The following is a 72,089-nucleotide window of genomic DNA, read 5'->3' as shown; positions in this document are numbered from 1 at the left end:
TCGACCGGGGTTCTTCCCAGGAGAAGGGACGCAACCCATTTGCCTTTTTAGGTACGCGGGGTACAACTTATGAGCTCCCATTGAAAGATGCCTAAGAGGTTGGATGGCATTCCAAAGGGTCGGGTGTCGGGGACTTTGCAACTCCTGGGTAAACGGCATCCCGGACTCTGGTGTTGGGAGGTACAACTGAAAGATCGAGATGTCGCCTAGAGGGGGGGGGGGGGTGAATAGGCAATTACAAACTCTTGCGGATTTGTCTTGTATGAATGCGGAATTAAACTATCGTTTAGTTTACAAGCACAAACCCTAAATATGCTAAGCTCAACTAAGTGTAACAATAGCAACTAGAGCTAAGCAAGATAGGCACAAGATATATGTAGCACAAGTGATAGCAAGATATATGTACTTCAAGCACGATGGCTATCACAAGGAAAGAGAGCTCGGGTATAGAAATAACCGAGGCACGCGGAGACGAGGATGTATTCCCGTGTTCCCTTGCTTTGTAACAAGGTACGTCACGTTTGGAGGAGTGGAGGTCCCACGAAGGATTCCCCGCGCCATGAAGGCTCACCCTATTCTCCGAACCACACCCACGAAGGATAATGGCCCCTTCCTTATGGTTAGCTTTTCCTCCGCTCCGGAGATGGCAAGCTCCACAACCACTTCACAAGCTCCACGAAGGAGAAGCCCGGGCCTCTTCACAATCTTCTTGAAGAGATCACCGGAGCACCAATCACCAAGCCAACTAGGAGGTCACCCTCCAAGAGTAACAAGCTCACGGTCTCTCACTCGAACAAATCGTGGTGGAGAGCTCAACACTATGCAATGATGCAAAGCAAGAACACCGGAGGTGTTCAAGTCCTTCACACTCAAATCCCACCAAAGCAACGAATGCTAGGATGAGATTGGAGAGGAAGAACAAGGGGGAAAGTCAACCAAAGACTCCAAGATCTAGATCCCAAGAGTTTCCCTCACTTAGAGAAGAAATCGATCGGTGGAAGTGTAGATCTAGATCCCCTCTCCCAAATCCTCAAATATGAGCAAGAATGGTTGGAGGATTCAAGGGGGAGAGCAAGTTCTTCAAATAGTAGCAATGGAGGAGAGAGAATGGGAAGAACTTGTTTGGCTCAAGGTGGAAGAAGCCTATTTATAGCAAAGGGAGAAATAGAGCTGTTGGGGAAAAAGACAGGAAATAAACAAAGTAAAACGGGCTGAAAAAAAACGCTCTAAAGGCAGCCCGGCCGGCCAGCGAGCGGTTGACCGAGCTGGGCCGGAGCGGCCGGAGGCCTGCCCGGTCGGACCGGCCCACCGACCGGGGCTGGGCAGTGGTGCGCACAGCGGCGAAAGCCAACAAGCCGCTCGGGGAAGCGGCCCGGCCGCGTGGGCCTCACAATGGGGAGGCGGCCAGACGGGCTTCGGCGCGCGGGCGGGCAGCCGGCCGCGGCGCGCGGGCGGGCAGGCGGCCCATAGCCGCGCGGGCGCGCGGAGGCTGAGGAGGCCGTGTGGGCCGGCGGGCGGAGGCGGCCCAGTGCCGAATCCGGTCGGACCGGGCACCCGCCAGTGGCCGATCGAGGGACCGGGCCTCTGGCCGGTCATGGGCCAAAGGCCTCCTGCGGCCGGATGGCACCGGTCACCAGGCCGGTTCGGGACCAGGTGGGCCGGCGCACGGCCCGGCTGACCGGGCGGCCGGCCGGCTGCCACCCCTCTGTTTTTCTTTTCTTTTCTTTTTATCCTTTTCTCTTTTTCCCTTTTCTTTAATAACAAATGCTCCCGAACTCCGAATCGCATGAAACCAATTTTGTTTGGAAGATAACAACGAATGCTATCTTATAGAAAGTGAAAACCCAAGAATCTGTAGGAGGGGATTTTATCATAAATATAAAAGGTAGAACCTTATATCATGAATAACCGGTAAAATCACCCAACCTCGAAACGCAATAGAAGATGCATGTGAACTCCGTTTCGATGAACTTGGGCTTGTTGTAAAGCTAGCAACAAGCTCAAGAACCTCACACCGAGAAATAACAAGAAGCAATAAGAATATGCAAAGTATGCAAGGATTGAGCTCCCTAAGACGATGTGATCAAGTTAACCAACCGAAAGCCCCTCTTGATAGTGCGGCTATCTATCCTATAATCCGGTCTCCCATCAACCACCTCGAGACCGGTAAAAGGAAAACCTATCAAGGTCATACCTTTGCCTTGCGCATCCCATCACTTGATCATTGTCGCTTTGTGTATACTCACAAAAGCTCCCCCATACACTATGATGGGAAAGGTTCATTGATGCACATCTTCACTATCACCAAGTGGACGGCAAGCTTCAAGCATGTGATCCACACAAGATGCTCATCTTGAACTTGCCCAACTCAACCTTGTATCTTCTCATACTCACTTAAGATAGAGCATGGGTAATATTGAGTTCCACATAAGAACTCCATCTTCATTTCTTCTTTTTGATCATATCACATATATATCTTCATATCGATGATCATGATGCCAATACACAAGGTATATCTTTATCTTCATGGCATCCATACTTGAATCCAACACATGGAGAGCAAGTAGTACCTATGGAATATTCCTTCATATAAACTCAATGAAAACATTAGTCCATAGGGGTTGTCATTAATTACCAAAACCACACATAGGGGCAATGTATCCTTACAATCTCCCCCATTTTGGTAATTGATGACAACCACAATAAGAGGGTTTATATAATGAATATTAGTGACAAGTACGCAACTTATCCGAGAATAAGTTGTATACAAGAGGTTGTATTTGATATGGTCAAGTAACACAAAGCTACTAGTCCATATCAAAACCGGCTCTACTCACACAACTTCAACAAATGCAATGGATGTGAGTAGAACCAATATATATAGAGAAAACTCCCCCACAATGTATGCACGTGTGATGAACATGAATTCATTGCATACATTGTCAAGATTAACCTTTGGAATAGTTTCCACTATATATATACAACCATGCAAGACATATAAATATGGAATGCATGAGAGGCAAAACACTTAAGCACAAACCAAGCTTAAGTATAAAACCATTCCCTTAAACCCTCTAAACTTCTCCCCCATTGGCATCGATTGTCAAAATGGGTGAAAAATTTAGAAGGCCAATATAATGTGAGTTCCTCCCCAAAGTGTGCACTTCTCATAATTTGAGTGGAATCAAGTGCACATATCCAATGATGAATAATTGAAGGAAATCAAACTATATTGAGGATCAAAGATTGCATAAAGATAACATGGTGAAGTGAGCTTCAACAAATAAAGCAAGCAATCAAAGATCCAATTGGACAAACAAAGATATCATGATAAGAAAGATATAGTGCTCTAAAAATAAGAAAGCTCCCCAAGGTTCGTGCACAATTTATAATGTTTGCATTTGGATACAATATGCACAAACATGGAATCCTCACTCCCTATATATCATTTAGAACACAACTAAGATAAAGAGAGTATGCTTATCAAGAACAACTTGAGTCCAACAATTACGAGATATGAGTGCAAGAAGGAAAACAAATAAACTAAGCACTCATAAATCTTCTTTACCAACAACACTAAAATCAAAAGGATAAGAAGATGGTTGGCAAAGAACAAGGATATCAAGGTGATGGATTAGCGCTCTTATGTATATGAGTTTCTAAAGTGGACAAAGTGATCCATAAAGAAACATGCACACACAAGAGGTTAACAAAATAGATAAGACAAGGTATCCAAGATGAAGTCATAAAATATACCAAAGGATGTTTGCTTAATAAAGCATATATATAGCTTATGGCTCCAATTTTCACTTATGGTATATGAATGAGCTTCAACCAAGTAAAATCTCAAAAACATCACAACCAACAATAAGGGAAGTCAAGCTAGTTGGAATGTTTTGAGAGAGGCAACAAGTATCACAAATGCGGATTTATTTTGCAATTTCATCAATATTGCACATAAGAGTTCTTTGAGGAATTGATATGCAATAAATTGCTAGAGGGCATATTTGGAATAGGTGAATCATAAACATGATATATATACATTCCCATCATATGCATCTTCTCAAATTACTCAAGTGTACAATAGGAAGTTTTCTTTAAAAGGATTTTTCAAGAACCTCAATATTTTCGAAATAAAGGATTTCATGCCAAGATGCAACCTACAAGAGATTGGATGCTATATGAGTATGCATGAATAAGATACTTGTTACCGAGATAGCAATGGCATGATGTAGTAGATAGGAGTTCATCGATCATCCTAGTCTTGACTCCAATACTCATATGGTGATAACACCTTCCTTATAGATGAGACAAGCCTCCATTGCATCTCCAATGTACCTAAAACATCATTCAAGTACATCTTGGCCCCCAAACTTATTGGGTCCAACATGGTTAGACAAACCACAATATATAGGACACACTCCATATAAATATGTGCATATTTAGATGAATTTGAATTTCATGCACATCTTAGCCATTTAGGATTTGATGGAGTATACCCTATATAATGGATCAAACAAGGCAAGCATGCTACAAATATAAACAAATTACATATAAGCACACATAAAGACTTTAAAGATCCAAGAAAGATATACTTTGGACAAAACACCAAAAGAATCGAATAAGGCATAAAGGTGTCACCAAACAAATTTGTTGTCCAAAATATATCAAAGACGCAAATCACAAAAGATTTGTTCAACAAAGTTCAACAAATGAACTAAGAAGAAACCATTGAGCATAAAGGATGAAATAAAGCAAACATGCTCAAGGATTTATCTCATTCAAGCAAATAAATCATGTAAGAAAGAATGAGATAGCAAACTCCCCCAAAGAGCAAGGTTCAAACAAAATAAACCAAACCCTATACACTTTTCACAATGGCACAATGTACCGTAAGGAAAAGGTTTGTCTTCCAAAACAAACACTTGATATGAATCAAGAGAATTTATCAAAAGATTTTTCAAAGGGACAAGGAAGACACATGGGAGCAACAAAGATTTGTTGGAAGTAAAATAAGGCAATAAGAAACAATCCAAGGTGAAGATGATCCAAAGATTCAACCACATACAAGGTTATCAATTGTCAAAGACAATGAGTATATTGGAATTAACTTCCGGTGGTATATAACAAGGATAGTAAGGATCAACTTCACAATAAAAAGGCATGGGATAAGTATATAGAATTAAGCACTATGCATGGATGAAGATTCTTGATAGCTTCAAAATTAGTCAAACAATCACGCACGGCAATGATTAGAATAACTTGAAGCAAATGGTGTCCCAAATAAGATATAGAGATATGTATTTGAGGAAAACCGTACCAAGAATCTCTTACAAAAAAAAACAAAAGATGAGCAATAAAAGCTTTTTACTACAAGTGGAGCTTGTTTGAGCAAACATGCCACCTAGGAACAAGATAATTAAGAGCATCAACTCTAAGTGGCATAACCTCATATGTTCACATTTTCTAGGCTTGTGATATGTACAAAACATATTACTCCCCCATAATGTGATAAAACATTTCTTCTAAATAAGAGGCAACTAAAGTTCAACTAGAGATGATTAATGGATCTTTAGAATTTGAATTTCTCATGAGTATGGCACACCACATAGTGACTAGATAATCTTGCAATATCAATACTAAGTGGTGGTACCCATGTTCACACATTTTAAAGAAAGAGAGATGCACAAAGCATATCACTCCCCCAAAATGGGATGTTCCATTAATCACTTCAAAGAGAGCCAAATAAGATATCATTAAGATGAATTAGGCTCAAAGCAATACACAAGTATATGGTGAGTCAAACAAACATACTTGAATACACAAATAAGCAAGTAAGACACAACACATACATACACATATTTGGTACAAAACCAAACATGCAAAGGGGCAAGTAACTTACAATAAACATGAAGAGTTGAAGTATAAGATACCGCAAGGAGAAACATTGGATTATGAGATATAGATGATAATACATACGACTTGGCTTGGTCAAAATATCATATATGAAGATCCCTTACTTCTTCATGAAGTAGCCAAATCTCCAATGCCCTCCACATGCACCTATTGATCAAGTTTGAGATTGTTGGTCCCCAACCAAGTTGGGTCCTAAGAGATTAATCACAATAGGCTTGGCAACCCAAATGGTTCTTTTCTTGAAACCACTTTGAGTTCCAACAAACTTGGCAAACACATTGCCATCCTTATCCTTCCCTAGAGAATAATCATTATCAACAACTATAGGGTTAGATAAGGTACCACCTAAGCAAGAAGAAGCAAAGTGCCCCTTCTCACGGCATAAGTAGCAAGTGTTCCCCTTTCTCTTCTTTATTGATTTCTTCTCTTGGGAAACCATATCTTGATTCTTCTTGGGAAGTGGCCTATCTTCAACTTGAGGTCGAGCATGAGCTTGACCTTTACCTTGTGGCCGTTTCCCTTGTCGTTTCTCACTCAAGTGCTTCTTCTTCTTCTTCAATGGGCATAATCTAACATGATGCCCTTCAACCTTGCACTTGAAACAAACCAACTTGGCCGGATCCTTGACTTTGTCTTGGCCCTTCTTCTTGTTGCTCTTGCTCTTGGACTTGTTCTTGTTATTGGAGTTGAATCCAAGTCCACTCTTGTCATTGGGGGATTGTTGCACACTTAGCATCTTGTCAAGTGCGGATTTCCCTTCATGACGCTTTTCCAAGTCTTTCTTCAAAGAAAGGACTTGGGCCTCGAGCTCTTTTATTTCCTCTACATGGTTAGTAGAAATACAAGTACTAGAGGAAGTAGAGGCTTCATTGTTAGAGCAACAAGGCAAAGTGAGTAATCCAACACAAGGTGTATCACTAGTTGGACTAGATGGATTACAAGGACTAGCACATGAAGATATAGCATTTGTAGTAGAGATTGTGCTAATGTCCACATGAGGCTCACAAGATGTTACCTTAGTGATACTAGCCTCATGAGCTAACTTTAGCCCATCGTAGGAAATTAGAATTTCATCATGAGAGCTTGAGAGCTTTTTATGACTTTCTTCCAATTCCCTATAATTGCTAGTTAGCAACTCAAGTTGAGCCCTTAGCTCAACATTCTCCTTTAAGGTCGATGCTTCACAAGAATTAGAGTTAGTAGCACAAGCATCAACAATAGTTTTCTCATTTTCATGCATATAGGATTCAACTTTTTGTGTAAGCATGAAATTAGCATGCTTCTCATCTTTTAGCTCATGCTTGAGGAGAGTGAATCTTATTTCCTCATTTTCAACATGGGATTCCAACTTCACTATGGTTTCCTTATATTTATTCAAGATATCCATAGAGTACTCGAGATTAGCACGAGCTTCTTTATTACCATGAAGAGAAGCATATATCATTGCCATATTATGCACCAAGGTATTATATTCTTCATCATTATCATCATCATCACTCTCATCATTAGAGGAAGTGTTAGGAGTCAAAGTAGGAGTTACCTTTGATCCATTTGCCATAAGGCACATGTGCATACCGGAGAATGAAGATGAAGATATTCTTGAATCCTCATTTGAAAACATGTCTTGATCCATATAGTGTTCGGTTTCCTCTACATTGTTAGTCAACAAACAACTAGAGGAAATATAAGCATTTTGATTATGGGGGCAAGACAAGGTAAGCATATCTTCATGAGATCTATGTAAGCAATTTACACATGATATGCAAGGACTAACAACACAAGCATGTAGGTCATTTTCAATGCTAGATGTGTTTAAGTCCAAAGAGGAAACATTGCAATGAGATAGAGATGAAGAGTCATCACTATTGAGCACAATATCAACATTGCAATTTCCCTCACCACTCACCATATCATTACCTTGTGTCTTGCAACACGTTGGTGAAGTGGAAGAAGATGATATATCATCACGACCGGAGGTGGAAGCAACTTGGAGCTCTTCATGATGTGAAGGGGAAGAGAGCTCCTCGGAGTCACCACCGACCAATTGAGAAGTGGATCCACCAAACATTTCCTTAAGCTTGATCCACATCTCATGAGACGACTTTCGCTTTATATATATCAAGAACCTACGAAAATCGGGTCTCAAGGAGAATAAAAGCTCATTAGATACTTGAGCTTCAAGATGTAAGTTTTTCTCATCCTCTAAAGATAGATTTTGAGAATCCATCGGAGGAGAAAAACCGACATCTAGAAATTGCTCTATATGAGGACACAAGGTCCGAAGCTTACAAAGCAAGCAATTTCGCCACAAATGATAATTTGTGCCAACAAAGATAATTGTGTCATTGTGCACTAAATTACTAGCCGACATCTTTACTCTCAAGGCGGTGAAGCCTTAAACAAGGAGAGACCTTGCTCGATACCAATTGAAAGATCGAGATGTCGCCTAGAGGGGGGTGAATAGGCAATTACAAACTCTTGCGGATTTGTCTTGTATGAATGCGGAATTAAACTATCGTTTAGTTTACAAGCACAAACCCTAAATATGCTAAGCTCAACTAAGTGTAACAATAGCAACTAGAGCTAAGCAAGATAGGCACAAGATATATGTAGCACAAGTGATAGCAAGATATATGTACTTCAAGCACGATGGCTATCACAAGGAAAGAGAGCTCGGGTATAGAAATAACCGAGGCACGCGGAGACGAGGATGTATTCCCGTGTTCCCTTGCTTTGCAACAAGGTACGTCACGTTTGGAGGAGTGGAGGTCCCACGAAGGATTCCCCGCGCCACGAAGGCTCACCCTATTCTCCGAACCACACCCACGAAGGATAATGGCCCCTTCCTTATGGTTAGCTTTTCCTCCGCTCCGGAGATGGCAAGCTCCACAACCACTTCACAAGCTCCACGAAGGAGAAGCCCGGGCCTCTTCACAATCTTCTTGAAGAGATCACCGGAGCACCAATCACCAAGCCAACTAGGAGGTCACCCTCCAAGAGTAACAAGCTCACGGTCTCTCACTCGAACAAATCGTGGTGGAGAGCTCAACACTATGCAATGATGCAAAGCAAGAACACCGGAGGTGTTCAAGTCCTTCACACTCAAATCCCACCAAAGCAACGAATGCTAGGATGAGATTGGAGAGGAAGAACAAGGGGGAAAGTCAACCAAAGACTCCAAGATCTAGATCCCAAGAGTTTCCCTCACTTAGAGAAGAAATCGATCGGTGGAAGTGTAGATCTAGATCCCCTCTCCCAAATCCTCAAATATGAGCAAGAATGGTTGGAGGATTCAAGGGGGAGAGCAAGTTCTTCAAATAGTAGCAATGGAGGAGAGAGAATGGGAAGAACTTGTTTGGCTCAAGGTGGAAGAAGCCTATTTATAGCAAAGGGAGAAATAGAGCTGTTGGGGAAAAAGACAGGAAATAAACAAAGTAAAACGGGCTGAAAAAAAACGCTCTAAAAGGCAGCCCAGCCGGCCAGCAGGCCGGTTGACCGGAGCCTGGGCCGGAGCGGCCGGAGGCCTGCCCGGTCGGACCGGCCCACCGACCGGGGCTGGGCAGTGGTGCGCACAGGCGGCGAAAGCCAACAAGCCGCTCGGGGAAGCGGCCCGGCCGCGTGGGCCTCACACGGCGGAGGCGGCCCGGCCACGGGCTTCGGCGCGCGGGCGGAGCAGCCGGCCGCGGCGCGGGCGGGCGGGCGGCCCATAGCCACGCGGGCGGCGCGGAGGCTGGGGAGGCCGTGTGGGCCGGCGGGCGGAGGCGGCCAGTGCCGAATCCGGTCGGGACAGGGGCACCCGCCAGTGGCTCGGTCGTGGACCGGGCCTACGTCATGGGCCAAAAGGCCTCCGGCTGCGGCCCGGATGGCACCGGTCACCAGGCCGGTTCGGGACCGGGTGGGCCGACGCACGGCCCGGCTGATCGGGCGGCCGGGCTGCCACCCCTCTGTTTTTTTCTTTTCTTTTCTTTTTATCCTTTTCTCTTTTTCCCTTTTCTTTAATAACAAATGCTCCCGAACTCCGAATCGCATGAAACCAATTTTGTTTGGAAGATAACAACGAATGCTATCTTATAGAAAGTGAAAACCCAAGAATCTGTAGGAGGGGATTTTATCATAAATATAAAAGGTAGAACCTTATATCCTGACTCACCGGTCACATCACCCAACCTCGAAAACGCAATAGAAGATGCATGTGAACTCCGTTTTCGATGAACTTGGGCTTGTTGTAAAGCTAGCAACAAGCTCAAGAACCTCACACCGAGAAATAACAAGAAGCAATAAGAATATGCAAAGTATGCAAGGATTGAGCTCCCTAAGACGATGTGATCAAGTTAACCAACCGAAAGCCCCTCTTGATAGTGCGGCTATCTATCCTATAATCCGGTCTCCCATCAACCACCTCGAGACCGGTAAAAGGAAAACCTATCAAGGTCATACCTTTGCCTTGCGCATCCCATCACTTGATCATTGTCGCTTTGTGTATACTCACAAATGCTCCCCCATACACTATGATGGGAAAGGTTCATTGATGCACATCTTCACTATCACCAAGTGGACGGCAAGCTTCAAGCATGTGATCCACACAAGATGCTCATCTTGAACTTGCCCAACTCAACCTTGTATCTTCTCATACTCACTTAAGATAGAGCATGGGTAATATTGAGTTCCACATAAGAACTCCATCTTCATTTCTTCTTCTTGATCATATCACATATATATCTTCATATCGATGATCATGATGCCAATACACAAGGTATATCTTTATCTTCATGGCATCCATACTTGAATCCAACACATGGAGAGCAAGTAGTACCTATGGAATATTCCTTCATATAAACTCAATGAAAACATTAGTCCATAGGGGTTGTCATTAATTACCAAAACCACACATAGGGGCAATGTATCCTTACAACAACTCATTCGGCATGTCTTAGGCTAAGGCGAGCAAGCGAAAAACTGCGATCGGTTATCCGAACCTCGCGTTTTGACGCTTGGTGAACCAGGGATGATCCCGGCGGATTTATCGGATCTTGTGGGGAAAGTGTACAACCTCTGCAGAGTGTAAATCTATTCGAATAGCCGTGTCCGCGGTTATGGACATGGGAATGGAAGCTGCTTGGCATCAAAGAGAGTTTTGGTTTATAAAAATGTTTTCCAAAAGTGTTTGGAAAAGGATACCAGTGGGACTGGTGGAAATGTACCTGGGAGGTACGGTGGAAAGTTGGAAAAGTTGTTTTTGTCATACTGAGATGACCAGAAAGGAAAATGGGTCGCCCTTACCTATTAGTCTGAAATAAACTTGTTTCCAAAAAGGTTTTCAACAAAGATATAGAGATGTCATACTCTCGAGAGGAACCACCTCTCGCTCCTTGTCGCCCTAGTTTAGTGCCTGTTCCTTGCTACTGCCAAATATGCATATCCTTTACTTCTCTCTAAGGTGGTTTGCGAGTACAATTCATAATGTACTCATGGCTTTGTCCCTGGCTATTTACTTGGCCAGACTTGGTGGAATCCGACAGATGAAGAAGGAGTCGACGACGTCTATGTGAGCTAGGAACGTCTTCCCAGTCAGTTGCCTGTAGGGTTATGGCATGACTTGGGCCATTCGAACGCTTTCATCTGAAGTATTTCCGCTGTGTGATTGTTGATCTCCTGCCATTGCGGCTCTTATGTAAGTATTGGTCATGTGACCTATTGTAATCTTTTTATTCGGTAATGTAATGGATGATGTATTTGATACCAGTTCGGTTATGCTTTCACGACACACTGATCATGAGATCGTGACTGGGTATGCATAACGGGTATTTCGGACAGCTAGTCCGGAGCCCCAGAAGAATCAGGATCACTATGGTTTCAGAAGAGGATTTGTGTTCCGGATATTGCTGAAATCAAAGAAGTAATACTCCGGGAAGCCCATCAAACACCATACTCCATTCATCCGGGAAGTACAAAGATGTACATGGATCTAAAGGAGCTATTCTGGTGGAACAACATGAAGAGAGAGATAGCACAATATGTGGCGGAATGCCATACCTGCCAAAGAGTGAAGGCTGAACACCAGAGTCCGGCAGGAAAGTTACAACCTTTACCCATTCCAGAATGGAAATGGGAGGATATAGGAATGGATTTCATCACCAGACTACCCATGACCAATTAAAAGAAGGACATGATATGGGTAATCGTGGACCGATTGACGAAAAGTGCACACTTCTTAGCGGTAAATCAGCAGGATAAAGGAGAGAAACTCATCGATCTTTACATCAAAGAGATCGTGAGTAAACATGGAGTACCCAAGAAGATCGTGTCGGATCGAGGATCCGTGTTCACGTCAGCGTTTTGGAAGCAACTACACGAAGCCTTAGGATCCAAGTTGGACTATAGTACCGCCTATCATCCTCAGACAGGTGGACAAACAGAAAGAACTAATCAGATCCTAGAGGATATGCTTAGGGCTTGTGCCCTAGACTTCGGAGGATCATGGGAAGAACACTTGCCATTAGCAGAGTTTTCATACAATAACAGCTACCAAAGCAGCATCAAGATGGCACCGTTCGAAGCTCTGTATGGAAGGAAGTGTAGATCACCGATATGTTGGTATGAAGCCGGAGCAAGCAAAGAGTTCAATCCTGATTATGTCAAGGAAAAGCAACAAATAATTGACATTATCAGAGATAGGTTGAAGATAGCCCAAAGTCGGCAAAAGAGTTACGCCGATCAGAAAAGAAGAACATGGGAGCCACAAGTTGGAGACATGGTATATCTCAAGGTGAGCCCGATGAAAGGACTTCAGAGATTTGGAGTAAAGGGAAAGTTAAGTCCTAGGTACATCGGACCTTTCAAGATTCTGAGTCAAAATCGAGGGTTAGCCTTTGAATTGGAACTACCGGGAAGGTTATCTCAAGTTCACAACGTATTCCATGTGTCGCAACTCAGAAAATGTTTAAAGACCCCAGATGAGCCAGTATCACATGAAGAGCTCGAGTTACAACCAGATTTGACTTACATCGAGAAGCCAGCGAAGATTCTCGAGGAGAACTGGAAACAACTTAGGAATAGAGCTATAAAGTACTGCAAGATACAATGGAAGCATCATCCCGAGAGGGAAGCCACCTGGGAAAAGGAGGAAGACCTGAGGAAAACATACCCCGAACTCTTCAGGTATTACAACCACAACTTCGGGACGAAGTTTTCTTTAAGGGGGAAAGGCTGTAATGTCCCAGGTTTAGAGACGATCGAGGGGTAGATTTTAGAAAGGGATGTGCGTTGCATTGTAAATTACGGGGAAATTTCGCGCTTTTAAAACAAAACTGCATCGAAGGGGAACATGTTTCTCTCTCGACATCCTACAGGGTTAGGGTTACGAGAGTGCGATGAACTTGTTCTTACTTAACTAGATTAGGGTTTTGAGAAGAGAGAAGAGAAGATGCATCACAATCTTAAGTTGCATGATTGAATTCTAAATTAAGTTGTATGATTGAATTCAAACCAAATTTGAATTTGAATTTCAAATTCAAACATTAAATAAATAACCATAATTCAATTATGAGGAAATTCATCTAGTCAAATATAAATAATATACATTATGAACAATACAAATAAGAAGACAAGCTCATTAGAGAAAAACTTGAGCTTTATTGATTAACACACATTATACAATGTCTTTACATTATTCACAAATGAAATAAAGGAATATTACAACATATTACAAGAATTGGACAAAAATAGAAAAAGAAAAGAAAAGGAAATTACAATTCAATGATCTATCCTAACACTACAAGCTAAACTTCATTTAGTCTTGTACTTGATGATCTTCATGATCATTGGATCATCACTTTGCTCCCTGCACACAAACACAACAAAACCAAGGATTATGCCAAGTGGCATTGCCACTTGGCAGGTTAGAAGAAAATAGAACTTGAGCAGATATGGATCAGCTCTGCCGAGCTGATCATCTCACAGCCAAGGACCAAGCCAGATACCCAGTACTGGTACACACACACAGTCTAGTAGCTCACAAGGCACTGTGCATGCAGTACACCACACACACACAGGTCAGTGAGTCACTGAGGGTGGCCAGGCCTTGTTGTCGACCAGGAGAGCAAAGCAAGGTGCATATAAAACCTTTTCCACCGCCAGAACCAGCAACCCATCGACAAGCAGCTTGGTAAGCCACTTGATAAGCAAGAACACAAAAACAGGAAGAACAACACTGCTGTTCAACCTGTCCAAAATCATCACAGGACCAACCCAAGATCACAAGCTCACAAGGAGGAGCAGGACAAGCACCAGCTCATCACTCAAGCAATCCTCTACAACAACAAAACCATCTAGGAGCTGGAGTGAGGTATAAACCAAATCAACCTGAGCAAAACACTGATTTGCTCATAAATAAGCATACACTTGCATCACAGAAGCAAAGAGGGCATGAAACCCTGGATATATCAACATTTGGTTGCAAGACTAATTGGTGCCAGTAAATCAAACAAAGGCTAGGAGGAAAATTAACCAAGGGAACACTGGTTGTGTCAACACAGTGACACAACCAGAGAAATCCAGCATGGATTCAATCCATGTAGCCATTCCAAGACACCAAGCACCCAATTGTCTAGCTACACCATCAGAATGGTAGATATACAATCTTCTACCAATTTTGTCAACATCACAAAGCCTCTGGCAATCATACATGATCAGCCAGCAAGCATTTGTCCATGCACAGTAAGCCACAGAGTGGGGAGCTACCATGACAGCAGCACAAGTGCTGTCAGGGCTACCTCAAACCCACAGGAACAATCACCAAGCCACTGCATCATAACCCAATAGGGTTCAACATGAGCTAGGGTACCCAATCAGTGATTGGCATCCCTCTAGCTACACCAAGTCTATCCATGAGATCATTACTGCTTAGCAGTTCACCTCATTTATCCAATCAATCAAGTTAAACCACCCAGATAAATGAAATGAATAATTAAACAGTGCACCAGACCATTGCAAATGATCCAGATGATCACTGCAAGCAACAACAGGTACTGGGGTAAGCAAGAGCAAGCACCAGCACAGGCTTAAGTGCCCCACAAGCCATAGGACAGCAGAAAATTACCAAGCACTGAGGATCATATGAACATCAGGGCCTAACAAGGCATGCAAGTGCATGCTAGGGCCAACCTAGCACCAAATCATGAATCATATAACTTACACAGAACCAATTCATCAACAGTTGCTTCACAGATAATCAAATGAATGATTTATAATTGTATCCAGAAGCACATCAAATACATGATGTACCACTGGATCAAGCTAGACATGAATAGCACACATCACTGACATTGCTCAAGCAACAATTATTCAAGTAAACCAACCAGGAATACATATATGAATGGCACACACATATAATTAAGCCATAACAACAACCAGAGCCATTAAGCAAGCAATTGAATCAATTGTAGCATGACCAGTAGCAACTTAGCAGTCCATGAGCATTACAAGATGCTCATGAGCAAGCATATATGAATACACTTAGGTTTCTGGCAAGCAAAATAACCAGAACCAATTCACAGAGCTAGAATTAAGCAAAAGAGGCAAGCATAGCAAGCAATTAGATAAGAATCTTGCACAGAAGCATTGACCAAGGCCAGCAGATACACATCAGTAGCATAACAGCATAGGAGCAACACACAGCAGCTCATGAGCAGGCAAGCAAGGCGTCACAGTAGAGCATCGGCATGGTGAGCATCTCTACTTAGAGATACAAGCCATGACCAGAGCTTGAGGAGGAAGAAGAACAGGTACATGAAGGAGAAAGAAGGGAGGCGCACATACCCGGGGTCGAGCAGACGGGCGCAGCCATGGCGGCCACGGCGGCACACGCCGGAGCGCAGCGGCGCCAGGCCAAGCCAGGCCATGGCAGCACCACAGCACCTCGCGCAAATGGTGGCGAATCCACAGCGGCACCACAGCGCCAGGAGCGACGGGATCGCCAAATCCCGTAACCCTAGCCGCAGAGGTAGACGAAGGCGAGCTGGAGCAGCACCGCTCCAGATCGACGCGGATGAGGAGGACCATCGTCGTGAGGCGCGTCAATTGCGCACCATGGCGGGGGCCAATTCCGGCGGAGCTCGCCGGAATCGAGCGGCGACAGCGGTGGCGACACGGATCGCCAGAGAAGGGATTAGGGTTAGGGTTCGAACACGCGCGAGAGAGAGAGGGAGAGAAGTGAGGTGGTCGAGCCGGACCAGGTGGGTCGGCCGACCTAACCCGTTGGGCCACCCTGACAGGTGGGGCCCAAGGGCATTTTAGTCATTTCACAAAATTAGTTAAAAACAGAAACTTATAAAATACATAAGAAATGTTTAAAAGCTCTAAAAAAAAATTAAAAATATGAAAATTGATCAGCATAAAATTCTCTATCTAAATAAAATATCAAAGAGAATTTTTGAAGACAACTAAGAATAAGTCTTAATTTGATGATTTAAATAATTATTTAAATCACACATATTATTATTTTCAATAATGAAAATAAGTCCAAAAATGTCTTTGGACTTTAAAAACACCTTGACAACATTTCAAGGTTGTAATTTTACTCTAAATAAAGTATCTCCAAATCTATCTTAGTATTAACCTCTTACATGAAATAATAATGTCATCGGAAGGGGGGAACAAACCCTAAAACTGGAATCATGCATAATTGCTTCTTTAACCATTGCCCTTATCGGACAATGATGCTATTTTTCAGAAACAGAGGACAAGGGTCAGTCCACACCATCCAACTGCAAAACTTTGCAGTGTTCAGGCAAGTTCATCACTTGCTCATGTCATTTGAGTATTTCTATCAAATTACTTGCAAAGTACTATGGTTATCACTATTGCATAAAAACCAAAACCACTATTTTCATAACTATGAATATGACTATGTGGTTGGCAATGGAACCATGGATTGTGTTGATATGGTAGAGGTTCCATTGCAAGGGTTATATCCATCCAGGATTAAACAACAAATGTCGCCAGTGATTCTTGTGCCGTAATACCCGTGTTAACCATAAGATCCGGAGTGGGACGGAGTAGTCAAAAGTGTTTCCACCTCTCGTTCATCAACGGACGCGCTTTACCGTAGTACACTTGTAATCCAAGGGGGCAAGCTGTTGAGGCTGGGTAGTCCTAAGTCCCCACGACATTGTCCGTAGTACACTTGTCGCCCGAAGGAGCAAGATGGTGAGGCTGGGGAGTCCTAAGTCCCCACGGTATTGCGGTCTATGATGGGTTGCAGCTACCGGCGAAGGAGTTTGGTTCGATCCTGCATCGTCATCGTGGTCGGGGTCCACCCTGAAATATATGGGAATAATGGGACCGGCGAGGACCCAGGGTCGGGGCATGCAACAAAGGGTGGGTGTTCGAGGTAGCGGAGGAACATGATTGCCTAGACCTTATACCGGGCCTCACACCGAAGGAAGTGTGGACGGGAAAGCTGCCCGGTTGGCACCAAGGTTAAGATCTCTTATGGGTAAAGCAACACACCTCTGCAGAGTGTAAAGAACCGTGACCTGTCACTCCCTGTTCCGGGATATGGAACTGCGAACGCGGCCGGAAAGGAGCTCCATGAAGTTCTAGTAAACCGGTGAAGGCTGACGGACATGGCTCTTTGAAATAAAAGCAACCTCTTGAAGAAATGTTTATCAAAACCTGCATTGGTATTAGACTTTCTGGTCTAATATCGTAGCTAGTGCATTAAACACCTCTTATCTATAATGAACTTGTTGAGTACGCTCGTACTCATCCCACTCTTAAATCCCTTGCTTAGATTGTCTGAATCGTCTGGAGGAGGACTACGACAACCCTGAAGGAGCCGAGATCATCGGCTATGAAGAACCAGACGTCTCTGGAGGTATTGAAGGCGTAGACTACCTCATAGTCTGCGGAACCGGGGAGGCTTCCGGAGGAGATCAAGCCTAGAAGCATCGAGTAGTAGCAGTAGCCGAGCAGCCCGAACTCTTAATACTTAGCTGCTCGAGAGAATAAATGTATAACTTTATGAGACTTCTATATTGTAAGCTAAGTTGGGTTCGCCTCGAACCCAGGAGTATTCCTCTTAGGACCCAAGAGGAGCTCCGAGAAGATATGTGTATTATGCTTGTAATAATAAATGAATGAGTTATGGACCTGCTATGTTCTGTTGTACTACTCTGAGGGATGTAATATTTGCGGAATGGTACTTCGTGAATGTTATATCAACGACTGGCATACTACAACATGCAGTGGTATGCAGGGTCACCACAACTTACATCAGATTGTCAGGATGAGTGCTCTGCATTGTTTAGTGTTATGCTGCAAAATTCAGATTTTGAAAAAAGGAAGAGTTAGAATAAGTGATATAAGTTGTAATAAAATAGATATTTGAACTATGCTTGATTTGAATTTATATTTGTAATATTTACCTCGTGTTTATTTTCCCAGAATTTTTGCTTACTTGTAGAAAAACTAGTATCTGCAAAAGAAAGTATCCTATGTCTGGGAAATGCACTTTGGCTCGTAGGAGCATATGCTCCCATTATGTGAATCCACATTTTAAAGTGTCAAAAAATTCTAAACTAAATTTTTACATGTACATCTAGACATTTTATATTGGTACACAAGTTTTCAAAAAAAACTAAAAATAATTGTGGCTCCTGTAAAAAAGACAAGTTTTGATGCTATAACACGACTACGTACAGGATATTTTTTTGTCTTTTTTGTACACGCCATATAAAATGTTGTTTCTCCACGAAAATTTGTGCACTAACATAGAATGTCAAGATGTACACCAACAAATTTATATCAGAATTTTTTAACATTTTTAAAATTATTTTTTAATTATTTTATATAATGAGAGCATTTGCTCCTATGAGCCAAATTGCCACCTCCCCTATGTCTACTTTATGGTGAATGATATGCATACTGTAAAATCTTGATCTTGTGGTTCTCTTTTTTGAACAAGTGCAGTTAAAACTAGGTTGGGAAATTGCAAAAAGACGAAAATTTGAATACTTGGATGTGTTGCTTAACAATGAAAAAGAAGCATATATACAAACATATATGCTTACATATAACGAGAACTCTACATATATAATATCAAACATATATACCACAGCAAACATCCAACTTAACTCTGCAACAAGATGCAACTGGAAAACCGAACGATTGTTCGAATCTCTAGATAACAATCTGTAGACAGACACAAAATACCAACATATATACCTAAAAAATACTAGAACGCAAACAGATAGTCCATTGAGCCTAACTGTTATCTTTCATTTGGCTTCCAAAATCTAACTTTGACGCAAAACTCTGTTTACACAAAAGGGAAACAAACTTGGAACTACTAATGTTTTTTTTTCTTTCATATCTACAAGACACAGGAGCACTTGACTTCTTGATCACGCCATTCTTGCATATTTTCCATGAACCTGCGGAAAAAGAAAGCAACATGAATCAAGTTATTGCACTTGAAAAAATAAAAACAGTACAAAAAATTACAGTGAACTGTCGAAAAAGATTTATTGAATTATCAGCTACATCTCATATGTAAGACATTGTAACAAATATGCAAAATGAAGTTTAAACAAATAATTAGGCACATTATATCTTACATGTGGTTTAAAGGTCATGACAGCTTCTTGGATTTCATGCATCTCGTTGTGTTCACAGAACATCATGTCATTTGCTAATTGAATTCGATAGTTTGGCATATCTTTGTACGAGAATTTGCCCATCAAACTAGTTCTTGGCTTGAAGAGTTCAATACTTTTCATCAAATGTAGCCCACAGTCTTTGCTGAAATAGTTAGGAAAAGATACAGAAAATTAAAGATACAGAAATTAAAGACAGTCAGAAAAAGAACTTTAAGTTTCTGGAAAAAAATTTACCCATTGTCTGGCTTCGGTACAGGTGGGTATATAACTTCAAAATTTTGGAAGTCAATTTCTTTCAATCGGCATTCATTCCAAGTTCTTTCAAAGTTCATAATCTGTTAAATACAAACAGGGTAAAATATGATACAAATAATCATTAAATATAATGGGAGTTAACAACAAAATCTTGTTACTGAACATGACAGCAAAAAGACATTTAACAATTCAGAGTTTCTGCAGTACATTATCAGATATGAAATATTAAAAACAAGTTGTTCCACAGTAAAAGGAGGGGATGAGCATTGGCAAGTTTCGTTTGCACTAATGATCTGTAAGTGGCATGTTTAGTAAAAAGTAGACAGATGATATTCCACCCAATTGTTAAAAACACAACAGTTAACAGTGGCTTGCTTGATTTTTGGTGTTAAAATCAACACAGTGAAAAAAACAAAAAGAACTTGGAATGTTTCATAAGCTAAAATAAAATCAAGGCTAGTTCTAGAAAAAATGTACTTCCTTGTTCATGTAGGTGCTGCCTACCCTAACTATTTCTCTCTCTGTCTCTGAACTGAAACGGATGAGGAAGACAAGCAGTACAAATGAAGGAATTTAGGACACACGAACAACTTTCTCTTCTTCTTCAGCGCGAGCTCTAACTCGTGGTGTTCTAATGGACATATGACCGCAAGCTCACGCTATCACCACTAGTAACTATTAGCGCGCACACACACACGCTAACTATTCACGGTCCCAGATGCCTCAACTCATGGCCATGACCGCACACTGACGCGATCACCATGGTCTACCTGCATGCCCATGACGTGCTCTTTTCCCTCCTATCTCGCTAACTAACCTAACAAACTTGAAACACTGCACACACACACCCCAAAAACACATAGTAGCCACTCTCAGACATGGCTTGACAACACAAAAAATAATGAAACTGGTATACATTAAAAAAGAAGATAATGCTACTGAGACTGGCCACACAAATAATATTAGATCATAAAAAGACAAACTGACAACCTAGATTTCATTAAGATAAATAGAAATGAAGTTTATAGTATACCATTCTGTTATCAACTTCTTGGTGTAAATCTGACTCCTTGTCAAATAGTGAGTCCATAAAGATGAATTTTTTGTCCCTTATGTGGACAGTGAAAAGGAACCAGTGAAAGTTGTACAAGGATGGGAAGTGTAGCTATTGAAAACAAAGAAAGTGATGTTGTTAGAAGAAAAGAACATGAAAAATATATATGAAAAAGGTTTAAAACTAGAAGAAAATTAAATCATGAAATATTTTTTAAAAAATACCGAATCTGTCAAGTGTAGTTTCCTTGCTTTTCCAGCACCTTCAAAAGCTTTAATTGCTTGATCTTTCATATATAATCTTCTTGATTCATTCTCCCATTTTTCAAGAAAATATTCCTATTTAAAGTAATAATTTGAACATGACAAGAAAATATCAGTCAGGACTAAAAACGAACAACAGAAATACACATTCAGTGTAGTTACTGCAACAAACAGAACATAAATTAGAAGTAAAAAATACTTACACTTGATGTATGGAAGAATGTGTGTCTATTAGAGTTCTTTGGATGGTTAGACAAGAATAGAATACGACAATACAAGTTTATGACCCAAGCTTCAATTGTTCCTCCTGGTTTTAAAGAATTCCCGAATGTATCAAGGCTGACCTTACAGTTGCCGATTTGTATTGCCTTCTTACTGTTTTAGATAGTTAAACAGAGACATATAAGCAAAATTAAAAAAATGTTGAAGAACAATCAAATATATTCGAAATAAGGTTGGAAACATTTAAATTGATATACTTACTGCTTGAATCCCTCCATATTTGCTAGACGGACAATTGCCTGATAGTATTTTTTCTGGTCTTCATCTTGATCATAACTGGATATGTTGATATCGTAAGGAGATGAAACATATCTGCTAGGCATTACTATACGCCTTTGTGGCAATATTGATGAGCAGCTGGCTTGTGATTTCTGCTTAGACAAGTTGTTGCTGTCATACATTGCATCAATGTCTTCAGATATATTCTTTCGAATTGGGCTGAGTCGATGTTGTCCAATGTAAACATCGTCAGAATTATCATGGGAGTTCATCATTTGGCTGCCTCTGTTTTCCCGAAGAAACACAACCTCTGGTGATTCTTGTGAGCTCTGGTTTTGTAAGAAATAACAGGATTAATTCTAGTAGACAGTAAGCATATACAACAAATAAAATAGGAAGGGCAAATCAAACAAAAAATACAGATAAAAAAGAAAGCCAAAATTAGAAACAGATAAAACTTACTATTGATATTATTTCATTGGCTGCATTCCTAGCTGGGGAATTGGGGTTGGAAGGATAATTTGTTCTCCATGGAGATGTTCTTATTCCAAACGAATCAACCATTCGAGGAGAAGGAGGTTGAAAATCATGTACTGAGGCTTCATGTGGTTGTAATTCTTCATTATTTATACAGAGAGACTTCCTTTGTGCTAACTGACATAGGCATCCCAAATGGGCCTGCCGAAGATAGTACCCGGGGTTTACTGAAGGCCCACTACCCGAAGAATAAGAAGATTCGGAAGCCCAAGATATTATTAAGGAAAGCTAGAGTTGTAATAGAGAGTCTTATTTGTAATTTTACGGGATGAGTTAGAAACCTTCCCGGACTTTGTAACTTGTACAAGATTTAATCCCTCGGCTCCGCCTCCTATATAAGGGGGAGTCGAGGGACGCAGAGATCATCGAATCATTGTTTACAAACCCTAGTTTTCATAATCGTCGAGTACTTTTCGGCTGAAACCTTCGAGATCTACTTGCCCTCTACTTCCAACTAAACCCTAGCCTACAATCCACAGGCATTGACAAGTTGATACCTTGTCAATTGGCACCGTCTGTGGGAACTAGAGGCGTAAGGATCTGATCTCGATGGCACGTTCAAGATCTTCGACATCATCAACTGCAAGCAACGCAATGGATCGAGGTAAACAGATCGCTGTTGGTCCTGTCGATTTTGTTCCTCACCCACCCTCCCGTTTGAATGCATATGCGTATCTGGCGGAGCCTATGGAGATGACGTTCGGAAGGTTTCGCTTTCGCGTCGAGAAGGAAGGATCGTATCGTGTCGAAATTCCGATTTCATCGGGATCGTCGGCGGTCGATTCCGATTTTTCAAGTTATACATCGTCAACCGAATTAGGAGAAGAAGAAACTTCGTCGTCACGCTACATCAGCATCAGGGCAAGAGAGAAACTCGCCAAGATCTTCAGCGACATGTCGTTTGAGTCATCTGCGGACTCATATATAAGCGATGGCTCAAGCAGTGTCGACAGTTACGACTTCATCGACAAATCTACTACAGTGGGCAAGGTCTTTACCAATCTCAACGATGGTGTCACCAAACCCAACATAGATCTGAATACAAAATATCATCAGATTTATGTCATTGGAGAGCCAAGCAATGACCAAGAAGAAACATCCGAGGCTTTCGACGATCTGGGAAATCCATACGTCGATCCCTCCGATCTGCGACGAGGCTTGGGCAATAAATACGTCGGGCCACAGCCGCGACACAGAGTTCGACTCCCGCAAGCAGCGTGGGATAGAGCTGCGAGAGCTATGGATGGATCAGAACCAATGGCCACCACAGCCACGCCAGAGGAATTACAAGCATATCAATATAGGCTCGCACGAGCTGCAAGAGAATTGGAAAAACAGGCAGCTGAGTTAAACAGAAGAAAGGAGGCAGCTTCTGCATCTAGCAGGAGAAGGGCAGAGTTGAGTCGACAATCTGGAACTTCGGGTGATAGCCACAGGGAAGCTCGGAACAGAGCAAGATCAAGGTTACAACACATACCCGAAGCAGAAAGAGAGCACCTGGTCCAAAACCTCGACATGTCCTTTATGTCGATAGATACAAGAGGAAACATCATCCCTAAGACACCAGGGCTGGGTATATGGCGACACACCGCTTTTATCCTCGCATCTAAACCACCTCCAGGAGATCCAAGGGAAACACTTTACAACATGGCGATAGCAGGAGTTGGAGCCATGGGGACGGCGTTTATATCAACACCTCCCGAAGGAACAGCAAGGCAAAATAGTCCACGACCTGCGGCAGCAGCAGCAGCTCCTGAGGGACCAAGTGGAGCAAGAGATACGGCAGCACAAGCAAGGGTCGACAGAGCGCGACAAAGCAGAAGAGAACATCGGCAGTCCCCAGAGTTAAACGACGAGGATATGTGCGGTTTGCCGTGCTTCACGAGGAGAGTGAGAAAAACTCAAGTACCTTCGGGATTCAAGTTGCCTGATAATTTCAAAAAATTCGACGGCCTTCAAGATCCAGAAGATTGGCTAGTTGATTATCTCGAGACGGTGAAACTCACAGGAGGAACCAGAGCAACAGCTATGCAAAGCATCCAGGTGCATTTGAGTGGAGCCGCACGGTCTTGGATAAAGAAACTCCCTCCAGGATCTATCGACAGTTGGGAAAGCTTCGAGGACGTGTTCGTCAAGAACTTCAGGTCCACATGCAAAAAACCTGCGTCGTTAGAGGAGTTGAGAGCATGTCGACAAAAGCCAGACGAGCCAATGAGAAAATATATCCAAAGGTGGAACATCATCAAAAACTCGGCAGAAAATATATCTGACGAGAGAGCGATAGATGCGTTTGTCGCAGGAATCAGGCGTGGAGATTTTGTCGAGGACTTGGGAAGGACAAACCCAAAGACAGTATCCGCGTTAATGGAAATAGCAAACAGATGGGCAGATGGAGAAGATGCTGTCCACAACAAACGGCACAGGTCGCCAGAGGAGGACCGTGGTCGAAATTATCAACCGAGGCGACGATTTCCTCGCGGTGCCGAACTATGATGCTCCAGACAGAATTTCGGCAGGCTTTCGGGCAAACACAGGAGGAAACAACAGAGACGATTATCAGAGAAGCAATGAGCAGCGAGGCGATAATAGAGACGATTCTCGAAACAACAGGCAAAATAGCGGGCCTAGGTTCCCGAGGCCTTTCGTGTCTCCTGAAGAGATGATGAATGGGCCGTGTCAGATGCACTTTTTCCTCGACAGCAACGGAAAAAGACGAACAGACATCTGCAGAAAGATTGTCGCAATTTCCAGGCAATGTTAAGGTGGGCAGAGCACGCTAACGCTCGGGCAGCACAGAGAAATCCTCGAGAACCCAGGAGCGAGATTCACTTGCCACCTCCTCCCGCGATTACAGAAGATAATCGACAACAGCTCAGAATAGCGGCAGCACCTCCACCACCACCTTACGTTGATCCTAACTCCAACGGAGCGGTGTCGATGATTCAGAAGGGAAGGCCATCCAATAGAGCTCAGAAAGTAATCTCACGACAGGTGTTCATGGCAGAAAAAATGCCTCCACCAATAGTCGAGTACCTTAATTGGTTAGGGCAAGATATTGGATTCACCATAGCAGATCATCCGCAGCAAGTTCCTCGACCAGGGCAGTCAGCACTTATCTTACCAGCAGTTATTGCGGGATTTGATGTCTCTCGAGTGTTCATAGATGGCGGCAGCAGCTTAAACCTTATGTATGCAGATACATTAAGGAAGATGAACATATCCCTAGCAAAGTTGAAGCCAACAGACACGAGGTTCCATGGTATCACACCGGAGAAACCAAGTTATCCATTGGGGAAGATCAATCTCGACGTTCAGTTTGGAACCCGAGAGAATTATAGAATCGAGAAGCTGGAATTTGAAGTTGTGGATTTTCCGTCGCAGTACCACGCTCTGTTGGGACGACCAGCATATGCTAGATTTATGGCGGTACCACACTATACATACCTGTTGTGGAGGATGCCTGGACCGAAGGGACCAATCACAGTCCAAGGAAGCTTCGCCTTAGCCGATAAGTGCGATAAGGATTTTCATCGGATATCAGAAACTTTCGGGATGCAAGCTGAGTATTTGGCGTCAAGGAGTATGACTGACTACGACGTGCTGCCAGACGTTGGAAGGCCAAATAAAGAATCAACTTTTAATACCGAGAAAAATTCTAAGGAGGTGCAGATTCACCCGACAGACCCGAAAAAGACGACGTCCATCGCAAACAACATGGACCTCGCATAGGAAAGCGCGCTCGTCGAGTTCCTCCGTGAGAACTGGAAAATCTTCGCATGGTGTCCAGCTGACATGCCAGGAGTACCCAGGGAACTTGCCAAGCACAACCTAAACTTGGGTCCACTAGCGAGACCAATCAAACAACCCTTGCGGCGTTTTTCGGAACCAAACCGCAAGGCCATGCTGTCAGAAATCGATCGACTACGAGAAGCTGGTTTTATCAAGGAGTTGCACACAGAAGCCACATGGGTAGCAAATCCTGTGTTGGTGCCGAAGAAAAACACTAAGGTCCTTCGCATGTGCGTCGAATTTACGTGTCTCAATAAACATTGTCCAAAGGATCACTTTCCCCTCCCGAGGATCGATCAAATCATCGACTCCACGGCTGGATGTGAACGTCTTTCCTTCCTGGACGCATATTCTGGTTATAACCAGATCAGATTGAAAGAAGAAGATGAAGTAAAGACAGCGTTCATCACACCTTATGGCGTGTTTTGCTACAGAACAATGCCCTTTGGTCTGAAAAACGCGGGAGCAACATATCAGAGGATGATGCAGAAGTGTTTGGCGACACAGATTGGGAAAAACGTGCAAGTATACATCGACGATGTCGTCATAACGTCAAAAAAGGGGGCAACGCTGATCGAAGATCTCAAGGAAACCTTTGACAACCTCGATAAATTCTGCCTCAAGCTGACCCCGACGAAGTGTTCTTTTGGCGTTCCAGCAGGAGAACTTCTGGGGTTTCTAGTTTCAGCAAGAGGGATTGAAGCAAATCCCGACAAAATACAAGCTATCGTAACAATGAGGAAGCCAACAAAGTTGAAAGAAATACAGCAGCTAACTGGGCGAGTCGCAGCTTTGAGCAGATTCGTCGCCAGGCTGGGAGAAAAAGCATTACCATTTTACGCTCTGATAAAGCAAGGAGAGAAATTCCAGTGGAACGAAGAGGCCGACAGAGCTTTCGAGGATTTGAAGCGCACAATCTCGACACCACCAATCTTGGTGGCGCCGAAGGAAAAGGAACCTCTCCTACTGTATATTGCAGCCACGCCCCAAGTGGTTAGCACGGTGCTAGTTGTTGAAAGAGAAGAAGAAGAAAAACTCCATGGAGTGCAAAGGCCAGTATATTTCATCAGTGAAGTTTTATCGCCTTCCAAACAGCGGTACCCGCAGTACCAGAAACTAGCATATGGAGTAATTGCAACGGCAAGGAACTTGCGCCACTATTTTTCGGCACACCCGATAATAGTAGTCAACGAAGCACCTCTTTCAAATATACTGAACAATCCAGAAGCTACAGGGCGTGTCTCCCTTTGGGGAATAGAACTTTCCCCTCGGGACATCACGTATGAAAAAAGAAAGGCAATCAAGTCGCAAGTTCTGCCAGATTTCATTGCAGAGTGGATGGAGCTACAAAACACGGGACCCCCAGATTTGTCGAGAACTTGGACCATGAACTTCGATGGTTCCAAGAGAGCAGAAGGAGCTGGCGCAGGAGTAGTACTTATATCACCTGAAGGCGACAAATTGAAATACGTCCTTCGGATGACGTTCCCTAACGCATCCAACAATGAAGCAGAATATGAAGCCCTCATACACGGGATGAAGATGGCGAAAGCTTGCGGTGCAACTCGACTAAAAATCTTTGGCGACTCACAATTGGTGGCTCAGCAAGTTATGAACCAATGTGACGCAGTCAATGATAGCATGATGGCATACAAGGAAGTGTACAATGAGCTTGAGAAGCTGTTTGATGGGTGTGAGGTAAATCACATCAGTAGATTGAGCAATGATGAAGCCGACGTTCTCGCAAACATCGGATCGCAGTGCCTCCCAATCCCGCCAGGAGTATTTTGGGAAGAAATAGCGGAGAGATCCACGAAGCCGAAAAAGGTGCAGAAAAAAGCAAAGGAAGGAAAAAACTTCGGCGCCCCTCAAAGAAACCACGGAGGATGAAGAGGACCAAGAACTTGTGATGATGGTAGAAGTTCCTTGGATGCAAGCGTATATATCATATATCCTCAGGAAAGAAATACCCGACGATCCAGTTGAGGCCAGGCGAATTATTCGACGATCCAAAGCTTTCACAGTGATCAAGGGGGAGTTATACAAGCGAAGTATTTCAGGCGTTCTGCAAAGGTGTGTCACACCCGAGGAAGGAAGAATAATTCTGAAGGATGTACACGAAGGAATATGTGGCCACCACGCAAGTAGTCGAGCTATTGCAGCCAAAGTTTTTCGGGCAGGATTCTATTGGTTGACAGCAATCGAGGATGCCAAGGAAATAGTAAGAACTTGCGACGCGTGTCAAAGATTTGCCGCAAAACCTCACTCTCCAGCGGCGGAATTAACACCAATACCATTGTCGTGGCCCTTTGCCCAATGGGGACTTGATATGGTGGGCAAGTTGCACAAAGCTTCGCCAGGAGGGTATGAGTACTTGCTGGTCGTTGTCGACAAATTCACCAAGTGGGTAGAAGCGAAGCCCATAAATTCACCAGATGCAGCATCGGCAATAAAGTTCGTGAAAGGCCTCGTTTTTCGGTTTGGAGTGCCTCATAGCATTGTCACATATAATGGTTCAAACTTCACATCCAAGGAATTCAAGGAATATTGCGCAGAAGTAGGCATTAAATTGCACTTTGCGTCAGTTGGGCACCCGCAAACTAACGGACGAGTCGAGAAAGCCAATGGAATCATCTGCAACGGCCTCAAAAAGCACCTGCTAGGACCGCTTGAAAAAGCTCGACATACTTGGCCAGAGGAATTGCCAAGTGTTTTGTGGAGCATCCGAACAACACCAAATACGGCGACACAAGAAACTCCGTTTTTTCTCGTCCACGGAGCCGAAGCAGTACTACCAATTGAAATAGAGCATGATTCTCCAAGAGTAACAGAGTATGACGAAGAAACATCACAAAAAGCTCGGGAGGATGATATGGATGCACTCGACGAAGCTCGAGATGAAGTACTTTCACGAGTCACCAAATACCAGCAAGACCTCAAAAACTACCACAAATGATTAAGGCCAAGATCTTTTCAAGTTGGGGATTTGGTCTTGAGGTTAAATCAAAAAAGTACTGAGAAGCTCGAATCACCATGGTTGGGGCCTTACGTTGTCACGGAAGTCATCGACGGAGGCGCATACAGGATCAAGGACAAGAAGACAGGGGCTCCCGAGAAAAACCCCTGGAACGTGGCGCAGCTCAGACGGTTCTATGCCTAGAGCTGAAATATAGTCCTTCTCTGTAAAAATACAATGTACTGAAACGCCCGCGAGTTTTCAGACGCACTCTTTTCCTTTTCGGGGCACCGAGTGGGGCCGGAAAGGTTTTTAATGAGGCGGGCTCGCGGTGCTGCAATATAATAAAGATAGTGGAGATATACTTCTTATTCTTCGACACGCTCGGGGGCTCAACGCCTTCAAGTCTCAAAATACGTACAATATAGACAAACTAGACTTACCGAAATATTTCGCCTTGGTACACTAATACCTCGCCAAATATAAAAATCGGAAGCTAACAATTATAAATATAGTGTACACGTCAAAAATCTTATTGCTTTGGTCCAAGAACCTCGCAACAAAAATATAGAACTTCGACACTAAGATATTCGAGGGCTTGCAATCCATCAATGAAAAAACAAAGATGTCTTATTACAACAGAAGGAAAAATCTTCGAGATGGAAAAAACAGTACAAACTCTAGCCAGAAGGCTCGGGGGCTCCAACAATATAGAGCACTTTGCAATATACAACAAATTTCTTCGGAAATAAAAAAGAAATCAAAAAGGATAGAGACACAAGGTTTTGCAATATGGTACAAATCAATCAAAGCCTAAAATACTATCTATGGACAAGCCTGTGGTTGTTTTATGTTCAGCATAGGACCCCTTGACGAAGAATTCTGAGTCCATCCGAAGAAGCTCATCTATCATCGACTCGGCCACAGGAGTTACCATCTCATTGATTGTGTCAATATCATTTTTTCGCCGCGATTTCTTGGCCAGGCAATCAACAACAATCCTCGTCAGGTCTAATTTTGGATGACAAATATTTATCATAATCATGGCGAACCTTGCTCCAGCAGTCAATTGAGCTCGCACAAAATTATGAATGCGGGGAGCATCTCTGAATATCTCCAGCAATTCAGGAAGAGTTTTGGGAACTTCATTTCGAGGAAACAAAGTCTTGTAAACAAGGGTTAATGTTGTCGTGCAAAAATTGAGAAATTCGCGCACTTGGCAAGCACGATCTTGGAACCTGACAATTTGCTGGGTTCGTTCAGGGGTGGCCCAGAATAAACAGCCGTGGTTAAGGGAAAGATTGACAAGAAGATTTGTTCTCTCGTTTACTCTTCGATCTTCGGCGGCAGCATCAAGAATCGAGCCTATTAAGCGACAAGGCAAGAAATTTGAAGGGGGGCACAGCAAAATAAAGAGGAGGCATTGTGAGGTTGGAAAAACATACCTAACATATCTGTGCTAGCTTCCAACATTAGCTCGAGCATGCTATTTTCTCGGGTAGTGGCTCCCTTTGCTTCCAATACAGCAGTATCCTTGGCAGCCATAGCTTCTTTGGCTTGTTGGAGAGCAAGTTTTTCTTGTTCGGATGCTTTCCGAGATTGTTCCATCATTGCCAGAGTTTGTTTCTTCATGGATTGAAGTTGTTGTCGAAGTTCTTGCAAATCTTCCGACAAATGTTTGCTTGAAGAACCTTCGAGGGGATTATCATCGACTAGTATTTTCTTCGAGAAGGAAGACGCAGGTGAAGCATCGGCAGAGCAAGGGTTGGTCGAATAATTATCAAATATTAACTGGAAAAGAAAGTCCCAGGATCAATGATAGTACCAAGAGGAATTTCATTGATTTCTAGAAAGTTTACACGGACATTACAAAAGAAGTTCTCCAAAGGGACTAACAGGGTAACTGTTGCCAAGGCTAAAAATGGCGACAACAGCAAAAGAAATAGAGAAAGCAAAGGAGAGAAAAAGCAAAGGCATTCAACTAGACCTCCGGCCTTGATGAGCTAGGAGTTGAAGATGGCTTGATCCCGAGATAGGCCAGGATTTTCTTCGTGTTGGGCTTGGCTGCCTTGATCAACGACCTCCATTTTGATTGTTCTATCTGCTCGGTGTCGCCAACCTTCATCCAGTCAACAGTTTGTTGACTGTCAGCGACCAAGGCAATAGTGTTCTCAACAGCAACCTTCATGTTCTCCTGGCGCATTTTCAGCCCCAGGTCCTCTGATGGATTGAAGCTCTGGGCAAGGGCAAGGAAAGTCTTGGGCTCCTCTTTCTTCGGGAAGAAGTAGGGGAATAGCTTCGACAATCCTGCGTCAGCATTCACCACGCCTTCACGAATTTCGGATCCATGAAACTCCAAATAAGAAAGTGCGTCAAGGAGAGGATCATTGTCGGGATTCTCCAGATCAAACTCTTGGTTTGTTTGGCCTGCCACAGGAAATAAACGTTGGTCAAAAGCAAGAAAAAGCAGGTCTTATAAAAAATAGAAGGGATCGATAAAATTACCTTGGAAGCGCCGATTTTGCGAATTCAGGCGCTTGAGGATCCCCTTTTCACGAGTAGCCTGTGCGGCTTTGTGCTCGTTTAAGGCAGTTTCAGTATCCTCAAGTCTCTTCTGCAGTTCCTCGACACTAGCAGCTTTTGCCTTGGCTTCATTAGCCTCTGCTTTGGCTTCGCTAGCAACAAGTTTGGCTTTCTTGCGGGCCGCTTCACTTTGCTCCAGTTTTTGAGCAAGAGTGTCGGCAAGCTTGTTGGCCTCTGCAAGTTTCTCTGTCGAAATAGAAAAGAAAGGTCAAAACTGCGACAAAAAACAGGAGCAAGAAGTCAGAAACAACGACAGCAAAAAAGTTATTACCTTCAGTTCTGCTGGCATACTCACGGTACCCAACGAATTGGGATCCGATGCGTATAAGCTCTTTGATCATGGCTGTCAAAGAAGAACAAAGAAAGAGAAACATCGGTATGGAAAAAGAATGAATGCGTAAAAAAGCAAATAGAGGAAATATAGATACTGGCAAGAAAATTAAAAAAAAAACTTACATCATCCAAGAGCGGAGTAGAAGAGCTACCCAATTGAGGGGCAGGCTCAATGATCGTTTCAATCCTTGTCCTTTTTGGTGAAGGAGCAAGGGGGCTTGAAGGCGGAGTAGTGGTGACGACGTTTTGTTGAGGAGGCGAGGATTCTTCTCCTTCAACTGGCGTATCCGAGACAAGTAAAGTATGTGACGCGCTCGTCCGAGGAGCCACGTCACGAGTTGGTACTTCTTCCTCATCATCACTGCGATTAAAGATCGACAGCATAAAAAGCAAGATGAGACAAAAAACTTCGACTACAGAAATAAGGGGAAATCTAGGTGACTTACGAGCTGACGAGGGATGCGAGATATGGATTATAAGTTTCCTTCTGACGTGAAGGATCAACTTCTTCGGCTTTGGAAGTGCCGGAATCTTCGACGTCATTCCTCTTCCTTTTGCCTTTTGGAGAAACAGCGGGATGAGGAGATAGTGCCGACGCAGTGCCTTCGGAAGATCCCGCAGATTTTCGAGAATCCACGGGTTCATTCACAAAAGATGGAGCTTCTTGATTGTCATCAGTGACAATGGCCCTTTCTTCGACTTCTCCACCTTCAGGAAGAGGAGGAAGCGAGACAAGGTCTGGATGATTCTGTGTAAAATAAAACAGGGAGAGATGTCAGAAAAGAAGTTACAAAAAAGATAGCAAAGCAGCAACAAGACAATAGACAAAGATTACCTTGGGAAGTGGATTGGCGGCGCTGAATGGTGTCACACGGCAAGAAGAAGGGACAGCATCTTTTTTGCTGAGAGATGAAATTTTTCGGACAAGTCTTTCTAAATCCTTGACCTCCAAATTCACCGACAGCCGATCCACGTCCTTGTCGCCGGCATATTTCCAGAGAGGATATTTGCGAGCCTGAAGCGGCTGCACTCTAGTCCTAAGAAAGTATGCAGTGATTTGGACACCTGATAACTCTTTGCCGCGAGTATTTTGCAACTCGTGGATACGAGCCATCAAGGTTTCTGTCGACGCCCTTTCTTCTTCAGTGGCCTCTGCGTCCCAGGAGCGGCGGCGAAAGATTTTCTCGGCGCCATCAAAAGGAGGTATGTTGTCCTCCGCACATCCATGGTTCTCCTCCTGAATGTACAACCACTTCTTGCGCCATCCTTGAACTGAGTCAGGAAGCTTGACGTCGAAGTAGTCAACAGTGGGCCAAACAGAAATTACAACGCCGCCTATATTATAGGCGACATTGGGCGAGCCATTACGGCGGCAGAAGAAAATGCGCTTCCATAGCGCCCAGTTAGGCTAGACGCCAAGGAAGGCCTCGCACAAAGTGATGAAAATGGAGATATGGAGGATTGAATTTGGCGTGAGGTGGTGGAGTTGCAGACCGTAGATAAAAAGAAGTCCACGGAGAAACGGATGAATGGGGGCGGACAGACCGCGGATGAGGTGATCGACAAAACTTACCCGGTGCCCCATTGGAGGGGTTGGGTAGCTCTCCTCACTGGGGAAGCACAATGCCTTGGGTTTCTTGCTGATCCCCAGCTTCTTCAGCATGTTGATGTCTTGAGTGGAAATTTTCGATCTTTCCCACTCCGCCGCCCCAAGATCCACGGCGGCCATGGAGGATTCCGGCGTGCTGTGCCTTGTCAATCGACGCGGTGACATCAACAATGGCGCAGGGTTTGCAGCTTGGAGGCGAGGAGCTTAGGAGGTTGTGGATCGCAGGAGGAAATTTGTAGATGAGAGAAGGAGGACGGCGCAAGCGGAAGTGCTCAAGGAGGAAGAAGACGATCTTATATAGGGGTGCAGTGAAACGACGAACCGTTGGATAAGGAAAATGTGTGACAGATGATAGCCACGTGGCAACAAGGGTAAAAAAGTAATTCAACGTTGGGGAAGTTACGGTGCGTGCGCCAGAAAAAGCGGAGGACGTGTGTCCTCCACTTGCACGACGTGTCAAGATAGTGGATCAATTGGGCCTGCATGGCAGCGAGAAAAGACTTGTCGCAAATTTCTGACTAGCAATCGTGGCTATCGTCAGCAATAACGTCACCTTGGCAGAAGAAAAAATTCGACTGAACAACTTCATAAAAGGCGACACGGAAAAATAATGCTGAGCCTTTGATCAAATACAAGTTTTGGATCAAATGCTCGGGGGCTACTTTGGAAAAAAGGAAAAGATCCAGAATGACAAGATAGAAATGGCGTGAGCCTATGACCAAATACAAATATTTGTTCATAGCCTCGGGGGCTACTCCCATCGGGAGCGCTGTTCGCGCACCCGAGAAATTATAAAACTTCGGGAGATAAAAGAAGATATAGCGGCATAAGGCATGGAGCCTACAACCAAGCACAAGTCCTTGGCTGTAGCCTCGGGGGCTACTCCCATCGGGAACGCAGTTCGCGTGCCCGATGAAATCATGAAAAAGAAAGAAAGAAAGAGAAAAAGAAAGATAGCAGATCAAAAGAGTATATTTTGAGTTATAAATAACTCTGCATATACTCCCATCGGGAGAGCAATATAAGTCATCTTTGACTCGATAAAATGTGCCATTCCAACAGCTGAATAAGCACTCGACAATATATTCTCAGAACGCCGAAGTTGCGATCAATTTCTGAATGCTGCAAATTTGCGAAGGTAAGACCCCAGATCCGTTCTGCTGGGCGTGGCATCGCCGAAGACTGCGCTCTGCTACTTTTATCCGTATCAACAGATACGAAGAAAAATCCTAACGGACGCGTTAGGTACCCGATAAATTTCTTGGGACTCGACAGAATGGTAAGACCTTAAGCGGCACCTGTCGAAGTTTACACCAGTATCCCGAGGTCATGTCCAGGGACGTGATCTTGAAGTAGGTTTTTGCGGATTGCCACTAGAGCAGTTAACTAGTACCTGATCCGTCAGATGAACTAGCCCTAACTACCATCATCCCTGTACAATATAGATGTTTATGAGAAGAAATATAGAAAAAGTCGAAGCTGTCAAATAAAAATAAACAGTGGAGATTTTCCTTGACCCTACGATTCAAGCAAAATCTCGGGGGCTACTGACATAGGCATCCCAAATGGGCCTGCCGAAGATAGTACCCGGGGTTTACTGAAGGCCCACTACCCGAAGAATAAGAAGATTCGGAAGCCCAAGATATTATTAAGGAAAGCTAGAGTTGTAATAGAGAGTCTTATTTGTAATTTTACGGGATGAGTTAGAAACCTTCCCGGACTTTGTAACTTGTACAAGATTTAATCCCTCGGCTCCGCCTCCTATATAAGGGGGAGTCGAGGGACGCAGAGATCATCGAATCATTGTTTACAAACCCTAGTTTTCATAATCGTCGAGTACTTTTCGGCTGAAACCTTCGAGATCTACTTGCCCTCTACTTCCAACTAAACCCTAGCCTACAATCCATAGGCATTGACAAGTTGATACCTTGTCACTAACTTTTTCATATATTCATGTCCAAGCACCTAAAAAAAAGAAAAAATCCATGTTATATAGCTTATATACAGATAAAAAGAAATTCGTAGTTGATTATAAAATATAGCTAACCTGTCCTCTTGGACTTGCTAGCCAACTTTCTTCGAGAGATAATGACGGTCTACCATCGTCAATCTATTATAGACAAATACAAAGTTCTAAAAATACACATTTGCATATATGTCATAAAGAAAAATGGCAAAGCCATATTTCTCGATGAAAATTGTGCAAGGCATGTCTATAAATGTCTATTTGACAACATATCCAACACATGTTTGAATTGCGCATTTCTTGAAGAAAAGTGCAAATGGAAATGACTTATGAGTACCCTGTAATTAGTTCCATGTTTCTCGACTAAAAGGTGCAACCCATGTTAAGGTGCATATTTATTTGAGAAACATTCAACCCTATAGGAAAAGATGTGCCTCATTTTACAAACTAGATACTAGTTGCACATTTCTCGAAGAAATGTGCAAGTGGACATTAGTTGATAGAGTTATAGTTGCACATTTCTTTGAGAAACATGCAACCCCGGATGGGTAAGTTGCATGTATCTCGACAAAGGAGGTGCAACCAAAAAGAAGAAAATATGCGCCTCATTTTACAAACTAGACACTAGTTGCACATTTCTTGAAGAAATGTGCAAGTGGACATTAGTTGATAGAGTTATACTAGATATGCCTCTTTGACCTAATTTCTAACATGTTTGAATTGCACATTTCTTGAAGAAACATGCAACCCATGGTAGTTTTAAAAAGTACAAACGGACATGAGTTATAGTTGCGTGTTTCTCAATGAAAAATGTGCAAGCCATGTCGAGTTGCACATTTCTTTGAGAAACATGCAACCCCGGATGGGTAAGTTGCATGTATCTCGACAAAGGAGGTGCAACCAAAAATAAGAAAATATGCGCCTCATTTTACAAACTAGACACTAGTTGCACATTTCTTGAAGAAATGGGCAAGTGGACATTAGTTGATACTAGATATGCCTCTTTGACCTAATTTCTAACATGTTTGAATTGCACATTTCTTGAAGAAACATGCAACCCATGGTGGTTTTAAAAAGTGCAAAACGGACATGAGTTATAGTTGCGTGTTTCTCAATGAAAAATGTGCAAGCCATATCGAGTTGCACATTTCTTTGAGAAACATGCAACCCCGGATGGGTAAGTTGCACATATCTCGACAAAAGTGGTCCAACCAAAAAGAAGAAAAAGATGGGCCTCATTGGACATTAGTTGATAGAGTTATACTAGATATGCCTCTTTGACCTAATTTCTAACATGTTTGAATTGCACATTTCTTGAAGAAACATGCAACCCATGGTGGTTTTAAAAAGTGCAAAATGGACATGAGTTATAGTTGCGTGTTTCTCAATGAAAAATGTGCAAGCCATGTCGAGTTGCACATTTCTTTGAGAAACATGCAACCCCGGATGGGTAAGTTGCACATATCTCGACAAAAGTGGTCCAACCAAAAAGAAGAAAAATATGGGCCTCATTTTAGAAACTAGACACTAGTTGCACATTTCTCGAAGAAATGTGCAAGTGGACATTAGTTGATAGAGTTATACTAGATATGCCTCTTTGACCAAATTTCTAACACGTTTGAATTGCACATTTTTGAAGAAACATGCAACTCATGGTGGTTTTAAAAAGTGCAAAATGAACATGAGTTATAGTTGCGTGTTTCTCGATGAAAAATATGCAAGCCATGTCGAGTTGCACAATTCTTTGAGAAACATGCAACCCCGGATGGGGAGGTTGCATGTATCTCGACAAAGGAGATGCAACCAAAAAAGAAGAAAAGATGCGCCTCATATTACAAACTAGACACTAGTTGCACATTTCTTGAAGAAATGCGCAAGTGGACATTAGTTGATAGAGTTATACTAGATATGCCTCTTTGACAAAATTTCTAACACCGGTTGGGTAAGCTGCACGTATCTCGACAGAGAGGTGCAACAAAAAGAAGAAAAAGATACGACTCAATATAAAAACTAGACACTAGTTGCATATTTCTGCCTCTTTGACAAAAATTCTGACATGTTTGAATTGCACATTTCTTGAAGAAACATGCAACCCAGGGGGCTAAAAAAATGCACATATCTTGGCAAAAAGGTGAAACCAAGAAGAAAAGGGGCAACCAAGAAAACAAAAGATATACCTCATTTTAAAAAAGTAGACACTAGTTGCACGTATCTCAAACAAATGTGCAATTGGACATTAGTTGATAGAGTTATACTAGATATTACTAGTTGACAAAATTTCTTGAAGAAATGACCATTTCTTGAAGAAAGTTGCAAAATGAACATGACTTGGGAGAACCCCGTGTTTAGTTGCATGTTTCTCGACGAAACGGTGCAAGCCATGAAGAGTTGCACATTTCTCTGAGAAACATGCAACCCCGTGTGGGTAAGTTGCACTTATCTCGACAAATATACATACTAGTTGCGCATTTCTTGAATAAACGTGCAACCCTGGGGTTCGTTTCATATATCTCGATAGTAAAGGTAAAAAGAGTGAGGAAATGAACAAGACAGTAGTTGCATGTTTCTTCAGAAATTAGCAAAAGAGGAAATGAACAAGACAGTAGTTGCATGTTCCTTCAGAAATGAGCAAAAGAGGGAATGAACAAGACAGTAGTTGCATGTTTCTAGTATTTACAGAATTAGCAAAGACAGTAGTTGCATGTTTCTTCAGAAAAGAGACAGTAGTTGCATGTTTCTTGTGTTTAGTAGCAGAAATGTTGAATAAGTGCTACGCCTGTTCTAGTTGCACATTTGTTTAGAAAGAAAATGTAGCTACTCTACACTTTGTTTGAAAAACAGAATTATAACAGAAAATGAACAGATATGATACCTCAAAATCATCATCACTGATCTTCTCAAAACCATCATAATCATGACTCGAGAAACTTCGAATCCTTGATTCTGAACTTAATTCTGGAGTTGTCATTGTTGTAGGTAATATGTTGTTAATATTTCTGCCTGATGATAATTGATTTTCAGAATTATGAGTTCTTTGACCACATTGAATTGAACTGCTCTTGCAACCAGATGAGTTGTCTATCAATGTTGTTGAGTTTTCTTTTCCTATTTTAAAAACAAAAAATAAATAGTTAGATATAATAAATTTTGAAAAATGTGATCAAAATCAATCAAGTATATAGGTAAAAAATCAATCAAATATTTCCTTGCTTAGAGTAGTGTGTGTAACTTCATGCTAGTTCTTACCCATGTTATTTATTCCTGAAAACATTGCATGCAGCTTCTGTGGAGTGGTAAACTCTAAGTTGATATGTTTTTCCGTTTCTTTCTTCTTGTGTGATAAGTCATGATCTATGTGAACTGGAAAAGAACATGTAAAAAAGATAAACTAATCAGCCTAGAGTAGCAGAAAAAAAACAGTGGGGCGAAAAAAGAAATAGTTTGCCAGATGAAAAATACCTCTGGATGTGTGGGTATCACAACTTAAGCCTACAGCTTCTTTTTCATTGTTCAACATGTGGTCCAAACTTGCGCTACAACCGTATGATTGTTCAGCAACAAATTTTCCTTTCCTTTCATCCTTACGATAGTAAAAAGAAAAAATAAAAATAAAATATAGGAACATAAAAAGAATTATCCAGAAAAAGACCTAAAAAGAAGAGATGTTCTTCTTACATTTCTGTCGTGTTCTGGTAACTCTCTGTCTTTTAATTGTAGGTTACACAATGCATTATTGACATAGTGCATAGGTTCATCAGTAGTTTTGACGAGTTTTTCAGGCTCTACAAGTCGTGCAATTATATGTTGATATTATTTAGAAAAAGGAGAATATATTTAAAAGATAGCTGGTGGAATGAATTTTTTTGAAAATAGACATATAGTGGTATATAAGTTAAATAACCTGATCTACTGATACATCCCCGACATATCCATAATTTCTGTCGTTCCATGCTTGTTTTATGACAATACTTACATGTTTTGCTTGCACTTTATGATGATTTCATGCATTTTCGGAACTAACCTATTAACAAGATGCCACAGTGCCAGTTCCTGTTTTCTGCTGTTTTTGGTTCCAGAAAGGCTGTTCGGGCAATATTCTCGGAATTGGACGAAATCAACGCCAAACCTCCTATTTTTCCAGGAAGGCTCCAGAACACCGAAGGAGAGTCGGAGGGGAGCCAGGGGGGCCCCACACCATAGGGCCGCGCGGGCCAGACCCTAGCCGCGCCGGCCTAGGGTGAGGCCACCCTATCAGCCCTCCTGCGCCGCCTCTTCTCCTATATAACCCCTTTCGACCTAAAAACGCAGTACCAATTGACGAAACTCCAGAAAGACTCCAGGGGCGCCGCCACCGTCGTGAAACTCCAATTCGGGGGACAGAACTCTCTGTTCCGGCACCCTGCCGGGACGGGGAAGTGCCCCCGGAAGCCATCTCTATCAACGCCATCGCCTCCATCATGCTCCGTGAGTAGTTCCCCCATGGACTACGGGTTCTAGCAGTAGCTAGTTGGTATTCTCTCCTCCATGTACTTCAATACAATGATCTCATGAGCTGCCTTACATGATTGAGATTCATCTGATGTAATCGGTGTTGTGTTTGTTGGGATCCGATGGATGATACATTATGATTAGTCTATCTATAAAGTTTGTGAAGTTATTGTTGCTGCAATCTTGTTATTCTTAATGCTTGTCACTAGGGCCCGAGTGGCATGATCTTAGATTTGAGCTCTATACTTATTGCTTAGATTGTATCTACAAGTTGTATGCACATGTCACTGTCCGGAACCAAAGGCCCCGAAGTGACAGAAATCGGGACAACCGGAGGGGATGGCGGTGATGTGAGGGACACATGTTTTCACGGAGTGTTAATGCTTTGCTCCGGTACTCTATTAAAAGGAGTACCTTAATATCCAGTAGTTTCCCTTGAGGCCCGGCTGCCACCGGCTGGTAGGACTAAAGATGTTGTGCAAGTTTCTCATTGCGAGCACGTACGACTATAATTGGAAAACATGCCTACATAATTAATAATCTTGATGTTCTATCTTAATGCTTTGATTACTATCAATTGCCCAACTGTAATTTGTTCACCCAACACTTGTTACTTGTTATTGGAGAGTTACCACTAGTGTAGATCGCTGGGAACCCCGGTCCATCTCTCATCATTATATACTCGTTCTATATGTCATTGGAAGTAGTATCAACTATCTTCTGGTGCCATTGCTCTCATATTGCTATTATTTGCTGTTATCTTGTTACTATTGCTCTCATATTATCGCTACTTTCACATCACCCCTGTTACTAGTGCTTTTCCAGGTGCAGCTGAATTGACAACTCAGTTGTTAAGGCTTATAAGTATTCTTTACCTCCCCTTGTGTCGAATCAATAAATTTGGGTTTTACTTCCCTCGAAGACTATCGTGATCCCCTATACTTGTGGGTTATCAAGACCGTTTTCTGGCGCCGTTGCCGGGGAGGCATAGCTCTACTCATAAGTTCACCTGGGGAGTACACTCTACCTCTCTCTCTGTTTTTATTTTGTTTTATTTTGTTTTGCTTAGTTTACTTTTGTCTAGTTTATTTGTGCTTAGTTTATTTCTGTCTAGCATTATTTTGTTTAGTTTACTTTTGCTTAGTTTCTTTTTGTCTTGTTTTATTTTTCTCATATACCTAAAAATCCATAAAAATTTGAAAAATCTAAAAATTAAAAACTGCTGTTATGGGAGAACCAACAACCTACTTGGAGCTTATAGAATGTTATAATAATTATAGAGAATCAAGAACTGGTAAAATAATGAGTGCTATGATAGAAAAATTGAATACAATGGCTAGAATCTTGCTTAGACGCCATGATATAAACTGTTGCTCTCAACAGGATACTAAACATCTTAAATTTCAATGTGGCTTTAGTGAGGAATTTTTAATTAAGAACTATAATCGGAATTGCTATATTCATTATGGGTTCGAAGAGGTAGAACAATTTGTCTTATTTATGGGAGCCTCCGAGATAGAATCCTTCATGGTTGAGAATTATGAAACTTGTGCTATTTGTAAGGACCTTAAAGATTATGTCTCTACTATCCTTAATTCTTGCATAGAATGCTACAGTAGGAATCCTTATATCCTTGATTATAAAGAGAGACACATTAATGCACAAGAATGCACTCACAATTTGCAGGAACCGGTGGAAGAAGAAATTGATGAACCTGAAAGCTCATTGGATGAAAAAGATGAGAAAATTGATGAACCTGAAAGCTCATTGGATGAAAAAGAAGAGGAGAGCGACGAACAAAAGGAGGAAGAATGGATTAGCTACCCATGCCAACCTTCTAATGAGAGTAACTCTTTATCTCTTACACTATTTGATTGTCCTCCATGCTTACCGAAAGAGGTTGAATGTTATGTTCCTGTGGATTCTCTTGAAATAGTACCTATAAGCAAAACTTGTGAGAATAATTATGCTACTGTTATATATGATAATCCATGCTACTTTGATAAATCTTATGATAATGCTTTGTTTGTGCCTGATGTCGAAATGCATGGTACTAAAGAATTTTGCTTAGCAAATGTTTATGATAAATCTCTAGATGATGGTCCTATGTTACTTGATAATATTAATTGTACTACTAATGAAAATGGGATTGGAGAGTTCTTGACTTTATCTATGTGTCCCATATCTTTTGAGATTGATCAACTACCTTGTTATATTATTAATAAAAGTAAGCTTGAAAGTTTTAATTCCACTATTCTTGAGATTGATAAAAATTATGAGTTTGTGGATCATGAAAAGTATGCTGCATGTGATAGTTATATTGTTGAGTTTGTTCATGAAGCTACTGAAAATTATTATGAGAGAGGAAAATATGGTTGTAGAAATTTGCATGGTACTAAAACACCTCTCTATATGCTTAAAATTTTGAAGTTACGCTTGTTCTATCTTCCTATGCTTGTTACTTTGCTTTTCATGAACTTGTTTATTTACAAGATTCCTTTGCATAGGAAGCATGTTAGGCTTAAATGTGCTTTGAATTTGCCTCTTGATGCTCTCTTTTGCTTCAAACACTATTTCTTGCGAGTGCATCCTTAAAACTGCTAAGCCCATCTTAATGGCTATAAAGAAAGCAACTTCTTGGAAGATAACCCATGTGTTATTTTGCTACAGTACTATGTTTTATATTTGTGTCTTGGAAGTTGTTTACTACTGTAGCAACCTCTCATTATCTTAGTTTTGTGTTTTGTTGTGGCAAGTGAAGCCTCTAATCGAAGGTTGATACTAGATTTGGATTTCTGCGCAGAAACAGATTTCTATCTGTCACGAATCTGGGCTGTTTTCTCTGTAGGTAACTCAGAAAAATATGCCAATTTACGTGCGTGTTCCTCAGATATGTACGCAACTTTCATTAGTTTTGAGTTTTCTGATTTGAGCAACGGAAGTATTTATTAAAAATTCGTCTTTACTGGCTGTTCTGTTTTGGCAGATTCTGTCTCTGTTTTTTGCATTGTCTCTTGTGGACTTTAAGCAAGGCTTTCTAGACGTAGAGGGCTGTAGCTAATGTTTTATTGAGTTCTTGCAATGTGCCACTACAGGACCAAGGTGGATTCAAATTTTTTGAGTACTAACCCCTCTAATGAAGTTTATGAGAAGTTTGGTGTGAAGGAAGTTTTCAATGGTCAAGAGAGGAGGATGATATATGATCAAGAAGAGTGAAAAGTCAAAGCTTGGGGATGCCCCCGTGGTTCATCCCTGCATATTTCAAGAAGACTCAAGCATCTAAGCTTGGGGATGCCCAAGGCATCCCCTTCTTCATCAACTTATCAGGTTTCTTCTATTGAAACTATATTTTTATTCGGTCACACCATATGTGTTTTACTTGGAGCGTCTGTGTGCTTTTATTTTTGTTTTTGTTTGAATAAGATCGGATCCTAGCAATCCTTGATTGGGAGAGAGACACGCTCCGCTTTTTCATATGAACACTTGTTCTTCGCTTTACTTCTAATGTTCAATGATAAAAGTTGGAAGCTACAATACTTATGGTTATTTGGTTGGAAAAAAGAAAATGCCTCATATGTCTTGGATAATTTGACACTTGGCAATTGTTTTGAGCTCTCAAATAGATCATGATTAAGTTTTTTTTCATGTAGTTTAAGCCTATTAGTGGAGAACTACCGTAAAGCTTGTTAAAATTGGTTTGCATAATTGATCTCTCTTAAGGTCTAGATATTTTCTGGTAAAAGTGTTTGAGCAACAAGGAAGACAGTGTAGAGTATTATAATGCTTGCAATATGTTTTTATGTAAGTTTTGCTGTACCGGTTCATACTTGTGTTTGCTTCTAACAACCTTGCTAGCCTAAGCCTTGTACTGAGAGGGAATGCTTCTCGTGCATCCAAAACCTTGAGCCAAAAACTATGCCATTTGTGTCCACCATACCTACCTACTATGTGGTATTTCCTGCCATTCCAAAGTAAATTGTTTGAGTGCTACCTTTAAACAATTCAAAATGCTTCTCAATTTGTGTCAATGTTTTATAGCTCATGAGGAAGTATGTGGTGTTTTATCTTTCAATCTTGTTGGGCAACTTTCACCAATGGACTAGTGGCTTCATCCGCTTATCCAATAATTTTGCAAAAAGAGCTGGCAATGGGATTCCCAGTCCCAAATTAATTAAACTAAATAGACACTCCTCCATGGTATGTGATTGTTGGACGGCACCCGAAGGATTCGGTTAGCCATGGCTTGTGTAAGCAAAGGTTGGGAGGAGTGTCATCATAATAAAACTAAAATAAAAAGGCACTCCTTCATGGTATGAGATTGTTGGCAGGCACCCGAGGATTCGGTTAGCCATGGTTTGTGAAAGAAAGGTTGGAAGGAGTGCCACCCAAAAATAAAATAAAATGGGAGCCGCTCTTTGAATGTTTGTCTGGCGAGGGGGTTAGAGTGCCCACTACCATTCGTTGACAACAACAAACACCTCTCAAAACTTTACTTTTATGCTCTCTTTATGTTTCCAAAACCAAAGCTCTAGCACAAATATAGCAATCGATGCTTTCCTCTTTGAAGGGCCATTCTTTTACTTTATGTTGAGTCAGTTTACCTACTTCCTTCCATCTTAGAAGCAAACACTTGTGTTAACTGTGCATTGATTCTTACATACTTGCATGTTTGCATTCATCATATTACTTTGTGTTGACTATTATCCATGAGATATGCATGTTGAAAGTTGAAAGCAATTGCTGAAACTTATATCTTCCTTTGTGTTGCTTCGATGCCTTTACTTTGAATTTATTGCTTTATGAGTTAACTCTTGTGCAAGACTTTTGATGCTTGTCTTGAAAGTACTATTCATGAAAAGTTTTGCTATATGTTATCTATTTGTTAGCAACTATAGATCATTGCCTTGAGTCACTTCATTCATTTCATGTGCTTTGTAATAGTATGATCAAGGTTATGTAAGTAGCATGTCACTACAGAAATTATGTTTTTTATCATTTACCTGCTCGGGACGAGCAGGAACTAAGCTTGGGTATGCTGATACGTCCCCGACGTATCCATAATTTCTGTCGTTCCATGCTTGTTTTATGACAATACTTACATGTTTTGCTTGCACTTTATGATGATTTCATGCATTTTCCGGAACTAACCTATTAACAAGATGCCACAGTGCCAGTTCCTGTTTTCTGCTGTTTTTGGTTCCAGAAAGGCTGTTCGGGCAATATTCTCGGAATTGGACGAAATCAACGCCAAACCTCCTATTTTTCCAGGAAGGCTCCAGAACACCGAAGGAGAGTCGGAGGGGAGCCAGGGGCCCCACACCATAGGGCCGCGCGGGCCAGACCCTGGCCGCGCCGGCCTAGGGTGAGGCCACCCTGTCAGCCCTCCTGCGCCGCCTCTTCGCCTATATAACCCCTTTCGACCTAAAAACGCAGTACCAATTGACGAAACTCCAGAAAGACTCCAGGGGCGCTGCCACCGTCGTGAAACTCCAATTCGGGGGACAGAACTCTCTGTTCCGGCACCCTGCCGGGACGGGGAAGTGCCCCCGGAAGCCATCTCCATCAACGCCATCGCCTCCATCATGCTCCGTGAGTAGTTCCCCCATGGACTACGGGTTCTAGCAATAGCTAGTTGGTATTCTCTCCTCCATGTACTTCAATACAATGATCTCATGAGCTGCCTTACATGATTGAGATTCATCTGATGTAATCGGTGTTGTGTTTGTTGGGATCCGATGGATGATACATTATGATTAGTCTATCTATAAAGTTTGTGAAGTTATTGTTGCTGCAATCTTATTATTCTTAATGCTTGTCACTAGGGCCCGAGTGGCATGATCTTAGATTTGAGCTCTATACTTATTGCTTAGATTGTATCTACAAGTTGTATGCACATGTCATTGTCCGGAACCAAAGGCCCCGAAGTGACAGAAATCGGGACAACCGGAGGGGATGGCGGCGATGTGAGGGACACATGTTTTCACGGAGTGTTAATGCTTTGCTCCGGTACTCTATTAAAAGGAGTACCTTAATATCCAGTAGTTTCCCTTGAGGCCCGGCTGCCACCGGCTGGTAGGATAAAAGATGTTGTGCAAGTTTCTCATTGCGAGCACGTACGACTATAATTGGAAAACATGCCTACATAATTAATAATCTTGATGTTCTATCTTAATGCTTTGATTCCTATCAATTGCCCAACTGTAATTTGTTCACCCAACACTTGTTACTTGTTATTGGAGAGTTACCACTAGTGTAGATCGCTGGGAACCCCGGTCCATCTCTCATCATTATATACTCGTTCTATATGTTATTGGAAGTAGTATCAACTATCTTCTGGTGCCATTGCTCTCATATTGCTATTATCGCTGTCGTATTCTTGTTACTATTGCTCTCATATTACTGCTACTTTCACATCACCCCTGTTACTAGTGCTTTTCCAGGTGCAGCTGAATTGACAACTCAGTTGTTAAGGCTTATAAGTATTCTTTACCTCCCCTTGTGTCGAATCAATAAATTTGGGTTTTACTTCCCTCGAAGACTATCGCAATCCCCTATACTTGTGGGTTATCATCTGTTGACGCAATCATTTGATCTTTTTGATGTTGGTTGCTCCCTTGTAGTTGTTGTTGGTGATGCTTGTTGTTATTAGCTGCATTAACTGAATTGTTGGACTGTTGGCTGCCAGAACATCTAATTGAGTTCACTGTCATAAGAAACATACATGATCAGTCATAAAAAATCAATAATAAAAAATGAAAAAGACTTATTTATCAGACTAAAAATTAAATAAGGTGAAATCAATGTGCAAATAAAACAACCTTTGTTTCCTTCCAGGTTTTTGCTTGTATCGGTTGAGGGCAATTTCAAAGTGTCGCCAGACTCCATATTAGTACCAACTGATATGTTTTCATCTTGTGAAGAGCAATTCAGTTTCTCGGTGCTTTGTGAAGATAAGCAGTTATTTTGTACTAGGCATTGTAGAACATTTATGAGCAGACCTTGCACTTTGGAAGAAAGTCTTGAAACATTGAGGAGATACTGTCTTTAACCTGCTTTGAAAATAGACAACAGAAAAAATGTAAGTGCATCAACAACATAACAATTAAGTAAAAAAACATGACAGAGATAACTGGAAGAAAAGCGGAACAAAAGGGTAAGTAACCTTTTCACTCAAAATGCACTGCTGAAAAGAATCGAGATACAATCTGAAACTCTCAATATTGAAGCCACTGTTAGGAGCATTGTCTGATGCTGCTTGTCCATAACATGTATCCTTAATATCTTTTATCTGTTTTAACAAAAAAGAGAAGGTAATAATAGGTTAATTTACTGTCCAACAGTAGTAACTGAAGATCATCTTCGCAGACAAACAAAAATGACCACACAAAAAGAAAATGATGTATCTCACAGTATAGGAATAATTACTTACTTCCAGCTTGCCATAAAAGTTGTCGTCATCCATGTCCAACTTGATATATTCTTTGATCATATCTCCTTTCCACACTGATATTCTTGGGAGGGAAGAATGAATTTGGACTGATCCAAAGTCTAAGAAATCAAGATAGCGAACCTGAAAAAGGCAAACTGACTTATGTTACAAAACAAATAGAAGAAGAACTGAAAAATGAAGAAATTAAAGATAAAATAGTACAAGTGCAAGTTAAGAGACTAACCGCAATGTAGTAGTTGCATACAGCTAAGGTTGATGTAGAGTTCTGGTACTTCTTGATATACCATAAATTCCATTCTTGAAAGAATTTAGCCCAATTGTAGCTCTTGATGTTTTCAATATTGATAAGGGCACCAAGATAAGCTGTGCTTGGTTTTGTACTTGAGGTTGGACAGTAAAAGGATGAAAGAGCTACAATCATGAAGCACCTTAAGAACTCAACCTTCTCTTGCCCTTTCTTTATCTTGTCACGGAAGAACTTGATGGTTGGCATTTCTGATAATCCAAAAACTGCAGGAATTCAGCTGTTGTGATCTTGGACTCATTAGGGACAGGGACTCCTACAGCTGGAACACCAAGGACATGGGCAAAGGATTCTGAACTGATAGGAATGAACTTCTGTTGAAAAGCAAATCCTTCGTTCTTTATGTCGACATGATCGGCTAGCCATTGAACAAAAGACCATGGAACAGTACCACTAGTGAGATCTAGTATGGAACCAAAATATATGTCCCTAAGATACTGCTTCTGGTTTTCATCCAATTCTTGCAATTTCTGAACCAGTGAATTGACATTGTATCTACTTTTAGCTGATATAACATCTTTGTCAACAAGATGTCTTCCTTGCCTTCTATCTCGAACAATTTTCTAATAATAAGAAAAACAGGACACAAAAACCTATAAGATCAAATCGTCCAGATGAATCTAAAAACAAGAAATGTACTGTGATGATAAAAAGGTTGAGTATATATTGAGAACTCACCATTCTCTTTTGTTTCTGAATGTTGCTAGGTCTGCGTTTACGTTTCAGACTTCTTTTTATCTGAACAAAGATTTATTAACATGAGCACATACATTACTGTTCCCATCAATTAACATCAACAAAAAAAATAGTACCCATACTTACAATTGAACTAACCGCCTCCAGGACAAATGTTTCCTCTTCGGAATTACAGAAATCCTGACAAAGCCAAAAAATAAAAGAATATAGAAAGTCATGAGAAAATAAACAAAAGGCAGTGACACAAAAAGCAGAGTTCAGAAATTGATGACACTAAACACTCGTTTACCTCCTCACTACTGTCAGAGTTATGGTTTTTCTGCGGAAAATCTATGTCGTTCATATTGATGATACTAAGCACTTGTTCCGTAGATTTTTCCATTGGTCTAGTCAAAAAATGAAAAAGTAAAATGCAAGTTAGGGCACAAAATCTAAGAGGGACAAAAGGATAACACACCAGAACATATAAACATACATAGTTTCAAGCATACTGAAAAGACCACACAGATCTAAGAGGGGAAAATTTCACAGTTCATAGCTAAGCTTGCGAAATTTAGAACTGCAGGAAAACAGGCCTTTGTCAAAAGTACAAAGTTGTTACTCAGAAAAAGCCAAGCAAAAAAATACAATGTAGATTCAGAAGTGCATTGCAGAACAAAACTAAAATGAAAATCAGAACATGCACTGCACTCCACCAACTATGTTGACTAATTCTCTTTAGAATTGTAGCTAAAGGCAAACATTGCAGTACATAATAAATTCATGCAAGACATAAAAGAAACATATGCTAGTTCACTACTCGTGGAAAAACACTACTGTAAAAAAGTCTAAGGCTGCTATCTACATGTTGTCCTACAACTTCTCATCAGACAACATTTTCATTGTCATATTACTCAGCGACAAAAAATCATGAGTACCGAAACATTTCATATGAAAATTCTAACATAATTGCTAGAAATGCATATCATATGTTCAAGGAAGCCATACATAATTGCTAGTAAAAAGTTTAGTGTAAAGCAGTAGTACACATTCAGATTATCTCGATCATGGTCATTATGTACTTCTATATTTGGCTCACTAGCTAACAAAACACTTTGCATTGGTAGTGAAAAGCAAAAACAAAGATATAGGCAGATGACAGTAAAATTGAAACAGGACAAACAGGAGAAAATCATCAACAAAAACTTGAGATTCTCTACAAACAAGGGAAAGAGCAAGCAATTGACAACAAGGGGTTCAGTATAGTGTAATGAACTGATTAAGAGAGGCAAACCACACTAGAGAAAGCCCATCTCCAGATCTCCATACGCTGCAACTTACCTCAACACTAGCCTACAGGCACACAAATAACCTCTTAGATCTCCCCTACACTGCAACTTAGCTGAAATCAAACACTAAAAACGACGCACAGGATTTGAATCAGGCAACCCTAACACGCGAGGGCATTCAAAATCGCCGAACATACACGAAGACATCGAAGCTACACAAGCAAAATTAAGAACACACAGCAGATTTTCGTAACATAAAACTGCAGAAATAGGAGAATAGGATAGTTGATTCGAGAAAAACCTGGTGAAATTGGGCCTACTGGTGACGCACAGGGACGACCGAGCTGGTGACGCGCAGCGGACGACCGAGCTGGTGCTCCTCGACCGCCTTGAGATCTACTACACCAGCACAGCGAGGACGACGACGGAGGCGAGCTCGCCGACCGCCTTGAAACCTCCGCTTCAGAGAGGAACTCTCCAAGGCTAGGCGACGACGGCGGCGGCAGCGAACTCGCCGACCACCTCGCGGGGTAGTTCCCCTCTCCCGGCGAGGATGACGACGGAGGCGAGCTCGCCGACCGCCTTGAAACCTCCGCTTCGGAGAGGAACTATCCAAGGCTCGGCGACGACGACGGCGGCGGCGAACTCGCCGACCACCTCTCGCGGGCTCGTTCACCTCTCTCTCTCGAAGAAATGAAAGGAAGACATGCAAACGGACAGATAAGGGGAAAAGACACGGGCCAAAATAAACGGGTAACGGGAAAAACGGCAAACCACAGACAAACGGGTGCACGAATCTCAAAGAAAATCGAACGGCTAAAAAAATCGACTGAGAACTGGACTTTTCTCAGGCGACTGAGAAATAGCAAATCCGAAAAAAAATCAGAGTGTGAAGCTTCAACATTAATAAAAGCTTCAAGTTGCTCTTCCATAATAAGCTTCTCACTAGAGACAACCTGGTCAAAAGACAAAGTGTTGATGATCTGACTTGTGTGTTTTGCAATGAGTTAGAGTCTTGTCAACACTTGTTTTTTGATTGTGTGGTTGCTGCTAACATTTGGAAAAGGGCCTTGGATGTTTTGGGTATTGATTTGCAAATTTCAAACATACATGATGTTGCTGCTTTGTGGAATTACAAAAAGAAAAATAAGAAATGTAATATGATCTTTTCTGCTGTTTTGAGAACTATCTGGATTACCAGAAATGATCATGTTTTCAATCGGGTTCAATGGCTGGGTATGCAGGTTTTGTGGAAACGCTTGGTATGCAGTTGTGCTCAGTGGAAGATTTTACTGAAGGAAGAGGAAAGAGAAGGGCTGATGTGTATGTTGAACAAGTTCGAGGGAGTGGCCAGGATGCCTCCGCTATTGTGGCCGGATCCTGGGTGATTCCACAGAAAAAAGCAAGGACAACACTGGAGGTTTGTGACATGAATAGCTCGAGAGGATTTGGCCTAATGCTAATGACAGCAGAAGATCTGGCAAGGACCCTTGAGGCAAATGACTTGGTCCTGGTGGGTGATGGAGCGTGCTTCCAGGTTTTGGATCGTCAGTGAGTTGCGCTGGGTGATCTGTGGCTAACCTGCCGTTCTCTGTCGCTGTATGGTGTTGTGTGCTGTCTCTCGTAAGGCCTTGTTTGTGTGTTGTCGTTCTGCTAGCTGCAAGTAATGTTGGGCGTTTTGTTTTGGAGTTTGGGTGCTTGTAATGATAAACTCTGAATGCTGTAGACTGTTGATCTGGTTTCAATATATTGGAACCGGGGGCATGCCCCTTTTTCTCTAAAAAAAAGCTTCAAGTTATATATGTCGTCTATAGCTAGAAAAAATATGTCTTGATATTAACATATCACCGTTCGTAACAATTACTATTACATAAATTACCTCAAAATTTAATTTGCATGTGATTTGACTCTCTAGGGGAAATCGCTAAACAACTTGGAGGCAACCGTGCACGATGAGCGTTCATTGAGTCAACCCTCTCTCTCTCTCACTCTCCCTCTCCCTCTCCCTCTCTCTCTCTATAGCGAAGGGGTCAACAAAGAGTTGCTTTTGACGCTGGCGGAGGTGAGCCTCATGATATGGATATCCGGGCCTGATACTCTAGGACAACCATTGATATGATATTTGGGTCTAAGGTTGTACCAGTAGTTTATTATAATCTTGTTATTAGGAGATAATAATGTAGTCAGGTCATGCTGTGGGCCATCTAGGGTTTTAATAGAGTCTGTTTGACTTGGGCATGTCCAAGTCAAACTAGGTTAGGCCCAATAAGGGGGCCGGCCGGCCAGCTCTCCCTCTCATATAAGAAGATGGCACAGTTAGGGTTTAGGACAGAACAAGTTTAGTCTAAAAGTTTAGGGTTTCCCTATAGCGTGTGATCACGTGTATCATCCCTGCGGGGTGATACGTCTCCAACGTATCTATAATTTCTTATGTTCCATGCTACTTTTATGATGATACACACATGTTTTATACACACTTTATGTCATTATTATGCATTTTCCGGAACTAACCTATTGACAAGATGCCGAAGTGCCAGTTCCTGTTTTCTGTTGTTTTTTGTTTCAGAAATCCTAGTAAGGAAATATTCTCGGAATTGGATGAAATCAACGCCCAGAACCTTATTTTTCCCGGAAGCTTCCAGAGAGCCAGAGAGGGACCAGAGGGGAGCCCTGGGGGGCCCACACGTGGTGGCGGCGCGGCCAGAGGGGGGGCGCCCCCCTGGTGTGTGGATCCCCCGTGGTCCCTCCGACTCTTCGCCTATATAAGTCTTCCTGACCTAAATCTTCGAGGGGAATAAGCCACGATACGAGAAACCTTCCAGAGCTGCCGCCATCGCGAAGCCAAGATTAGGGGGACAGAAGTCTCTGTTCCGGCACGCCGCCGAGACGGGGAAGTGCCCCCGGAAGGCATCTCCATCGACACCACCGCCATCTTCATCGCCGCTGCTGTCTCCTATGATGAGGAGGGAGTAGTTCTCCCCCAAGGCTGAGGGCTCTACCGTAGCTATGTGGTTCATCTCTCTCTTTGTGATCTAGTTGAATATCATCTATGTGCTACTCTAGTGATGTTATTAAAGTAGTCTATTCCTCCTCCATGATGTAATGTTGACAGTGTGTGCATCATGTAGTACTTGGTATAAGCTATGATTGTGATCTCTTGTAGATTATGAAGTTAACTATTACTATGATGGTATTGATGTGATCTATTCCCCCTTTCATAGTCTGTCGGTGACGGTGTGCATGCTATGTTAGTACTCGGTATAATTGCGTTGGTCTATCATGCACTCTAAGGTTACTTAAATATGAACATCGAATGTTGTGGAGCTTGTTAACTCCGGCATTGAGGTGCTCTTGTAGCCCTACACAATGAATGGTGTTTGTCATCCAACAAGAGAGTGTAAAGTGGTTTTATTATGTGATCAATGTTGAGAGTGTCCACTAGTGAAAGTACGATCCCTAGGCCTTGTTTCCAAACATCGAATCTCCGTTTATTTACTGTTTTGTTGCATGTTTACTCGCTGCCATATTTTATTCAGATTGCTATTACCACTCATATTCATCCATATTACTTGTATTTCACTATCTCTTCGCCGAACTAGTGCACCTATACATCTGACAAGTGTATTAGGTGTTGTGACCCGGCATACCACTGCATGGTGTAGTATGCAAGTCTGATATAACACCAATGAAACACAGTTCCACTAGTATTATATCGCTCAGAGTGGTACAACAGAAACATATGCGGGTCCAAGGCATGTCTATAGAATTACAACATTGACTTTGTTACATAAGATCATCACAGCCTCCTACTTTACAATGAGGTAAAACTGCAAATAAACTCCAGAAGAACGACTCGTAGTCTAGTCTTATCACGAACTCTATTTGTAGAGTATTTAACTAGCTATAGAGGCTATGAATAGATTCTAGCTAAATAGGAGCTAGGTTTAGGAAAAAAGTTCCTTTCTATTGCTAAGCTAGGTTTTATCCTTGTTGGATGTGGTGTTTGTCTCTTCTGACAGGTTCCTGTCCCTTGAAGTAGTTGTTGACTCCTCGATCTCTGAGTTGCACTGTAGATCCTCCTTCGATGCCTCCATATCTAAGCAGGGGATTTAAGAGTGGGATGAGTACGAACGTACTCAACAAGTTCATTATAGGAAAGAGGTGTTCAATGCACTAGCTACGACATTAGACCAGAAAGTCTAATACCAATGCAAGTTTTCATAACCATTTCTTCAAAAGGTTGCTTTTATTCAGAAGAACTATGCCCGTCAGCCTTCACCGGTTTACTAGAACTTCATGGAGCTCCTTTCTGGCAGCGTTCGCAGTTCCAAATCCCGGAACAGGGAGTGACAGGTCACGATTCATTACACTCTGCAGAGGTGTGTTGCTTTACCCATAAGAGATCTTAACCTTGGTGCCAACCGAGCCGCGAGCTCGTCCACACTTCCTTTGGTGTGAGGCCCGGTATAAGGTCATAGCCAATCATATTCCTCCGCTACCTCGCACACCCACCCTTTGTTGCATACCCCGACCCTGGGTCCTCGCCGGTCCTCTTACACCTATTAAGGATGGACCCCGACCACGACGACATTCTGGGACTCGTTAACCAAACTCCTTCGCCGTTAGCTGCAACCCATCATAGACCACATTACCGCGGGGAATTAGAAGGGGATCCCCACCCACCAATTGTTCCACAAGCAGCAACCGCTACGGTAAGCAACAGCTATACCGTGGGGAATTAGAAGGGGCTCCCTACCCACCAATTGCTCCGCAAGATACAACCGCTACGGTAAGCGCATCCGTTGATGTACAAGAGGTGGAAATACGATTGACTATTCCGTCCCACTCCAGATCTTATGGTTAACACGGATATTACGGCACAAGAATCACTGGACAACATTTGTTGTTTAATCCTAGATGGATATAAACCCTTGCAATGGAACCTCCACCATATCAACACAATCCATGGTTCCATTGCCCACCTCATAGTCATATTCATAGTTATGAAAATAGTGGTTTTGTTTTTCATGCAATAGTGATAAATATAGTACTTTGCAAGTAATTTGGTAAAAAAATACTCAAATGACATGAGCAAGCGATGAATTTGCCTTTCTTGACTGCAAGATTATGCAGGAAAGGTCTTCGATACGCAATAACTCCAAATTCTGAAATAGCATCATCGTCCGGTAAGGACGATGTTTAAAAGATTGGCAAGGATGCAATAATGCATAAGTATGAGATGCAATCGCTCTAAGCGTGACCTAACCCCGATGATTTAGGATCAATGAGTTGTAATGATAGGTTTAGGGCGTGTTGCACTTTTAGAGTGATTCACAAACAAGGTTCTTATTAAGGATTGGTTGTTTGGTATCATAAACAGGTGTTGTACTATATCATACTAATAATACTAATAGCACACAACAATAACATTTGGTATAATCCTAACATGTAATGAATAGTGGTTGGTTTTAGCACTATATGGCATGGTTAATGATTAATTATCATATACTTCAAAAGAATAACTTTTGAAGAACATGTTCTTTAATAAAGAACAAGTATGATAATTAGGGCTGTGGAGTTCTATGGTTTACTATGATTCTAATTGGTTTCTGGAGTAAGGGTTAGATGGATCACAACATAGTTGGATTCATCAACAACTAGGCTTGATTGGTTTTACTTAAGCATAAGCAACTTAAGCAATTAATTATACATAGTTGCTATCATGGTGGGTTCATCTTGCTGGTGATAGCTAGCTAGGGTTTATATGTCCTATAAGCAGGGTTGATGATGATTCTTTATTTTTTTCAAATGAATAACTTTTGAAGAACATACTTCTTAAATAATAAGAAGTATATCAATTAGGGTTGAGGTGGTTTAGGTTTTACTGTTGGTTCTGTTAAGTAAGGAATAATTGACTCCTAAATAGGATGGTGGACAAGTATCCAACACCAGTAGGGTTTAGTGGAATATGGTTAGGTAATGCTCAAGATTTGGCATAGTTGCTCCTAAGGCTCATCACATTGGTGTGATGCTAAATAGGAATGAATAAGGTTGATAATTTTGGATGATAGGATCTAGGGTTTATATTTAATTGATACTATTTGATTATCTAGATTTGATGGGTTTGCATAAATGGAATACTAAATTATTGATAATAGGGCTCCTACATTTTATGTGGTATGTGTTGACGTCAGAAACCCACCGACGGGCAGCGACGGGTCAACACCGTAGAGCCGGGAAGAGCCTAGAGCTGCGGCTGGCTGAGACCCCTCCGAGCGACGGCCCGCAAAGCACTTCTGGTCACACGTCCGATGCTGGGTGCAAGGGCGTGCCACCTGACCTATACCTGGCCAGGAAGGTGATGGAGATGCCTCGCTTAGTTTCCTGCATGGCATACACGTAAACATTAAATACGAGCCTCGATCGGCTCTCAGGTTATCCTGTGAATCGGCTCAAGGAGCCGATCCACCCATGATTCGTACAGGGTGCACGAATATATGGTGGTCCTGCTTGATCAAGATAAAGCTAATGAGATCTACGACGATTTAGGGTTCTCACCGCATAATCGGATCATCCTACTCCAGGTTGGGCCTCGCGGCCACGCACGGTGCTCGTAAGCCGATCCTAAACAAGGCCTAAAAACCAACACGAAGTTGATCCCCGGAACATCCTGTTTAGGACTTGCGAACGCCACCCTACGTGCCGCTGGATCCTCCCCCCCTTTGTAAGGCCTAACTATTGCAGATATTAAACTAATCCTTGTAGAACAAGGAGCAATCGTAACGGATCAGATCTACTAAATAATGGTCAAGCGGGGTGCCGCCCCCACACCTGAGATAGGTGTGAGGGCGGCTAGACACGCAAGGGTTGCACTACGTAAGCATGTTATACGAAGAACAATGCTAACCCTAACACATCTATGATAACTACGTTGCTCGCCATCAACAAGGCTTCAGTACGAGCAACGCATGAACAACGTGGAGCTTGTGCTGCCTAGATCGCAAGATGCGATCTAGGCAGCATGTCGCTTACCGGATAGAAACCCTCGAGACGAAGGAGTTGGCGATGCGCCGAGATTGGTTTGTTTGGTTGAACGTGAGTTGTTGTTTATTCCATAAACCCTAGATACATATTTATAGTCCAAGGGACTTTCTAACGAGGGAATAATCCCACCGTGCACGAGACAAACTCTAACCTTTAATCTACGATACAATCTACTATAATTAAAGATACACGGGCAATCTAGCCCAAACTCTTCGTGCAAGGCCGTTTCAGAGATCCTCCACATGTAATCTTTCAAGCCCATCTCCTTTACGGCCCACTTCCTGATTTGGCCAAAATCTGGTGATAACACATGCCCCCTGGTTTTGGCAATGATAATTCCAAAACCACTCTGTTTTTTTCCTCTGAAGGGTCATGTCGTGGCAGAGCAAGAGCTGTTGCAGTATCCGTTATCATTATGCCCTGTCTTCTCAGCTTCTCTGCAAAATTCGATAGCCCTGGCGTCATCTCCTTGGAAACTATAATGGCATTAAATTTCCACCAGGCTTCTCATTATTTAACTGTGCCGATTGATTAGCTCTTTTCATCCCCTTCCTCTGTTCCAGCCATCGGCACCCAAAAAACCCTCTTCTCCCTCAGCCATGTCTTCCTCTTCCTCTTCCTTCTCAAGCCTCTTCCCCCAATCCTCGCCGAAGAAGAAGAACGAGGACAGCCTTCACTCCGAGGTGAACCCCCTTTCCTCCGCCAATGAGAAGAAAGAAGGAGAAGTAGCGAAGGCCAAGGCCTCCCCCTCCGCCAAGCTCCCGCCGAAGAAGCGCTCCCGCATGTGGGCGGACAGCGAGGACGAAGATGACGACGAAGAAGGAGAAGAAGAGGAGGAGGAAGATGAATCTTCCTCTTCCGCCGGGTACCCGCCAACCAAGCGCTTCCGCTCCTGGGCGGACAGCGAGGATGATGATGATGACGAGGAGGAAGAGGCTCCGGCCACGGGCTGGGGCAGCAGCGACGAGGAGCTCCCTGGGAGCAGCGCCGACGACATCGACGGCGGTGATGACGAGGACAGCGACGACTAGTAGAATAGGACTAGTAGTAGCAGTGCACTAGGCACCAGATCCCCCTTTTGAGAGCCATCGGCTCTTTCTTGTAAAGCCGCTCCTTTGAATTAATGAAATTGTTCTTTCAATCAATCCAATTTCATTCCTTCCGCCTGTCTCGCCAAGACCGATAGCAACGTATCGGATTTCTTTTCTTTTGGACGCCCGTGAAGCCGGACTCTCATGCCGATTAGCCCGTCGGTCAAGCACTTCTCAATTTCAGGCTGTGATTCGATATCTGACCACAATTCTTCGCAATCCCTTAGCCGATGACTGCTCATCGGCTATTTTGAGAATCCAATCCCTTTGCAGCGACAGGACAGTCCAAAATCTGTAAAAGCCGACGGCCTCCTTTCCTGATTCCTCTTCATAGCTTCAGCAATCTTCTTTCGCGACCGGAACTGCTTCCAGAGAGGATCACGATGCAGGATCAGTCGATGCAACTCCAATCGGTTTCTTAAGAACCAAATATCCATGCAGTCCGTTGCCCCCCGAGCCTTCATCAAGGCGAGAACAGTAGTGAGCCAACCACATGTGCCACCATCGGCCTCCGAATCGTAATGCAGAATCAGCCGATTCTATCAAAATCGGCTCTCCAGAGAATTTTTTAAGGCGAGCTGCCCCCCGAGCCCGGCAAGGATGCACCGGTCGCTGATCAGCTTTTCTACTGAACGTCGACGTTGATGTAAACCTTGAGCACATAGCCAGTAGGTCTTGGTCTTGTGTAACTGTACTAAAGTCGATGGCTGCGCATCGGCTTCGCTTCTTGCGAATTTTTTTTTATTTGGCCGATTTTTCTTAATCGGCCCCCAATGTTTCACTGCACGCATGTTTACACACATTTATCTGCACATGTTCATCTGATCAGATGCCTTCTGAGCCGAATCTGCCAAATGATTGCAGATATCGGCTTCTATGGTTAGTCAGGGCACTGCACTCGCACGTCGGCTCCGTAAGGATTCATGCTGACTTTCATCTGCCGACGTGGCCGCTGCCCACTGGATCGTTGCTGAACACAAGCAAAACATGTGCTGAATATGCGGTGAAGATAATTTTGGCCGATTGCTGGAATCGGCCTCCATATCCATTGGAGCGCTGACTGAAGGTTCTGTAATGTCCCTTCATAATTTTTGGGGCCGATCACAAGGATCAGCCTCGCCTTGTTTGCTCATTGGTGTGTTCTTGCTACTCGGTCAGGCTGGATAAAGCCAACCCAACCTCTGACTTTATGCGCTTGCCGTCGTCCACCTTGAGTGCATCGTATAATCGTGGAGCACTAAGCTCCGTCGAAAGGACGAGCACCACGTTTGTGCCAGCCGATGTTTCATCATCGGCTTTCTTTTGCTTGGGACGCCACTCCATTCTCCGTGGACGACCCTCTTTATCCAGGGTTCGCTGAACTTTTGCAGCCAGATCAGGCCGTGCCTTCCTTAGCGTATGCAGGTATAACCTTTCAGCTTCCTCCAGGCCGCGCAATCGCTGAACCCTGCGCTTTTGTGAACGGCTGAGTCCGTCAGGGCACCACCTTGGACGGTGGTACCTGTCTTCTTCTTCTTCTTGTCCCTCGTCTTCGGAATCTTCGAGATCTGTCCACCGAGGGGACTCAGCACGTTTGCTCTGTGGCGGGAGAGGCCCTAAGCGCTTGAATACAGACACGTTGGCTGCCTCCTTCTTCTTCTTGTTGCATTCTGGGCAATTGCCGATTGTGGGCAATCGGCTCATTCCTGAATCCCAGCAGTGTCTGAAGAAGGGGCAGTCCCAGTGCCTGGCGTTGTCATCTTGCTCCCTTGATCCTTCCGTGGTGCGGCGCTCGTGCTCCTCCTCATCGCGATCGTGCCGACGATGTCTTCTGGCTTCTCTAGCCAGACGATCTCCTTCATCATCATAACTGGACCGTCGGCGTTGGTCATACTGACTCACATATTTGTTGAGGAGGTGGTCAGAGAGGGGTCGCTGATATCTTATGTTCTTCACTTCTCCCTCTGTGACGTAGCGCTTGCCATCATGACGGAGCCGATCGCATGGAGCGGCCTCTTCTGTGTCCTTGCTACGAGAGCAGCTGCCCTCGTCTCCATCTTTGCCAGAGTGGTTCCCAGGTCCTACCATGTTGATGCTGAACGAGGATCCTGGCTGGCAACCTTCAGGGTAGGTGAACTCTACCATGTTAACGGCGGGGAAGGGCTGGGTGTCGACCTTCATGGCGTACTGGTTGAAAATTAGACGCCCCTTCTCTATCGCCGCTTGGATGTGCTGACGCCATACCCTGCAGTCGTTGGTGGCATGGGAGAGCGAGTTGTGCCATTTGCAGTATGGCTTTCCGTTCAGCTCTTGCACCGTGGGGAATTTGAGACCTTCAGGAATCGTCAACTGTTTCTCCTTGAGCAGGAGGTCGAAGATTTGTTTAGTCTTGGTCACGTCAAAATCAAATCCCCTGGGTGGGCCTGGTGGCTTTACCCATTTGCAGGGCACTGGGGTTCCTCCCCGAGTCCATTCAGCCACTGCTACCTCTTGGTCTCCCGCAGGAACTTCGTCTTCCTCTGCATCGACCAGGACTACTGCACGCTTGAACTTGTCTTGGTACAGGTCCGGGTGGCGCTGTTCATATGCCGATAGTTTCTGAACCATGTGCGCCAATCAGGGATAATCTGCTTGGGAGGCCATGTCCTTGAGCTGTGTTGCAAGGCCTGCTACTGCCAACTCGACTGCTTCTTTTTCAGTTATACGAACCGAATAACATCGGTTCCTAAGATTCCTGAAGCGCTGGATGTATTCTGTCACAGTTTCTCCGCGCTTCTGACGTAGTTGTGCTAGATCGGCAATGCCAGACTCGGAAGCCTCTGAATGGTACTGCATATGGAACTGCTCTTCCAACTGCTTCCAAGTCTGGATGGAGTTTGATGGCAAAGAGGTATACCATCCAAAAGCCGATCCCGTGAGGGACTGTGAGAAGAGCCTCACGCGTAGCTGATCCGACACTGAAGCCGGTCCTAGTTGTGCCAAATATCGGCCGACGTGCTCGATGGAGCTGGAGCCATCGATCCATCGAATTTGGAGAAATCAGCGAGCCGAGACTTAGGAGGCAGCGGGATCATCTCGTACTCGTCGGGGTACAGCTTGGAATAGCCGATTGCCCTCCTTTTCGGCACCATGCCGAACTGGTCTCTCAGTATAGTACTGATCTGATCCGCTGTACTGGCTGTAGGAGTTGAACTCTGAAGATTCGCCGGGGTGGCGTACTTAGCCAGCCATGTTTGCTTTTCCAGCTCTGAGCCAACTGCAGGAGCTGAGCTCTGGAGGTTCGTCGGGGTGGCGTACTTAGCTAGCCACGTCTGCTTCTCAAGCTCTGTTGCTGACGTTCCTCCTGTTTTCCCAGAGGTCCCTGATGTTGTGGCCTGGTTTGTGAGTGCCCAGTTGCCACAATCCGGCACATACGTGCACGCGTATCCGTGAGGGATCTCCTTAGGCGCCTCGGTCAAGAACTGGTAGTCACTAGGGTCACCACCGATCTTGTAGACGACGAATGCCGGTGTAGCCGGCACTTCTGGTGCTGCCAACGCATATGGCAGCGGTGGACGGGACTGGAGTGGCAACTCTCCTTGATGTGTCCCGAGAGCTGGTCCTGACGGCGAGTACTGGTGCCTCATGATCTCCTGGATCACGCGAAGAGCGACACGCTCCAACGTGTTGACCAGGTTCTCAGAGTGGCGGTGTAGCGAATGAGCCACCAAGTAGTTGATCTCCTGCCGCAGGCCCCTAGTGCGTTCCTCCGACGGGGCAGAGAGGTCTATCCCATCGAGTGCACCTTCTGGTGAGAATCCCTTCCATCTGATGCCATGGGAACGGGTTCTCTGAAAAGAGCCGATGAGGTCGGCTTCGAGGGTGGCCTTGATATCGTCATATCTCTTCTTGAGTTCGTCAGGCAGCTCCTCGTAGGTGACTGGCGTGCCGTCCGCCATCTCGGATGTAGATGGCGATGTGGTTGATGTAGACGATAGTCCCACCGGGCGTGCCAGAATGTGTTGACGTCAGAAACCCACCGACGGGCAGCGACGGGTCAACACCGTAGAGCCGGGAAGAGCCTAGAGCTGCGGCTGGCTGAGACCCCTCCGAGCGATGGCCCGCAAAGCACTTCTGGTCACACGTCCGATGCTGGGTGCAAGGGCGTGCCACCTGACCTATACCTGGCCAGGAAGGTGATGGAGATGCCTCGCTTAGTTTCCTACATGGCATACACGTAAACATTAAATACGAGCCTCGATCGGCTCTCAGGTTATCCTGTGAATCGGCTCAAGGAGCCGATCCACCCATGATTCGTACAGGGTGCACGAATATATGGTGGTCCTGCTTGATCAAGATAAAGCTAATGAGATCTACGATGATTTAGGGTTCTCACCGCATAATCGGATCATCCTACTCCAGGTTGGGCCTCGCGGCCACGCATGGTGCTCGTAAGCCGATCCTAAACAAGGCCTAAAAACCAACACGAAGTTGATCCCCGGAACATCCTGTTTAGGACTTGCGAACGCCACCCTACGTGCCGCTGGATCCTCCCCCCCTTTGTAAGGCCTAACTATTGCAGATATTAAACTAATCCTTGTAGAACAAGAAGCAATCGTAACGGATCAGATCTACTAAATAATGGTCAAGCGGGGTGCCGCCCCCACACCTGAGATAGGTGTGAGGGCGGCTAGACACGCAAGGGTTGCACTACGTAAGCATGTTATACGAAGAACAATGCTAACCCTAACACATCTATGATAACTACGTTGCTCGCCATCAACAAGGCTTCAGTACGAGCAACGCATGAACAACGTGGAGCTTGTGCTGCCTAGATCGCAAGATGCGATCTAGGCAGCATGTCGCTTACCGGATAGAAACCCTCGAGACGAAGGAGTTGGCGATGCGCCGAGATTGGTTTGTTTGGTTGAACGTGAGTTGTTGTTTATTCCATAAACCCTAGATACATATTTATAGTCCAAGGGACTTTCTAACGAGGGAATAATCCCACCGTGCACGAGACAAACTCTAACCTTTAATCTACGATACAATCTACTATAATTAAAGATACACGGGAATCTAGCCCAAACTCTTCGTGCAAGGCCGTTTCAGAGATCCTCCACATGTAATCTTTCAAGCCCATCTCCTTTACGGCCCACTTCCTGATTTGGCCAAAATCTGGTGATAACAGTATGACAAGTATTTAATTTGCTAATTATGGTTCTATAAATTAAATAAAGTATCATGATTATAAGTTCTAACCTAGGTTTTAGGTTAGAGTCAAGTTAAGGTTCTCATGTAATAATAGAGTTAGGTTTCTAAATGAATCTAGGGTTTAGGATTACACATGAAATGTTGAATTCCTAGTTTTCTACCTTATGGAACTAGGGTTTACTATGTACCATATAGTTCTATGATTAATAACTTCATTTTAAATTTGAAGTTATTAATAACTTCAAAATAATATTGAATATGGCATTTATTATTTTTATACAATTAATAATTAGGGTAATTATTAATCAGGGTTTAAATCTCTCTAATAAAGATTTAACAAAGTAACCAATGAAGAAAATTAGTTTTAATGTTTTCTTTATTTATTTACTGGTTTTTATTTAAGTTTGGAAATTTTTACTAATTATTGAATTTTAATTGAAATTAGAATTAAAATTAAAGGCTTAAATAACAAGTATTAAATAATTGAATTTTTATTAAAAATAAAAATTTCATTTTATATTTTTATTGGATAGAGTTTATCTTTATAAGAATTTTGATATCTTATATTTATTTTTCTCAGCTATTATGAATTTTCTAGATTTATTTGAAGTTGTAGTTATTTTCTGGAATTAAATTTAAATAACAAAACGGTTTGTACCGTGGCAGACCTGAGCGCCAGACACTGACCAGTGGGGCCAGTGCCACGCAGGCTGCCACGCGAGCGGAGACTGGTCAAGTTTGACCAGTGTGTTTGACTCTACCGGCGGTTAAACGCCGGCGAGTCCGCGTGCGGCGGCGCCGCCGATTTATGGCGCCCCTGGATGCGCGACTACCACTACTCGAACCCCCTCGACACGCTGAGTCGAATGGTGTGGTTGGTTGCTCGAATGGCTCGCCGGAACATCGCCGGAAACTAAAGCCGCGGCGGAGCAACTCCGGCCAACTAGCTACTGCGAGCTACATGCTATGAATCGGGGTAATTAAGGGCTTGGGAGGTGCGCTAGCTCACCGTGAGGCTCTACAGATGGTCGGTGAAGTCAATCGGAGACGAAGACGACGGCGATTTCCATTTCCCCGCGGTATACCGGCGAAAGGGAACGGATGATTGGAGGCTTCTGGGATCTCCCCAGCTCAATTCTTTCCACCAGGTTGATCACCAGACTCAGGCGCATCTCCTGGACCTCCTCACGGATGCTGGGGCAGCTCCATTCGTCGGGTTCTTCCTCGACTTCGGCGACTACTGTGAGACGGTGGCGAGAATTAGAGAGGTTCGGAGGGCAATGGAGTGAGCGGAGAGGCATTAGGGTTCTCTGGTGATGCTTGGTGTGGTCTTATAGCTCACGGGGAGGTCGGCAACGTCGACAGAACGGCGACGACTAGCCTGGATGCTTGACGATGTCAGCGCAATGTCTGAGCACGAATCTTGGTGAGTTCTGGGATAAGGAGGATGCAACAATTTCTTGTATACACCTTTGGCTTGAACGCTGGCGTCCGTGTGCTCTTATCCATGACGACGATGAGGTGGCCGGCGAAGTGGTTCACGCCTTCGCCGTGTCCTCCATGCGCAGGAGGAAGACGATGTCCTCCCAGTGATTCGGTACGGTGGGCTGGAGTTGGGATGTGGTGCTGGGCTTGATTACTGGGCTGCTGCTGGGCTGCTAGGAAGTCTATTTGCTGGGCTCCTTCGGCTGGCAAGGTCCAGGTAAGGTTTTCTCTCCTTTTCTATTTTTCCATTTTCTATTTTACATTTTCTGTTTTCAATTCTATTTGTTGGATTAATATTTGAATTAAATTCTGCCTTGCAGATATTTGTGAATACTTTTAACTTGGCAATTACCTCTTAAGTAATAATTCTACTTGAGACATACTATTTTGATTTTTTTAATATAATGATAGGTTCAACATACACGATATTTCAAATAGGTATGTTTATAATTATAATCTTCCATTCTCTTTCTTTTAAAATTCCAAATATTTTTATGATTTAAGGAGATGACCAAATGGCAGGGCTTTATGAACCTAAATATTTCTAGGGTCTTGATTTAGTCACTTGCATATGATTTTATGTGAGCTCCAATGTATTAGGGTTTTATAGTTTCTATCATAACCCCTCTTATTAAGGTTAATACTATCATTATATTTGAAAGTATCTAAGTAGGTATTGTTTCCATCATGGTTTATCTTGGTTACCAAGTTAAATGGTTGTTAACCACACAAGGGTTTAATTCTAGGACTTAGCATTAGGTGGCTCTTTTGTTTTATAATTGAAGCATATAATTTGATTAATGAACCATTAGGGTTCATATGCTCTTTACCTATTAACACATGGTTTGAATCTCAATTATGGCCTGGTTTTAGATTATGATTACCATAGTGATGTATAAACTAGGGTTGAGATATAATTCTAGTTTATAGACTTGGGATGACATCATATTGCATTTGCTAGGGTTTAATCTCCCCTAACCAAGGTAATATGATTACTTGCTTAATTGTTTTCAGTTCTCCTTTAGTTACTAAGGATTTGAGAATTAGTTTTATTTTCTACCAGTTGGCTTCTATTATTAACCTCAATTTATCATTTAAGTAACTACATTGGTTATAGTTCTTTTTATAGTTAACTTTAGTCATATGGATGGATGGTTTCTCACCATTTAGAGTATAGAGTTTGACTCTAAATGTTTTCTTGTGGTTCTTAAGTGAAGAATAGGTGGAATGTAAATGTGGTAGAATTGTACTTACGATCACCAAGTGATTCACAAGTTAAGGTTAGGATATAAGCCTAGGTTTGCTTACTAGTTACCTCCCTATGATTTCATGTGGTGAATGATATCTACTTATATTATTAGGGTTTACTTTATCCTCACATACCTCAAGAGCATGATCATGGATTAGGCATGATCAACTTGTTCTTAATATATCCACCTCAAGTTCTTTGGGTTTATGATCATCACTTAATTTATAATGATCAAGGTTTAGCTTCCTGATGTATATCTCTCCTAAGTTAGGTTTCTCACTTCTATTATCAAGTATTGTCTTGATTATCTAAGGTATAACACTTCTTCTATACTATCTTGAGTGGACATGGCTATGGTTGTCTCCACAAATTATATCCCAGGAGAATGTCTGAGATATTTACTTAGAGTTTTACTCAATGAATGATGATTTAATCATCAGGACATATGGATAGTTCTCTCCCTTAAATTCAAGTGTTGCCTCAACTAACTTGAGTGTAACACCATAACTTGAGCTCTCTTTCATAGGAATAGTTATTCTAGGGTTTATGGTGTATTCCTAATATCTCATTAGGTATCTAGGCTAAGACTCCACTTGGCTATCTTGGTTGGATTAGTTTCCTCCTTTCTTTATCAATTCATGGATATGGTTTGATTCCATGTGATATTAGGTTATCTCACCCCTCCAAGGAAAATGGTTTGCAACCTAATACTTTGGTTCAAAGGTTGTCCTTTATTCTTAAATGGGTAAAGCTTGGATTGATAGGAATGGTCTCTCTCATTTGGGAATGACTTGAATAATACTCTAGAGTTTCTCTTAAGGATGATGATTTGTATACATGGATGCATATCCAAGGTTTAGCTCAAAGCTTGTCATTGCTTCTCTAAGAATTAACATAGAACTCTCACCACTCTAGGTTTGTATAATAATATGTAATAGAGAAGGATATATATTTCTTAGTTGAACCTCCTTGTCTTGTTTCCAAGATTAAAGTAGAATGAATACCATGAAGTTCATAGTAGGATCATAGATTAGTTTAAGACATGGAAAAGTTAAGTTAGGATTAGTTTCTCCACTTATTGTTACTTGACTTCCAATTAAATGGATGTTCATATGTTATGGCAAGGAATATCATGTTGTGATCTTTAATAAGATCAAGTAGTTGATCCTTGATTAATAAGTTCTTGTGTTGATTTTAGTTCCATTTGATCTAACCCCTTAGATCAAATTATCTCTACCCAAAACAAGGTTTTAGCAAAGTCACATTGAGGTTTATAGCGCTTGACTTGATGAGCTACTTCAATTCCACCAAGGTCAAGTGAAACTTCGATTCGTGGACTGTTTTACTTTAAAGCGCGAAAATTCCCCAGATTTTCTATGCATGAATGCAATGCACACATCTGATTCCTCTATTTTTGTAACCCCAATACCTGGGATATTACAGTCTCTACCCCTTAAACTAAACTTCGTCCTCGAAGTTTGAACTCTCTCACGTTTCCGGAGTGTGGATCTGACTTGTGCAGACTACGACTTTTCTCGAACTCCGTATTGATCTTACTGGATATAATTGAATATATCCCTTATCCAGATTCTTCCTGGAATCCATTAGGGTTTGTCTCCGAACCATGGTTCTTACTTTGATTCATTGATTTCTTCCATCTCTATAAGCTTGTTTACTTTCTCATTGAAGATTCAATGATTGAGACTTCTTCTGATGCTGCTAGTCTTAACTGAAGACTAGTTTGATAACATACTCCTAATTGGTAAATAGGTCTTTGTTTTCTGATACGTCTCCAACGTATCGATAATTTCTTATGTTCCATGCCACATTATTGATGATACCTACATGTTTTATGCATACTTTATGTCATATTTATGCATTTTCCGGCACTAACCTATTAACGAGATGCCGAAGAGCTAGTTGCTATTTTCTGCTGTTTTTGGTTTCAGAAATCCTAGTAAGGAAATATTCTCGGAATTGGACGAAATCAACGCCCAGGGGCCTATTTTTCCACGAAGCTTCCAGAAGACCGAAGAGGATACGAAGTGGGGCCACGAGATGGCCAGACACCAGGGCGGCGCGGCCCAAGCCCTGGCCGCGCCGGCCTGTCGTGTGGGGCCCTCGTGTGGCCCCCTGACCTATCTCCTCCGCCTACTTAAAGCCTTCGTCGCGAAACCCCCAGTACCGAGAGCCACGATACGGAAAACCTTCCAGAGACGCCGCCGCCACCAATCCCATCTCGGGGGATTCAGGAGATCGCCTCCGGCACCCTGCCGGAGAGGGGAATCATCTCCCGGAGGACTCTTCACCGCCATGGTCGCCTCCGGAGTGATGAGTGAGTAGTTCACCCCTGAACTATGGGTCCATAGCAGTAGCTAGATGGTCGTCTTCTCCTAATTGTGCTTCATTGTCGGGTCTTGTGAGCTTCCTAACATGATCAAGATGATCTATCTGTAATGCTATATGTTGTGTTTGTTGGGATCCAATGGATAGAGAATACTATGTTATGTTGATTATCAATTTATTACCTATGTGTTGTTTATGATCTTGCATGCTCTCTGTTGTTAGTAGAGGCTCTGGCCAAGTTTTTGCTAGTAACTCCAAGAGGGAGTATTTTTGCTCGATAGTGGGTTCATGCCTCCATTAAATCTGGGACAAGGATGTGAAAGTTCTAAGGTTGTGGATGTGCTGTTGCCACTAGGGATAAAACATCGATGCTATGTCTAAGGATGTAGTTGTTGATTACATTATGCACCATACTTAATGCAATTGTCTGTTGTTTGCAACTTAATACTGGAAGGGGTTCGGATGATAACCTGAAGGTGGACTTTTTAGGCATAGATGCATGCTGGATAGCGGTCTATGTACTTTGTCGTAATGCCCAATTCAATCTCACTATACTCATCATATCATGTATGTGCATGGTCATGCCCTCTTTATTTGTCAATTGCCCAACTGTAATTTGTTCACCCAACATGCTTATTCTTATCGGAGAGACGCCTCTAGTGAACTGTGGACCCCGGTCCATTCTTTTACATCGAATACAATCTACTGCAATACTTGTTCTACTGTTTTCTGCAAACAATCATCATCCACACTATACATCTAATCCTTTGTTACAGCAAGCCGGTGAGATTGACAACCTCACTGTTACGTTGGGACAAAGTACTTTGGTTGTGTTGTGCAGGTTCCACGTTGGCGCCGGAATCCCTGGTGTTGCGCCGCACTACACTCCGCCGCCATCAACCTTCGACGTGCTTCTTGGCTCCTACTGGTTCGATAAACCTTGGTTTCTTACTGAGGGAAACTTACTGCTGTACGCATCACACCTTCCTCTTGGGGTTCCCAACGGACGCGTGTTGAACGGAAAGACATACGTCAACTACGCGCAGCAAGTAAATTTCTGGCGCCGTTGCCGGGGAGATCAAGACACGCTGCAAGGGGAGTCTCCACATCCAATCTCTTTACTTTGTTTTTGTCTTGCTTTATTTTATTTACTACTTTGTTTGCTGCATTATACCAAAATACAAAAAAATTAGTTGCTAGCTTTACTTTATTTACTGTCTTGTTTGCACTCTATATCAAAAACACAAAAAAAAATTAGTTACTTGCATTTGCTTTACTTATTTCAGCATGTTTCCTTTTAATTTTACTGTAAAAGATATACATGTGGGACAAGGGTCTATAATTGGAAGAGATAATATAGAAGAATTTTTCACCCATGTTAGTATGCATGAAGATCTTAAAGATATACCCCTGGCAAAAGCTGTCCCTACTTATGAAGATGCCTCTGTCTGTTTGGTACGCATGATGGAAGCTAGATTTATTAGTCTCAACCCCGTAATGCAGCATATGTTTCTTACACTAGGTGATATGGAAGAAGGAGAAAAGAAAGATTTTGTCCTAGAAACCCTTCTTAAAGAATTTGGTGATGTTGCAAGAGAAGCTAGAAAGGTCTTTACTAAATATAATATGCTTGGCTCTTATAAAAACTTTGCTAGCACCCTTGAAAACATGGAAAAAGATAGAAAAAAGTACACTAATAAAGTTAATTATGAGGGGGATATTAAAACATCAATACCTTGCAAGCTCTTGGGAATGTGCGAGGCACTAGAAAAGAATTTTGATTGGATTGTTCCTGAAAATTTGTTTGATGAGAGTAGCAAGCCTAAGGGTAATGAAAAGGGAGCCTCTGAAACTTACATAGATAAGATACAATGCATGGTTGAGAAAACTCCAAACCCCGCTGTTGGTGCTTCGTCTCTTGATAATACTTGATACACACTTTCTGCGCCTAGCTGAAAGGCGTTAAAGAAAAGCGCTTATGGGAGACAACCCATGATTTTACTACTGCACTTTTATTTTATATTTGAGTCTTGGAAGTTGTTACTACTGTAGCAACCTCTCCTTATCTTATTTTGTTGCATTGTTGTGCCAAGTAAAGTCTTTGATAGTAAGGTTCATACTAGATTTGGATTACTGCGCAGAAACAGATTTCTTTGCTGTCACGAATTTGGGCCTAATTCTCTGTAGGTAACTCAGAAAATTATGCCAATTTACGTGAGTGATCCTCAGATATGTACGCAACTTTCATTCAATTTGAGCATTTTCATTTGAGCAAGTCTGGTGCCTCTTAAAAATTCATCTTTACGAACTGTTCTGTTTTGATAGATTCTGCCTTTTATTTCGCATTGCCTGTTTTGCTATGTTTGATGGATTTTTCTATTCCATTAACTTTCAGTAGCTTTGTGCAATGTCCAAAAGTGTTAAGAATGATTATGTCACCTCTGAACATGTGAATTTTTATTATGCACTAACCCTCTAATGAGTTGTTTTGAGTTTGGTGTGGAGGAAGTTTTCAAGGATCAAGAGAGGGAGATGATACAATATGATCAAGGAGAGTGAAAGCTCTAAGCTTGGGGATGCCCCGGTGGTTCACCCCTGCATATTTCAAGAAGACTCAAGCGTCTAAGCTTGGGGATGCCTTGGGCATCCCCTTCTTCATCGACAACATTATCAGGTTCCTCTAGTGAAACTATATTTTTATTCCATCACATCTTATGTACTTTGCTTGGAGCGTCTGTTTGTTATTGTTTTTGTTTTGTTTGAATAAAATGGATCCTAGCATTCATTGTGTGGGATAGAGACACGCTCTGCTGTTGCATATGGATAAATATGTCCTTAGGCTTTACTCATAGTATTCATGGCGAAGGTTGAATCTTCTTCGTTAAATTGTTATATGGTTGGAAACGGGAAATGCTACATGTAGTAATTGGTAAAATGTCTTGGATAATTTTATACTTGGCAATTGTTGTGCCCATGTTTAAGCTCTTGCATCATATACTTTGCACCTATTAATGAAGAAATACATAGAGCTTGCTAAAATTTGGTTTGCATAATTGGTCTCTCTAAGGTCTAGATAATTTCTAGTAAGGGATTGAACAACAAGGAAGACGGTGTAGAGTCTTATAATGTTTACAATATGTCTTTTACGTGAGTTTTGCTGCACCGGTTCATCCTTGTGTTTGTTTCAAATAACCTTGCTAGCCTAAACCTTGTATCGAGAGGGAATACTTCTCATGCATCCAAAATCCTTGAGCCAACCACTATGCCATTTGTGTCCACCATACCTACCTACTACATGGTATTTCTCCGCCATTCCAAAGTAAATTGCTTGAGTGCTACCTTTAAAATTTCCATTCTTCACCTTTGCAATATATAGCTCATGGGACAGATAGCCTAAAAACTATTGTGGTATTGAATATGTACTTATGCACTTTATCTCTTATTAAGTTGCTTGTTGTGCGATAACCATGTTTCTGGGGACGCCATCAACTACTCTTTGTTGAATATCATGTGAGTTGCTATGCATGTCCGTCTTGTCTGAAGTAAGGGAGATTTACCACTAGTTGAATGGTTAGAGCATGCATACTGTTAGAGAAGAACATTGGGCCGCTAACTAAAGCCATGATTCATGGTGGAAGTTTCAGTTTTGGACAAATATCCTCAATCTCATATGAGAAAATTAATTGTTGCTAAATGCTTATGCATTAAAGAGGAGTCCATTATCTATTGTCTATGTTGTCCCGGTATGGATGTCTAAGTTGAGAATAATCAAAAGCGAGAAATCCAATGCGAGCTTTCTCCTTAGACCTTTGTACAGGCGGCATAGAGGTACCCCTTTGTGACACTTGGTTAAAACATATGTATTGCAATGATAATCCAGGTAATCCGAGCTAATTAGGACAAGGTGCGGGCACTATTAGTATACTATGCATGAGACTTGCAACTTGTAGGATATAATTTACATAATGCATATGCTTTATTACTACCGTTGACAAAATTGTTTCTTGTTTTCAAAACCATAGCTCTAGCACAAATATAGCAATCAATGCTTCCCTCTGCGAAGGGCCTTTCTTTTA

General features: G+C 42.5%; 1 long non-coding RNA gene across 1 annotated transcript; it reads right to left on the bottom strand.

Moving 5' to 3' along the window:
• Window positions 1–31,149: 31,149 nt before the first annotated feature.
• Window positions 31,150–31,848, bottom strand: LOC127338522 (uncharacterized). The gene is made up of 3 exons (XR_007874398.1): window positions 31,784–31,848; window positions 31,435–31,698; window positions 31,150–31,356 (listed from the first exon to the last, which is right to left on the bottom strand). It is a non-coding gene; the product is annotated as an uncharacterized lncRNA (long non-coding RNA).
• Window positions 31,849–72,089: the final 40,241 nt, after the last annotated feature.

This window comes from Lolium perenne, chromosome 3, assembly GCF_019359855.2.
Source record: "Lolium perenne isolate Kyuss_39 chromosome 3, Kyuss_2.0, whole genome shotgun sequence".
NCBI lineage: Eukaryota > Viridiplantae > Streptophyta > Magnoliopsida > Poales > Poaceae > Lolium > Lolium perenne.
This window is presented reverse-complemented; position numbering and strand designations above follow the sequence as displayed.